Genomic DNA, 71,753 nt, shown 5'->3' with positions numbered 1-71,753 from the left:
CCAAAAGTATCACATTTGGGTACTTATTTGGTATACCAATGGTGCATGGTAGGATATCTAAAGAATTATATGATCTATTGCTTTCGAAGATTAATAAGCATTTAGCTGGTTGGAAATGCAACCTTCTCTCCCTTGTTGGTAGGGTAATGTTGGCTAAGTCGGTCGGTTCTGTCGACGTTACCTAGCCACGTTATGCAAGCCACTTATCTTCCAAAGTCGATGTGTAATGCATTTGATAGGAAGGTTAGGGATTTTATTTGGGGTGGTGCATTGAATTAGAAGAAAATTCAATTAGTTAATTGGGAGGTGATGGGTGGCATGGGTGTACGGTCATGTAGGGTCATGAACAATGTTTTTTTGTCAAAATTGGCATAGACATTTCTGAATTATACCAGCTCTCTTTGGGGTTTAGTTTTGAAGAGTAAATACGTGACAAGTAATATTATTCATAATATGGTAACTAAGTTTAAAATAACTCATATAGCATGGGATGGTACAAGTTGTTTCAATTGTGCATAAAGGTTTAATGCATGTAGTAATGAATGGTTTATACACCAGATTTTGGCTAGATTGGTGGATTACGAATCCTCCCTTACTCACACAAATAACTACTGATGTGCTAGTAAATTTGCGCCATGCTTTGATGGCTAATTTTTGGAATGCAAATAGCTGGAATTGAAGTTTGTTTGCAAACCTACTCCCACTGGATATGCTTTAGAAGATTAAATATGTCCAGGTTGTGAATGAACTAGGCGTAGAGGACAAGTTGGCTTGGTCTGCCATAATAAGAGGTAAATTCTCTATTGCTTCAGCTTATAGGCTGCAGATTATGCCTTCTAACTTATTTATAGACCAAAATTTGAATCTCATTTGGAGTATTCAAATACCTCAAAGGATCCATTATTTTTTATGGTTATTTCAAATGAAAAATTTGATGACTAATGAGGAGTGGAAACGACGGAGTTTTACGCAATCAGATTGTTGTCATTTGTGTAGCCAAACAACTGAAATAATCTTCAGTGATTGTGCTGTAACTAGTCTGGTTTGGGAACAAATGCTAGACTCTGCATCGCTCGCTTCATTTCGCAACTATCGGGTTCAATTGCAGCAATCTAGACATTGGAACTTCTCAAGGTATATTGATATAGAACTGTTAGTTGTCATGGGTTTCATGCTTTGATATATCTGGAAAGGGTGTAATGACAATGTTTTCAATGGAATTGTGTTTTGGGTTGAGGGAGTCTTGCAGCAGGCCTTGTTTTGGATTTACTCTAATCATGCAGCTTGGTCGAGTAGGAGAGCTAGCCATAAACAAAAATGACAGGTTATTCTTATATCTTGGACACCGCTGGTGAATTCATGATGTAAAATGAATGTAGATGGTACATCTAAAAGGAATCCGAGTTAGCGTGGAGGTGGGGCTGTTGTTGGTTAAGTGGTACAATGTTTCAATTTGATGTATGTTCGTCCATAATAGCAGAGTTACTGGCTTTGCGTAATGATTTATCATTAGTTTGGAATAAAGGGTTCAAAAAGTTAATTGTTAAAATGGACTCTCTTAAAAGTATTCGGCTAGTCCCAAAATATGATCCTGATAATTTGGGATTAGCTAATATTGTTTTGCAATGTCAAAGGTTGTTGTATTGTAATTGAAAAGTAAAGTTACAACATGTGTAGCGGGTAGGGCTGAGCATTCGGTCGGTTCGGTTTAAAATCGAATCGAATCGAATAAATCAAAAATCGAAATTTTAGTGTTTATAAAAATTGAATCCAACCGATTTTGGTCAGAAATCGAATCGAATCAAACCGGTCTGATTCGATTCGTTTCGGTTCGATTTGAGCGGTTTCGATTTTTAATAATTTTTTTATTTTTTACACTTTATTTTTAATATTTTAAAATTTAATTAAAATATTTTAATTTTAATATGATTTAATTTCTCTATATTATTGAAATCAATAATATATATAAAATTAAACCGAATTAAAATATATAAAAAATTAAACTAAATTTTTAAATTAATTCGATTCGATCAATTATTTTTAATTTAAATTGAATACTGCTCACCCGATAGGGAAAGGAAATGAAGTTACAAGTTGGCTAATTTAGCTGTGGCAGCTAATGAAGATGTTTCTATTTTATCTATTGCTCATGTAGAAGTTAAGAATTTACTGATGTATGATCAGCAACACATGGCCTGGCCACGTGCAATTTTAATATTATCTGGAATCATCGTCCTTTCTATAAAAATAAAATAAAATATAGTAAAAAAATATAAATAAAATAAAATATTCGCGAGATATTCCAAATTTGACTTGATAAGATTTGTTCAATACATGCATGTGTGTATATATATATATATATATATTCTCCTTCGTTATTTTCATATTTAATATTATTTAATTATTTTTATAAATTAAATTATTATATAATTAAAATATAAAGTTTTCGTTTACTATCAAATAATTATTAATAATATTATAAAATATTTATATATTCTAATTAGTTATTAAATATTTTTAATTATATAATTTATCTAATTTAATTAGTTAATTATAATTATTTTATCCAGATTATATATATATATATATATATATATATTGAATATTAATATATACTGTATAATAAATAAAATAGTATAATATTATTACGGAGATTTAAATATAATATAATATTAATAATATTATTATTATATAAATATTAATATTTTTTATTATTTTAAAATAAATATAACAATATTATAATTTGATATACAATAATTAAGATTTAAATTAAAATTAAAGTTAAAATAAAAATTGAAATAATATCAAAATTACTTAAAATTAAATTAAAATCGTACTAAATTTAATTACAAGTCTATTTTAAAAAATAAAAAATAAAAATTTAATTTCAATTTAAATTCTAATTTTTTATATATAACCATGAATCAAACCAGAATCAAACAGTAGGTTTTAATGAACTCTCCATTGTTTTTTTCTTATCTATGTACTCACTTCGGAGAAAACAAATATCATCCATCAATAAGTAATTCCATTTGTCCTTTTAATAAATAATTCTTCCATCCGTGGTCGGGAACCGTCGATCGTTCTGGAGCAGTCGAAAATTCACGGCCTCAAAACTCTTTCATATGTTGGGTTTGGTTGATAGCTGGTCGATGACAATTTTCTTGATAAGTGTGTTATGGATTAAATTAAAAAAAATCGGTTAAATTAAATTAATTCAAAATTTTAATTTAATTTTTTATTTTTTAATTTAATTTAATTTTTAAAAATTTTAATTATTTTAATTTAATTTTTAATAACAAATTAATAAAATAAAATTAAACTGATTAATAATAATATTATATTATTTTTAATAATATAAAAAATTATATTATAATTAATTAAAATATTTTGATTAAATTTTAAAACATTAAAAAATATAAATAATTAAATTTAAAGTAAATCAAATCAATTTAATTTTAACGATGAAATGCTTATCCCTAGATATCGATGGCCTTAAGCCAACGAGATCACCGGAGATTGCACCCTGCAATTTTGCCATCACGTGACATACAAAAGTGAAATATAGGAATTACCCAATACATTTTTCAAAGTGGAGGATGATTTTATAATTGAATTTAAATTTTAAAATTAATAATAATTTTATTTAATTAATTTAAAATTAATAAAAAAAATTAATTTTAATATAAATTTATTAAAATAATACATTTAAATATGAAATAATTCTGAAAATGAATGAAAAAATAATTTCAATAATATAAAACTATTTTAATAATAAGGATTATATTTAAAATTTAAATTAAATATTAAATAATCCTAAAAATAATATAAAGTATAATTTTGATAATATAAACTACTAGATAATATAGTGTCCTTTTAACTATTAACGATTATATTTAAATTCTAAAGTAGGTAAATGGATATTTGAATTAATTTTGGGATATATGTAAATTTAAAAAATAAAAATTTTGAGATAAAAATATTTAAAAAATTAATTTTAACATTAAATTATTAAATAACAATTTTAATTTATTAAAAAATATAAAATTTTTATCATAAAAAAAATAAAGTTTATGTGATTATGAAAGTGAAATTCACATAAAATTTTATATATTTATATTATATATTTGTGTAAATTTAATTTAAATAATTATTTTTTTACATAGATCTTAATTAATTATTTAATTACTCCTCTCAATTTATATCCCTAACTTAGTCTATTACAAATCACAAACCACGACTCATACTAGCAATTCTCTGAAACGAAAGAGGTTAATTTTAACCTCATCAATCACACTCAGGGCCAAATCAAACAGAAGAGGAACAAAATTTTTATTCCACAAAGATCACACAACCTCAACTGCTGTACAATGCATATTAGGAAGCATCTCTAGCAAATCCACCGTTAGCATCGACGCCTTGGGCTTCGGCAGCCGGCCGGTATCTCCCATTGAAAAGGCAGGCATCACTGTTGTCCTTTTGCAAGTGCCCAGCCATTTTGCTTGCATGTACCTTTGTTTTCTCCATGGCCCTAAGTGCATTTTCTTTTCTTTCATGCACTTCTTAGCTGCCGAGCATAAGATTTTTATTACTGTGTTTAATCTTTCTTCTTTTCCGACGAATATCTCCGGTAATCGCAGGACTAGCCGATTGTACTCTTCGCTTGCTTTCGCCATCTCAAACTCAGCTCGGAAATTTAATTCTATTATCACCCTCACCTCTCCTTTTTTAGAATTTGAATTGTCTATTACATCCAAAAATGCATGTTCCCCTGCAGATCATAGAAACTATTGAATTAATTTATTAACTTTGTAAAAACTTCATTAAGAATCAGATGATCTTTAACTTTTTTCTTTTTTTTACCTGATGGGATATCTGGAGAACTTCTCCACTTAGACTTGCAAATGGCACTATTATAGCCGGCATTTCGGAGACGGCCTGAGATTTCTGTCATCAAACAATTCCGGCAGCCACCTACCATTGGCCTTCCACAGCCACAGATCGTTCCTGCCATCTGAATTTCCTTCACTGCCTCTTTAGTGACATTCCTTATCCCTGATTCCAAGGAGCTAGTCCTGCATAAGGTAGCCTGCACGCAACCGTATCAGAATACAAGAAAATAACTAAGCCGAGATGTTATCGTCAATTTACTCAAAATGTGTAGCCGGAATTAATTAATTAGTTGCTTACTTGTAGAAGCTGGTGTTGTTTCTCCCAGAAGTTTTTGTCATCTTCAACGCTTTCGTTCGCTGATCTCTCTTCGTTTTCTTCATCAACTTCTTCATTTTCTCTACCCTCCTCGCTGCCGGGACTCGCTCGAAATGACTCTTCGTAACTATCCTCTAGAAACCCGAAAACCATATCGGAGAAAGTCGCCGCCGGTTGGTCATGAAACTGAAGCTCACGACCATCGCCGGAGAAATCGTGTGAATAAATTGGGATTCTCATTCTCGCACTAGGCATGGTTTGTTTTTGTTTGTTTTAATTAGCTTACTTCGCCCAAAACAGGAAGGCTCTTTATACCAAAGAGTTGGATAGCTGTGGGACCCAATAGCCAACGTGGACCAACGGGCCGCCGCGCACATGTGGGTTATTTTTGCTGCCTACGTGGCTTTTAATAATGGGCATTGTTATTCAAACAGCGAGGATCCACGTCAGTTTGCTCCAATAATTTGGTGTAGTGACTAATCTGGATATACTCGAATATTCATGTAAATTATGTAATTTTTCCTATTTCTCTAATTTGCTTTAAAATTTTAAATTTAATTAAAAAAAAAAAAAACAGTGATGATATGTCGTTTCCTAGTCTATCCTGATCCCTTAAGTGGGGTACGACCATCATTCCGTCGTGATGCGATTGATTGTTCATCTGGATGCCACGTGGGGTAATCAAGGACGTAGATAAGGATATTTATCCGTAAGGGTGGGACCTACTTGTGGGCCAAACAATACAATGATTTCACGTAATCATAGGAGCAGCGACTCTGTCGGAATTAATTTTAATCTTTTATCTGCTTTTAAGAAAAACGCGGCGTCTTGCCAATGGTTTTGCAATTTCAGAAGATTCCCGTGAATTTTCTAGAGTTTGGTAGAACAAAAGGCGAGGGGCATTTTGGTCATACTGTTAAGACAATAATTCTTGAATGAGTCAAATCTGACATCGAATGCTGAAACGCCATAGACACACGAGATTAATCCTCATTATTGTTATTATTTATTTTAATCTTTATCTCTTGCTAATACGGTGTTAGTTATTAAATATGTCGGTGCTGATTTATTTATTTATTTATTTTAGGCCAATTCGCGAAGAAGCTTAATTTTTATGTTATTTTATTTTAATTTAAACTTTAAATTTTAAATAATTATTTTATTATTTATATTTATATATAATTTTAATTAATTTTTAAAATTAAAATTAAAATTAAAATTAAATAATTTAATTATTAAATATCTCCTTTATACAATTATTATTGTAATATAAAATTCATTTATTGTTGAAGTCAGTTAAATTATATTAGTTTTAGAATAAATTAACTAATTATGGTTAAATATGAATTAATTTAAATTATATATATATAATTAATTTATATATATAAAATCATTCATGAAGGAGAAATTCCAGCAAAGCTCCTGTATTTAGATTTATTCATGTACCCATTGTTTTAGCCGTTTTTGATTAAAAAAATAAATTAATTAATTATATCTCAAATTAACTTGAAATTCAATACATTCTTGATATTCAGAACTATATTCAAATATTTTATAAAAAATTTTATACCATAAATCAAATTTAATTCATTTTAAAAAATTTTATAAAAAATTATATTTATTCTAAATCAACTAAGAATCTATCATTATATACGATCTCATCATCCATCTTAAAAGTGCATCCATCATCAATCATTCCATATATAATAATACATATAATCATACAATATTTTTTACAATTATATTTTTAAATAATTTAATTTTCTTATTTCTATCATGTGTATTTGCATATTAAAAATTAAAAAAAAAAGAAAGAAAAACAATGTTTTGTAATTTTTTTATTAATTAGTTAGTATAAATTAATCATACACGTACTTAGACTAAAAATCGTCAACTTAATACTACTAAGTTTAACCTATGTACTGAACGTTGTTGACTTCAATTAAACTAATTTATTATTATTATTATTATTATTATTATTATAGAAAATTACATTATTTGAGTTGGTATAACCAACCATATATGATTAAATATGCACAAAATATAATAGAAATTAAAATTTCCAGGAAAAGAAAATGAAGATATTGACTGTGTTTAATGAATTCCACGTTTTCTGATAAGGACCTGTTTTGTCTTAACATCGACAACTCTTTTTTTTTCATACATGAATCATGCCCACCAAGTATTTGTCAATTGTCACCTTTGTCTGGTTTCGATCTGCTTCGTGAATTTTTTATTCAAAATAAAAAAATATTGAGTTAATCCTATGCTTTTTTTTGGTTTTTTAGTGTTTATTTTATTTTATTTTCTACTTAAAAATCATTATTATTAGGACTTGACTTGTTTCAAAATAAATACATAAAAAATAAGTTTGGTCTTATGAATATATCAACATCTCACCTTGTTTATTACGCATCATTACCCTTAAAATTTAATCTTTTAGGTGAGTATTTAAATCGAAAAAATTTATTAAATTAAATTAATTTAAAATTTTAGTTTAATTTTTTATTTATTTTAATTTAGTTTGATTTTTAATTTTAAAAATTTATGTTATTTTAATTCGATTCAATTTTAATAAAAAAATCAAAAAAAATCAAATCAAACCGATTAGTAATAATAATATGTTATTTTCAATAATATAGAGAAATTATATCATATTAAAATTAAAATATTTTAATTAAATTTTAAAATATTAAAAATAAAATATAAAAAATAAAAAAATTTATTAAAAATTAAAATCGATCAAATTAAATTGAATCAGACCAATTCGATTCGATTTCTTATTAAAATCAATTCGATTTGATTTTTATAAATATTAAAATTTTAATTTTTAGTTCGGTTCGATATCGACGGAATGCTAACTAATTATTGAATTTATTAATATATTTAATAAATTGATTAAATAAGATATATATATTTATATTTAATTGTTTTAAATTTAATTTAATCTTTTTATCATAATTATAGTAAATTGATAAATTTTAATTTTAATATTTATAATTTAATGTATTAAATATAATTGTAAATTATTTTAAATATTTAAATTTTTTTATTTATTATTTAAAATAAAAAATATATAAAGTATTGTAGCTCCTTGCAGAGAGAAGCATACAAATATAACCAACTTGATTAATTGACTTGCAAGTAAGCTATGTCCATATGACAGATAGAAGGATGAAGTAAACATGAATTAAGGATTAAGTGGCTAAGAATTTTGGAGTCTGATCTCTGAGTCATTCCAGAAACTGATCGATCTATGAGACAGATAAGCTTGATGAGTCATGATGTTGATCAACATAACATGTTGCTAGCCGACAACAAACTTCGAGGCGTAAAATGTTGAAGCTCTAAATATGAGGAGGGAAATTGGGAAAGTTATTTTTGTGGTGTATGTAAACCCACTTCCAAAGTCAATATCAAGAGTTAGATAAAAAAATGGCCAACCAAACCAAAATTTTAGCTTCTACACTTATCTTTGGGTTTCGTGACTATGAGTTTTAGTTTAATTACTTTAGTATATTCAGGTACGAATATTCAGTCGGTTTGATTAATCGAATTGAATTAAATTAAAATAAATAAAAAAATTAAATTAAAATTTTAAATTAATTTAATTCAATCGACTTTTTTAATTTAAACCGAATACTATTTATATCAACGGTATTATTTTATGTAACTTTTTTTTATATTTTCTTAAGGTATAGCTATTTATGGATAAGAGTCCAAGGCTAAAAAAATACAAACATATCTATATATATAGAGAGAGAGAAGGTAGGCCCTGGCTCAATTGGCCCAAAAAAAAACCCAAAATCCAGAGAGTAGCAAGCTCAGTCCATACGCACAATATATATATATATATACTTGCTCAAAAAACCCTGGCATCCAAGGATAATCCGGCAGCCGGCAGGATTTGACCCATCACCATGACAAGCCGTCTTTTCCTGGTGAAGATGTTAATTGATGAAGCTCAAAGAACACTAAAAACACATGAAGTTTTAAAAAATAATTTTTAAAAAATATATGAGAAAACTCACTATATAATTTTTTTTATTTTAAAAAATATATTAAAATATATATAATATTTTAAAAAATTTATTAATTAATTTTTTTATTAATTTTAATCATTTTATATTATAAAAAATTTAAAATACTCTCGATCTAAATAGTTTAATTAGTAAATTTTTTATAAAATTAAAAAATTAATAAAATTATTTAAATTATAATAATTAAATAATAAAATAATTGTAAATTCAATTCTATATATAATTTATAAAGAGAATCGCAATCAATCCATAAAATCAATTCCACATAATTTTTTTTAAAAATAATTTACAAAAATCAATTTTATAAAATCACATGGTGTTCTCAGACATTAAACAAGCAATTCCTGTCGTGCCAATAAAATTTTTTTTAGATATTCTTTTTACTTTTTAAATATCGAAGGAGTGAGTATCGATTAAAAGAGTATTAGCGAAAATTTTATTAGTATCACATTATTTTTTACTGTCAAGTAGATTTGTAACAAGATACAGACGATTAAAGATATATAGTGATAGATTTATCAAAGGTAAACGCCGACAACGATGATGGAATCATATGATATTGAACCAAGCAATCAAGTCGGCCGATGATGATGAATCAGGCAATGAAGCTTGTTGATGATGAAGCTAATCAGGGAAGCCATATGATGAATTTGAAGCCTATTGGTCACAACTTGGGATGGACGAAGAAAGAGTGTGCGAAATCATTGATTTAAGGCTAAAAGGAGAAGAAATTGAAGGAGAAGAAGAAGAATTGAGCAAAATTGTAAATTTAAAGTTAAAAGTAAAAGAACAACAAACTAAAAGTATTTAGAAAAATATAATATAATTTTTTATTTTTAATCATGTGGATAATTTTTTTTAGGGTAATTTACGATTTAGTCCCTGAGTATTGCCATTATTAATAAGTCAGTCCCTATATTTTCAGAAATCTATTAAAACGTCCTTATGTTTTCTTTCCGTCAACGAAATAGTTCTTCTGTCTATTTTTGCCGTTAAAAATATAGTAAAAGACTAAATTACCCCCAATTATTTTTCTCCTCCTCCTCCTTCCTTTTTTTCTTCATTAATTCTTTTTCCTTTTGCTTCTTCTTCTTCTGCTTCTTCTCCTTTTTCTTCTTCAGCTTCTGCTTCTTCTTCTTCAGCTTCTGTTTTTTCTCCTTCTTCTTCTGCTTCTTCTCCTTTTTCTTCTTTTGCTTCTTTTTCTTCTTTTTCTTCTTTATCTTCTTATTCTTCTTCTCATTCTTCTCCTTCTTCTTCTTTTTCTTCTTTTTCTTCTTTCTCTCCTTCTTCTTCTTCTTCTCCTTCTTCTTCTTCTTCTCCTTCTTCTCCTTCTTCTTCTTTTTCTTCTTTCTCTTCTTCTTCTTCTTCTTCTTCTTCTTCTTCTTCTTCTTTTTTGGAGGAGGAGGAGGAGGAGGAGGAGGAGGAGGAGGAGGAGGAGGAGGAGGAGGAGGAGGAGGAGGAGGAGGAAGAGGAAAGAAAAGATAGGGACTATTTTGTTGATAAAAAGAAACAATAAGGATGTTTTAATAGATCTGAGAAAAGATAGGGACTATTTCGTTGACAAAAAGAAACAATAAGGACGTTTTAATATATTTCTAAAAATATAGGGAGAGACGATTTCGTTGACAGAAAGAAACGATGAGGAGGGACTATTTCGTTGACTTAAATAAACGACAAGGATGTTTTAATAGATGTGAGAAAAGATAGGGACTATTTCATTGATGGAAAAAAATAATAAGGACGTTTTAATAAATATGAAAAAAGATAAAAATATTTTAATAGATTTTTGAAAATGTAAAGACTAATTTGTTAATAATTACAATATACAAGGACTAAATAAATGGTTTTATTTGAGGGTAAAATTGGATTTTAAAAATTCTCTCTCCTCCTTTATCTAATTTTAACGGAAAATAGGACGGAAGGACTATTTCGTTGACGGAAATAAAACATAAGGACGTTTTAATAGGTTTCTGAAAATACAGGGACTGACTTATTAATAATGGCAATACTCAGGGACTAAATCATAAATTACCCTTTTTTTTATACTATAAATATTAAATAATAATTTTTTTCTATATAAAAAAAGTTAAACTAAAATATATTAGTCGCTTTATTTTTAGTTATTGTAATTTCAAAACTTATAAATTAATCTCTTTCATGAAAAATATAATTAATTGTTATTGCTATATTATATTTAAGGATTAATTTATTATATAAATTTAAATTATAATATGATAATATTATTAAAATATATGAAATTAAAGAGATTAAATTGTGTATAGAATAAAAAAAATCATATTGTATATGAAGTAATTCACAGATTTTTTTTTAATTATAAAACTAAATGGATAATTTTTAAAATAAAGATTTTATTAAATTATAATTTATTCTTTAAAAAAATAAAAAGGAAAAAGGAATATGGTGTGGGAAGGTTAATGATACTGCTGCAATTCCCAGACATTGTTGTCGGATTGGGTTTGCTAAATGGGTTTAGAGTTTGATCTAAAAAGATTGAGAAAATGCGGTGAGCGTGGATCGAACACGCGACCTTCAGATCTTCAGTCTGACGCTCTCCCAACTGAGCTATCCCCGCTACACGACAATTCTCTCTTGTATAAACAACAAAACGCCAGTATTTCAATCTTCAAAAATTAGAAAATTTCGCACCGTAATAAGCGTATTCAATTTGCACCTGTCGACGTCGTCGTTTTAGAATTAGGAAATCGCTTTATAAAATATATATATATATTATTTTAAATATTATTTAAAAAAATTCAAAAATATTTTATTATTTGAGACTTTTACAGCTAAAATATATAAAATTTTAATTCCAAATTAATTTTCATTTTTAACTAATACATTGAATGACAGTTGTTTAACGGCAGCTGAACCAGTAATCTCATGTAGACTTTTTGTATTCACATTGAATGATGGAAAATATGGGATTCCATTAAAAATTTATTACTTTTAATTTATATATTTTTTTAAAAAAATATATTTAATTTAGACAAAATCAGTAGATTTTAAGTACACTTTTCTAAATATGATGACTAATTATTTTCCTTCAAAAATTAAATAATTCATATTATTAAATTATTATTAAAAAATTAATAATCTTTTCCAATATAAATATTAAATAAAGGAATATTAGAAACATATAATTAGGACAAATAAAAAAAGGGAACTGTCCTTATGGACATATAATTAGATATTGAAGAATTTAGTTTAGCCTCCCACGTAGGTGGAAAAATGATTTTTAAAGTATGTATATAGTTAAATAAAAAAATACTAAATATTTTGAATTAATTATTTTAAATTAATTATGCTATTTTATATTAATTTATTAAAAATTTTAAAAAAATTATTTTTAATCTCTGAAATATAATATAATTAACAAATTTACCTTTTTATTTTTAAAATCTAATACTTTCGTTCTTAAAATTTAATTTTATCAAAATTTAAGATCTTTTCATAAAAAATTTATATTAAATCAATAATTTTCACTCGATTCAAGAAAAAAGAATAAATATAATTTTAAAAATATTTTTATTAATAATAAAATAAAAAATTATTATTTAATTCTTATCATATGAAAAAACTTACTATTTAGTCTTTTAATTTTAAAAGATATATTAAAATATCTCTGACATGTTAAAAAATTTACTAGTTAGTTTCTCTATTAATTTTATTACTAAATATTTTATTATTTAGTCTCTATAGTTTAAAAAAATTATTAGTTGGTGCTTAAATTATTAAAAAATTTACTAATTAATCTCTTTATATCAATAGTATTTTAAATTTTTTTTTTATAATACTTAACGATTAAAATTAATAGAAAGACTAAATAGTAGACTTTTTAAAATGCCATTGACGTTTTAATGAATTTTTCAAATGGTAAGTAGTGATCGACAGCGAATAATATCACAAAAATAAATTTTATTGAGTTTTGACTTTTTATTTTTAATAATTTAAATTTTATATATTTTGATTTTCATTATTTTTGATGAATTTAAATATTAAATTTATTAAAATTTTTATTTATTTATGAAGATTGAGTTTGAGATTTTATTTTTTGGATTTTGACGAAATTAAATTTCAGGGACTAAAGTATTGAATTTTAAAAATAGAGGGATAAATCTATTGATTATCTAATATTTTAAAGACGATAATGTATTTTTTCCTTTGAGAGGGTGACCTATAAATTTGTAAGAACTAAATTTTAAGAACTAAACTGTTGGATTATAGAAAGGATAATTTTTGACAGAATTAAACCTTAAGAACGAAAAGTGTTGGATTCTAAACATAGAGAGATGAATTCGTTAATTACATTATATTTCAGAAACTAAAAAATAATTTTTCTAAAATTTAAACTAAAATCATAACCTATTAAATATCTAAAATTATAAAAATTATAATAATTAAATATAAATCAAAAAATAATTTTTTTCATTTAAAAGTAACAATTATTTTCATTGAGTAATGTGTCAAACAAAAACATAATTAAAATTTGAAATTAATTTTATGCGAGCAAAGAAAAAAAAAATCTTACCTGGTTTTGAAATTCTTTTGTCATTTAAGGCTTTAATTATAATAATTTAAATTATAATTTGTCTTAATCTGTATTAATTATAGAGACCTAACCCTAAAAAGCAGAAGGGTTTGGATTTAATGAAACGATAACAAAGCTTGAAATTCAAAGCCACAGAAGGCAATGACATTGTAACAACCCAATAATTGAGTATCTCTATTGTATGGGTATCATATCAAATTTCGATAATTTTTTTTTTATATGAGAATTGAAAAACAGAATTTGAGATATCTCATATTTATTTAAATGTATTTATCACTAGATTATAGAGTGATTATATCAAAATTTATATAAATATATTTTTTGAAATTATCATTTTAAGATTTTAATATTTTATTAAATATTAATTTTTATTTATTTTTAATAAATTGAATAAAAGTAAAAGGAATGGTAAATTAAATTAGACCAAACATGAACGGTTAGAAGAATACTATTGAGACTTTTTTTTTTTATAAAAAAAAAAATTCAAGAGAAAGAGAAAAAAATTAATATAACAACATTATTATTAATTTATAATAGTATTTTTGTATTATTTGTAAAAATATGTTATTAACTTTATATATTAAATTGTTAGTGTTTTTTATATTCTTGAAAATTTCACTATTGTATTTAAAAAAAGAAAATGTCACTGTTTTATTAATTTAATAATTTTCATAAAACTAATTACTTTAAAAAAATATGTATTTTTTATACATAAAAAATACAACACTTTTAGTTAATTTTTTTAGTTATTAATCAAGGAAATTAAATAATCTTTTTTAGTTATTAATCAAAGAAATTAAATAATGTGAATATTTAATATTATAAAAATTAAATAATAAATATAAATATAATTAAATTGACTTAATAATATAAATATTTGAGAAATGTTAATGAATTTTTTTGATAAAATGATAAAATTTTGATTTTATAAAATAGAAAAATATTTTAATTGAGTAATTTTTAAATAGGAGCAAATTAATAAATTCTCTAAAAATTAAAGATTCTTTTTAATATTAAAAAATACCTAAATATCAAGTAATTTCAAAAATTTCAGAACCATGGCTTCCCTTGCTCTTGCCTACCTTAGCTAGGGTGAGCAGTATTCGGTTCAAACCGAAAAAATTGACCGAATCGAATTGATTTGAAATTTTGATTCGATTTTTTATACATTTCAGTTTGGTTCGGTTTTTAATTTCAGAAATTTCGGTTATTTCGGTTCGATTCAATTTTGATAAAAAAAAATAAAAAAATCAAACCGAACCGATTAGTGATAATAATATATTTTTTAATAATATAGAGAAATTAAATCATATTAAGATTAAAATATTTTAATTAAATTTTAAAATATTAAAATTAAAGTGTAAAAAATAAAAAAATTATTAAAAATCAAAATCGATCAAACCGAACCGAACCGAATCAGATCGGTTCGATTCAATTCGATTTCTGATCAAAATCGGTTCGGTTCGGTTTTCATAAACACTAAAATTTTAATTTTCGGTTTATTCGATTCAGTTTGATTTAAAACCGAACCGACCAAATGCTCACCCCTACCCTTAACCGTTGCTTCGCTACCAGCTTTTCACTAATTGTTTAAAAAATGAAATTTTAATTTTATTTTGATAAAAAAAAATTAGTTATTCAAAATTTACATAAACATTTAGATATACTTTTAACTATAATTTAAAGGTCAAAAGTCTACATTTTAAATAAAAAATTAAATACCAAAAATATTATTTGAATAATATTTTATTTTAAAATAAATTAAAATTTCACCAAAGCAATATATATATATATATGAAAAAAAAATGTTATTGTCATTTCTCAATATTGGCATTTCCAACAAATGTTATAACTCAATAGTTGAAAGTGAAAATGATGCCCAATTCTACCAATTCCATATGAATTCAAAATTCAATGTCATTTCATTATCAATGCATAAATCAAATGTTGAAACATTTAAAAGAGAGAGATGCCAAGTTCCTCTCATTCATTTTCTATCAAATGTATTATTATGCCAATAATGACTATAACTTGTACATGATGTCGAAGCGTGCATTAGTTTTTCATTGTTTGATTATAAATATTGATCCCACGTAATAATCGTTCAAAATAAATTATGAGCAGTTAGAGTAATGTGATAAGAATATAATAAAAGAAAATATAATCACATATATCTCGTCCACAAAAAGAAAGATCAGACACCGTGACACTTAGTATATCATCAAAACTCGCCATCTTCTGCACAGGTTGAGTTTTCATGAAAAATTACCGTTAATAAATACAATTTAATAAATTCACATTATATCTATAATTGTTGGATTTCCTATCCATGACTAAGACTAGTTAAATTTGTAAGAGATGCAATAACTAATTTTTATCTTTTTATAGTATAAAAGCTAATTATCACAGAAATCGAAATATGCATTAGTACACACTGATTTCAAACTCTAAGTATTTCATTATATTTGCCCATTATATTAATAATTTGAACGTCGAAGTGGCCACCACTTTATTTTTTTTTATTTTATTCTCGTATTACTATTAATTTTATATTTTTTTTCGCCAATATATATTCACAACTTGAATTTTACTTAAAAAAGTTTTATAGCCTATAACACATTTGAATTATTAAAAAATATAATTAACATAACTTGAATAACTTTATCAATAATAGTCAATCATATATTAATAGTAATAGTATAAGGTTTATAAAGTTTAAAATTACATCTCACTCTCTATTTTTTTCTATGCTAAAAAAATATTTTATTTAAATTTAAATTAATCTAATAATTCTATACAGGATTTATACAAACTTGCTTATTGAGAATGTCAAATTATTTAATTTTATTTTAAAATAATTTAGGTATATCAAAAACGTTTCAAAATTCAAAATATTATCCAGTAAATTACCCTCACCATTTTATAATTTTTATTCACTTTACGTTTTAGATAATAAATTTTTTATTAAATTTTTAATTATACTCATTTTAAAAATATTAAATATTATAAAAATTTTTACGCGTGTTTATATTTTAATTTAAATGACTCAATCTTTACATTTTAGTGCAATTTTAATTAATTTATAAATTTATAAATTTAATAATTGATATGACAATTTAATTATTTAATTAGCATATCACGTATATTATTATAATTATTTTTTAATTAGTCAATTAATTGAAAAAAATTTAATTTGTATTATTTTAATTCAAACGTTTAAATTTTAAATAAATTGATCAACATTCACAGTTAAGTGTAATTTTAATTAATTTTTAAAATAAATAATCTAATTATTAAATATGCAACTCACATTTTTAATAATAAATTTTATTTTACAGTAGTAATTATAAAAATTTTATAGTAAATATATTATTTAATTCAAAATAATAATATATACAAAATAATTAAAAATAATATATTTATTATAAAATTTTTATAATTATTATTATAAAACAAATTTTATTTACTTTTTAAACTGTGAACTGCATATTTAATAGTTAGATTACTATTATTCTTAGAATTAAATATATCATTTAACTATAGTTAAATATATATAATATTATTTTTATATATAAAATTAATTTATATTTTAAAAATAATAAAATATTACATTTCACATTTTATTTGGACTCTTATATTTTAATTTTTAAAAATTGATTAAAATTACATCCAAATATAATTGTTAACCGTTAAACTAAAATTTAAATATTTAAATTAAAGTATAAATATATGTAAATATTTAGTTTTTTTAATTATTTAATATATATATACTATTAAATTTAAAAATTTATAGATAGGTTAAAATTGTATTAAAATATAAAAGTTGGACTAATTAAATTAAAATAAAAATATTTAGATTAAAATGTAAATATATATAAATATTGAAAAAATACTAATAATTTTAAAATAATTAAAAAAATAAAAAATATAAAACAGTAATTTTTTTTTAATATTATACGCAAACTCAACTATTCCTTAGATTTCAAATATTCTATTATGTATAATAATATTCTATTATGAAGTTCAACATGAAACTTCAAGTTTAATTCAATGATTATTTTATTTTATTTTTTTATAATTTATAAAATAAGAGCTTATGTATATATTCAATTCAATTAGTTTTTAAAATTAATTATCATATTTACAAACATAATAAGTTAAAAAAAAATAATTATTTTTCATTTGAAAAATCATTTAAAAATAAATACACGTATAAAAAGTTATGAGTATTTTATAAAAATCAAACTGAATTGATTTTTAATCAAAAATCAAATCGAATCATTTTGATTCAATTTGATTTGATCGATTTGAATTTGGTTTGTTTTTTTTTTTATTTTTTTTTATTAAATCTGAATCGAATTGAAATAATTAAAATTTTTGAAACTAAACGGAAATAAATAAAAAATCGAATCAAATTTTTAAATTAATTTAATTTGATTGATTTTTTCGATTTAATATTGCTAGACATTTTGTTGAGGTTAATATTTATATGTTAAAGTAGAGAAGCAATATCCTTCATGAAATTGTGGTGGATCCATTGCTGGTGGATGTGTTTTATCAATATTCTCCATTAATTTTATGTGCTTACCTTAAAGAAAATGCAATGAAAATCTCATATGTGTCCATGAAAATTACATTAAATAAATAAATTAAATATAATATTTGAATAAATAATTAAACCCACCTCCCCACATCATTGACCCCATATATCATTAATTGCCATTGGATCATTAAAAAATAAACATAGAGTATTTTTATTAAATTAATAAAATATCATAATACATAATTCAACGTTATTTAAAAAATATTATTATATGAGAAATTTAATAATTATTTTAAAATTATTAAAATATTTAATAATTAAAATAAATATAAAAATTAATAAATAATCTGATGATAACAAATGCATTCCAATAAATTTGAGAATATCATATTCTCTGTGTTTTGATTCTTAGCTTCTATTTAAAATAATTAATAAATATATATATTTTAAAATTTTAATAATATTTTAATTTACTTTTTAAAATTAAAATTTTAATATTTCGAAATAGAAAGTTATTTATAATTTTGAATTGATGAGGAAATATTTTTATTTTTATTTTTAATTTGAGTTACAATTATTCCGCTAATTACCATGTTCAAGCTTTGACAAATGTCTTAATCATGACTTCGATTGCAATAATTTTATTGTACAACTTCAGAGCTATAAATCACCGTCAGATTTAAGGTTTACATCACGGGAATGGCGTTGGGTTAGCCAACCAAAATAATTCCATGATTTAATTTCCTTTGCATTTTTTTTTAAAAATTTCCATAGAATATAAATATTAGATCCAAAGTTTTTATTTTTTTTGCAATTACCTTCAAATTTTGAAGAAATGGAACAAAAATTTACATAAATCTGAAATCCCAGATTTGATAAAATACAGAGAAAACCTCGATTTCACCAACCCATGATTTTTTGCTCAAAACCCTATCCGCCAATCACAAACCCTAGATTTATTCTCTTCATAATTCTTTTTTTGTCTGATTAATTCTATTGTCCTTTATACAATCACTTTGATCTGCGAGTTTATAGATTTGAATTTCTGCTTCTACACTAAATTGTTACTTGTTTTCTGATTTGTTCATAGATTTGTTTATTGCCCACTTCTGTCTTCTGGGATTGTTGAGTACAATTTGGTTACACAGAGCTCTGATTTCACTGAAAAGTAAGTTTGCCCCAGTAGTTTGGGGCAATTTGGTGAACTGGGTCTGAACTATTTCTCTCTTTTGCTCATTTTTTGGTGGGTGATTTTGGACTATTATTTCGATATTTTATCCCAGAAAACGAGTGCTTGGGCAATTGGCGAACTGGGTCTTCATGATTTTTTTCTTTTAACCCATTATTACTCGGTAGATTTGTTTGGTAGAAACATCGAAAACCAGTGCCATTTTTTTTTTTTGGAAGAAGGAGATGAGATGAGAGGGGTATTGTTTAGTGTGAGGTTTAAGCAGAGACAATGACTGGAGGGTCATTGGGGATTCGGTCTGGAAGTTATGGATCATTGGAGAAGCATTTTCAACAGCATCAGCAGAACGGTGGTGGCGTTCACTTGCCTATCCAAACGATAAGCCGGACTAAACCTGCCAAGATGCTCAAAGACAAGGAGAGACTCTTTCATTGGATCTGCAAGTTTGCCGGCCGGAAAAAGGTTGGAATGCTGTTCCTCTGTATCATCTCCGCAGCCGTTTTCGTCTGGGTTTTGTATGTAGGAAAAGGTCTGATTCTCCATCCATCTGTATCCTCGTTCTGTTTTTGTTGTTAATGGTTTAAATAATAGCTCATGGAATTATAGCAACTGTCGGTTGCGTTTCTTAGTTTGGGAGAATGGCTGAAATTGATTCACGCTTGATTGTTTGAGTTATCACCATGCTTAGATTGCTTGTGTTGTAGTTCTTGCAATTATTATTATTGTTATTTAGTTATTCTGAGTTGGTTGTTTAAATTGGAAAATGAGTACAGAGGGACATACGCGTCATGCCTGTTTCAGATGACTTGTGCTCTGTCCTTTTGTTAGATGAGCAAGTGAACATGGATAGTTGGTTGTTTAAATTGAACTCTGTATCATTAATGAGATGCTGATTGCAATTGGTCTAATTGGATAACGTTGATATGAACCAAGACAGCATCTAATTTTGAAATATTCCATTTCGGTCACTTTTTCTTTTTTTTGGTTCCTCTTCTCTTGTTGTGTCTTCTCATCAGTGGATTATGCTGTAATCTGTTCCCTTGTTCCCTATGGGTAAAGAAGTGATGTTTGCACTGTGGCTTGTTTCAGGTGAAGATTCACAGGAAGGTGATCGTGTTCCAAACTTTAGCCTTAATAGCACTGTTCCCTTTAGCAATCCAGAGAATCAGACTCGTATACTTGAGGAGCTCCCTTTGCCCCTTCCTTCTCCTTCTCCTCCTCCCCCTCCCCCTCCCCCTCCACCTCTCCCTTCCCCTCCACCTCCCCCTCCCCCTCCTCCTTCTCCTCATTATTTTACAGGCTACACTCTTCCTCCAGGGCATCCATGTAATAGCTTCACTTTACCTCCCCCACCAGCTGATAAAAAAAGAACTGGACCAAGGCGTAAGTTATTCTTTCACCCTCTACATGTTCTTTGTACACTTTTCTCCTCTCTTTGTTGGGTTTAATAGTCAATGCTGCTCAACATTCCTCCTTGTTGGGTTATTGATATGTAGATACTTCAAGCTAGCAGGGATAATGAGTCTATTTAGCATATGGATTAAGGATAATATTATGCCATTGATGTTTCTGAGTTCACATGGTAATTACATTGCAGCATGTCCTGTGTGTTACCTTCCTGTGGAAGAAGCGATTGCTTTGATGCCAAAGTTACCCTCATTTTCTCCTATAGTTAATAGCTTGACATATATCTATGAGGATCCACTAAGTAGGGATGGAGAATTTGGAGGCTCAGAGTTTGGTGGGTACCCTACTCTAAAGCAGAGAAGTGACTCTTATGATATTAGAGAGTCGATGAGTATTCATTGTGGGTATGCTTTCTTGCTCTCTCTTGATTTTTCTTATACATATTTATAAGTACTGGAGGTTACTTTCTTCAGAATTTTGCCACACCTACTTTACATCTTTAAGAAATCATGCTAATAATTTATTCTTTGAGACCTTCCATTGATTGTTGACTCCTATCTATCCATTGTGTTATTTCTGGTTGGTGTGCATGTGAATTAATCAGATTTGTCAGAGGGAAAAAACCTGGCCGCAATACAGGATTTGACATGGATGAAATTGACCTGGCTGCAATGGAGCAGTGTCGTGGGGTGGTTGTTGCTTCGGCAATATTTGGTATTCCTCTGGATAATGGAATCATTTGCCCTGCCTGAGTGGGTTGGTATCTTATGAAATAATCTTCTTTCCTTTCAGGAGCCTTTGACAACATCCAGCAGCCAAGTAATATTAGTGAATACTCCAAGAAAACTGTATGCTTCTTCATGTTTGTCGATGAAGAAACAGAAGCATATTTGAAGAAGAATAGTGATCTAGACGGCAGCAGGAAGATTGGGATCTGGAGAATAGTAGTCGTTCATAATCTTCCTTACGCAGATGGAAGACGCAATGGAAAGGTAAATGTTCTAGATTATAATCAGCATTTAAAAAAAAATGATCAGACTGTGGCTTGTTTCTTTAGTTGTTCAGAATGTGATGCAATATCTTTAAATGTTAGCATTCCATTATCTTGACTGATGATCTATGGGCATGAATGGTTGGGAAGATTCATGTAGTATTGCACTTACTTCTTTCTATTATAAATGTGCGAGCTGTGTAGCAACTTTCATAAACATTAAGATGGCATTTTCTTCAATAAACTGATTGCTTATGGATCAGACTATAGCTTGAATTGTTTTAAATTTAATATTTATGACTAAAAGGATATCTTAGTGATACAAGATAGCACTTAAATATGCCTTTTGATCCGGTCGTGCCAATGACAGGTTCCAAAGCTTCTAGCGCATAGGATGTTTCCTAATGCCCGCTTTTCTTTATGGATTGATGGGAAACTTGAACTTATTGTGGATCCGTATCAAATTCTTGAAAGGTAAATCTGATTTATGCGCTTTTTTTTTCCTTTAATTTTCTGGATCCATCTAGGACCTTTCCATTAATTTTCATGAGTTTGGAATGCTTTCAAGTGTCAAATCATTACAGCTGCCAAGCTAACTAGGTCTGACATAAAACGCTATTCTGGTTCATCTAATTTTCTCAAATTGAACATTACATGTTCCCAAGTGTGATCATTTACCATAACCTGAAACTACGGTTGGTTGCCTGCTAAACCTGTTTCCAATTGCACCTTTTTTTTTTCTTGAAAACTAATTTTAGTTGATGAGTACTTTCTGTTAGTTATTATTCTATTTTTACATTGTATTGTTAGTCTTTGTATTGCTGTGTATAATGCTTACATTTTGTCTTAAGGGTTAGCTCTTTGTTGTTTGTTAATGCTTACTTAATTACTATCCTATGGAACTCAATATATCTAAAGACACCATAGACCATATATGTTCAATTTTCCCTTTTCCCTTCTATATGAATTCTTTTTTGCTTCCCAACCCTGAAGATATACTCTTTTGGTTTGGTCTGGAGACCTTGAAGACGTGGTTTCATAATTACAGCTCATGCTCATGGCATGCATAAGAAGATTCCAGTCATTTCTGTGAATTCCATTCTTAGCTTTCGTCCTCCACAGTTATATCATCCTGTTCAATGAATCTCTCAATATATCCACACCCTGTTGTCGCCTCTCATTCAAGGTACTGCGTAGACTAGTATGATCCTGGTTGGGGCATGCTGGTGTATGTCTTGGTTCCAAATCTCATATTACCAAAAGCTGAAGAAAAAAAAGGTTCTGGTTTAATTTTTTTTTCTACCTCATTCCCTATTAATACTTCAATTACTCTAGTCTTATTGGGTCAAAAAGAATTTCATGTAAAACTAGTTTATGGACAAGTCACATGCTTAGGCCTGGATAACAAGTCAACAAGATGGTGGTTGGGGGATGGTCCAACGAACTTAGAAAGAGAAATAAATATTTTTCTCTAGAATGGTTGTAGATTATGAAGGCACCAGGATTGTCAAGTTAGATAGTGTTTCCAAAGCAGTGCTAAATTGCAGTAATGGAAGTTTGTTGTAAACAAGAGCAACAAACTTTTACACTACTATTTGTTGCTGTTTTCTATCTGGTGAGGCTAGAGTCAACCAATTATTATTATTTTTTGAGCCAATCTTCAGGCACTTGTGGAGAAAAAATGCTACACTTGCAATTTCTAGACATTATAAGCGTTTTGATGTGTTCGTTGAAGCTGAGGCAAATAAAGCAGCTGGGAAGTATGATAATGCCTCCATTGATTTTCAGATTGGTTTTTATAAAAAGGAGGGTTTGATCCCCTATTCTGTGGCCAAGCTTCCTATTACAAGTGGTAACTCTAATTGCCTGCTTTCTTTCTATTCTGTTGAACCTCTTTGCTTTCTTTTCTCTTGTGCTTCTTTGTCATTGATACGAGGTTTCTTTTGATGGGTGGCTCTGCAGATGTTCCTGAAGGATGTGTTATAATAAGGGAGCATGTTCCTATTAGCAACCTCTTTACGTGTCTTTGGTTCAATGAAGTTGACCGCTTTACATCGAGGGACCAAATCAGCTTTTCCACAGTAAGAGACAAAATTAGGGCAAAAACAAACTGGACTGTGAACATGTTCTTGGACTGTGAAAGGCGCAACTTTGTGGTTCAGGTGATGATTTTACTTTGTCAATCATGTTTGTTCAAACTAAAATGTCCTGTGAACAAGGCAGGTTTTGGGAGAGGAGCAATAACCGAACAAATTGCATTCTGTAATTAAAAAAGAAAGATCAATTTTGTAGATATAGTTTCAAAAGGTTGCAACCAAACGTTTCTGAAAATAATATGTAATAGACAATATAACATCTTCATTTGAAATTATTCCCAAGCCTATAAATAGCGATTGTTATTCCTTGACATGCTTCAATTCATTTTCCCTGCTTGCTTTACAGCACTTTATCTCTACGATACTTGTTCATAACCTCCAACTTTTTGTTACTCTATGTAGAAGTACCATAGAGATGTTTTAGAGCACATGGCTCATCTGCCTCCTGCTGTGTATCCACCACCACCTCCCCGTGTTTTGGTGTATGAACCACCAAAAAGAGCGTTTGAAACTTCAGCTGATAAGGTCACAAGTGTTCCAGTTCGGAGGGCAAAACGGGGGAGGAAGTCTGGCTCTAGGCGTCACCGCAAAGTTGTTGCTGGTGGCAGAGACATTGATTCAAGTTAAAGTTTTGTCAAGGAAAGTTATCATTTATTTTTTTCTTCCCTCCTAAAAATAATTCATTGGAGGGATGGAAGATTTGTGCCAGATGAGTGTTGTAGTTCTGTTACCACAGAGAACACTGCCTCTCATTCTTTACCTTTTTCTTTTCCTAGTTTTGAATTCTCCTTCTTTAATTCATTTTTTGTTGTATATATAATATGATAATTCCAATAAATATTATATGGGTTTCTACCAAAGTCCAGAAATGTAGTAACCCATTTTGTTGTTCATCATTATAACAAGGTTGTATTGAACTCAGTTTTTAATAGCAATATTGTCTCTTCTTCATTGAAAATGAATAAATTTAATGAAAACTACTGAATACATTTTTCTGTCGAACTTTGAGCATTTTTCATGGTGGATTATCTAGAAAACTTGTCTATAAAATGACTTTCGGTTTAATCGTTGCAGGCAATCCACCATGCATTTTGCCCTTGTTCAAAATGTTCTTGTTTGTTGAGTCTCAATCTCCCTATACCCACAATATTCTGAATGATTATTGTTTTGATTGATAAAATTTTAAGTATGTGCATCATGGAAAAAATGAAAAGACAGTAAAGCATGGAGGAACTTGTTGGAAGGAAAATTTTGTTCCTGTACAGAGTTGATGTAAACACCTATCATCAGGAATTTTTGTAATTATTGCAGCCTTAGTGTTGCTCTTCTTTTCTTGGTGCAACAGAGTAATTGCTGCTTCTTTTCTTAGCCTGCAAAGCAAGACAAATCGTGTCCTTTGATTGCTCTAGCCATTGCATTGCATGTGACAATGAGCGTCTACAACCGACCATCCAGCCTATGCACATGCCCTGTGTTGGCCATGATTAGCGAGGTAATCTTGTTTTAGTACAATGTTTGCTTTTTTAAAAAAGCTGTCTCTTAACTCTTTTAAGTTCATTCTAAATTAAGAAAGAACTTGCTTCCCCTAAGTGTTGGTCGGATGTGCCATCTGCTCCGCTGTTCCTCGTTAAAAATTGGGCTTCAGATTCTGTGAGCACATGGAGGATTTTAGATCTCGAGAGCCACAATAACAATTTTTGCCACCCTTCTGAAATTTAATGGTGGTTGGCAAGAGAAAGATGATTAAGATGGGTCTGTTCAGATTTGAAAGCTTTGTTCCCCAGCCATACTGAGGTGATTGCTCATTCATTACAGAAACTTGATGGTAATGCCTTTACCTTTTTTCTTTTTCTTCAGATTTGATAATGACATCTTGTGAGATACTTTTACTTTGGATTATTTTTCTCTCATTTTTATTAAAATTTTCAATAAACACATTGAAAGTTATTTTTTCTGAAGTTAATTTTGTTCTTTTAAATGTTTTCATTGCACATATTGAATAGTATTCAATTTCATTTATCAAATAGTTGAGCTTTTCATTCTTCTAAAAATTTGGAATTTGGAATTTGGAAAGAATAGGAAAAGAATGTTTTAAGGTGTGAGTTATATTATTAGATGAATTATTTAAAATAATATAATTCTATGCAAATAATTTAATATTTTATATTACGTTAAGTTTTGAAGTAAAGTGTCATTCTACAACTATCTTAATATAATGATAAATAATTATGTAGGTCCATTGCAAAAATCAAAGGTATGATGAAATTAAATTTACGTACAAAATTGATTGGGACTGTTTTATTCATATTGGCTTAATAAATCAAAACTATATAGTCTTGGAGGTGATAGGATTTAAGCATTTAACTTTTGAAATTCTCTCTCTTTACACCTTCAACCTTTTAAGAGATTGGTTAGTAAAATGTTTAAATTCAACTATTATGTGATCAGTATTCGGTTCAAATTAAAAAAATCGACTGAATCGAATCGAATTGAAAATTTAGTTCGATTATTTATATATTTCGGTTCGATTCGATTTTTAATTTCAGAAATTTTGGTTATTTCAATTTGGTTTGGTTTTAATAAAAAAAAATCGAAAAAATCGAATCGAACTTATTAGTGATAATAATATGTTTTTTCAATACTGTAGAGAAATTAAATTATATTAAGATTAAAATATTTTAATTAAATTTTAAAATATTAAAAATAAAGTGTAAAAAATTAAAAAATTATTAAAAATTGAAACCGATCAAATCGAATCGAATCAAACTGAATTAGACCGGTTCGATTTGATTTCTAACCAAAATCAATTTGATTTTTATAAACACTAAAATTTCGATTTTTGGTTTATTCGGTTCGGTTCAATTTTAAAACGAACCGACCGAATACTCACCCCTAATTATCATTTCACTTTTTTTTATTTTGATTTTAAATAAAAAATGACTTCAAAAATTATTTAGATTAATTTAAATCGAATTATTATAATTAACCTATATTGAGTCGGGAAAGTATACAGAATTAATACTAAAATTTTTTAAAAAAATTAAAATAATTATTTGTATAAACAAAATTAAATGAGTCTATAAATACAAACTTATATAAAAATAAGTTTAATAATTATTAAGTTACATATTTTATATCAAAATTTATATATAATTCATTAAATTATACATAATGAATGAATAAATTTACATATAAATATTTAATTTAATTTAATAAATTTTATTTTGACATTGAGGTGAGACTCTCTGAGCATCCTTCAACAATATTTTTTTTATTAAAAATTTTTTATTTAAATTTAAAAACATCCCATTACATGCATATGAACCGTTTGAAGATAGAACGAAAATAACTTCAAAATCTCGTCGTGTAAATATTTTATAGCATTTTAAAGCCATTTTGAATTTAAAAATAAGATTATTTATATATAAAAATGTAAATCGAGTTTCAATTTAAAATTTATTATGATTATTGATAATCTGAGATTCCGAAAAAATATGATTTACAATATTTGAGTCAGCTTGATCTGAGAGGAGGGTGCTGCTCTCATTTTATTTTTTTCTTTTATCTGTTAGTGATGTCTAACGGTTTTACCACTATTGGGGCACTTGTTTCTGTCATACGGATACGTATATATTAAAATATCATACGTCTATTTCATGCTAAACGACCATTTAATTTTTCTGACACGCGTGTAACAGATCTGCTGGATGGATGGGCTAATTGTCCTTTCTCCTACTAGGCCTCAGAACCGAGCTAGGTGTGGGGAGACTAAGGCTCAAGAGAGGCCCGACCTAAAGGTCGTGTGGTTTAGGCCGACTTATTAAAGAGGCCTTTTGACCCTTGAAACAAAGTTGCTATCTTGGATTTGGTTTTATATTGGGATGATGAAATCCAGCGGTCATTAATTATTATTAGTGAGTTATTTAATATTAATAGTATCATACAACAATTTGAATGTTATAAATATATTTATTGTTAGTTAAATACATATTTGTATAGTATTTTAATATTTTTACTTATTAGATATTTTAATTTTAATTATAATTTAATAAATATATAAATTTTAGAAATAAACATTATTTGTATTTAAAATTAATTTTTTAAATTTAAATATTTAAACATGATATTTTTTTTTTAAAAATAAAATATATTCATGCTACTTTATATTAAAATTTGCAAAATTATCTTAATTGCATTTTTAAATAGTTTAGGACAGAATAGATCGTTATTTAAAATTTAGAATACCATGAGTTTTCTTTTTTATATATAAAAAATTTAAGGGGATTTTGTAAAAATTAAGTTAATTAACTCAATAAAACTTCATGTATTTATATTTTAATTTAATTTAAAAATTTTTTAATTTAATTTTTATATTTTAATATAATTTTAATTAATCTGTAAATTTTAAATTTGATAATTTATGTAACAATTTAATAATTTAACTATTATTATTATTATTATTATTATTATTTTTATTAGGTTATTTGACTAAAAAATATATATTTTGTATCATTTTATATTTTAAATCAAATGTTTATATTTTAAATAAATTAATTTAATATTTATATTTAATGTAATTCTAATTAATTTTTAAAATTAAATTAAAAATAAATAATTTAATTATTAAATATATAATTCATATTTTTAATTGTAGTAAATTTTATTTTATAATAATAATTATGAATATTTTATAATAGATATATTATTTATGTATTTATTATATATTATTAACTATAATTGAGTATAAATTAATATTATTTTTATATATAAAATTAGTTTATATTTAAAAATTAATAAAATATTATATTTAACATTTTATCTCAACTTTTATATTTTAATTTTTTAAAAATTTATTAAAATTACACTAAATATAAACATTCAAATAAATTCATTCAAAATTTAAAAATTTAAATTAAAATATAAAATAATATAAATATTAAACTTTTTAATCATTTATTTATTAATTTATATAAGAATAATAATATATGTAACATGTAAATTAAATTGTTAACTTTCTATATAAATTATTAAATTTAAAATTAATTAAAAATATAAAAAATATAACAATTAATCAATTAAATTAAAATTAAAAAAAGTGAATTAAAATGTAAATATGTATAAACGTGGCGCTTTCTGATCAAGTGGCCTAACAATTAAAGATATTTGCAATGTTTTAGATAAATGAAAAATGGCCTGTTCCTTTGCACAGTCGTTTTTTTGTCGGCACGGTTAGCACGTGACATGTGGCAAATCACTTTCAAATAATCCAATCCAATGGACGACAGTATGATGCTAACTCCTTAGGTCACCCAAAAAAGATCTTCTTCTTCAACAACATGAATCTCATAGCCCCTTCTCACATGCGACTCATTTTCCTCACCATCTCCGCCATGGAATCCTTCTCCTTCTCAAATGGCTCGCCGTTTTACTGATTCCGCTTCAAATTAGACCAAACCCAGATGTCATCTCCTTCTTCATCCTCCGCCTTCTCCGTCATCTGCATCCTCCACTCCCTCATCGCCATCACCAGCGGCACCCTCATGATGTTCCACATGAAAGAAATCTACACTTTCACCCACGGCCTCGATATAGCTCTCAAACTCATGGGTTCCACACCACATGACCAGCTCCTGATTCGGACCTCCGATTCGTTTTCCGGGTTGCTCCTCTTCTCTATCGGGCTTCTCATTTTCATGGTTTCTTTTGTAAAGGATGTAGAGTTTCAGACTTTCTTCGCCAAAGGATGCACGGTTCTTCATGTTTTCATGGCTCTATGGAGGGTTTATTTTGAGAGGAGAGTTGATGTGTTGGCTTGGGATTGGTTGAGACAGACAGTTGGCGATATCTTATTGGCTTTCTCCTGGGTTTTCTTTCTTGTTTATTCTTGGAGAGAGAAGTATGACTGATTTTTATTTTCATTTTCTTTTATTTTTCTTTTTGTAATTAGTGTAATTTTGAGTAGATATTGAGCTTTAGTTGTTTAAAATCTAGAAATCTTGTCGTAAATGAATAATATAAAATATATTATTAATACTTGTGATTCAATTTAGCAATAGAAATAAATAGAATATTTTGATTGGATTCAATTTTAAAAAATAATATTTATAATATAATTGAATTAAATTAAAAAATAAATTGAATAATGGTGTGACTTAATTTAATTTAATTAAAATAAGAGTGTGATTTAATTCAATTTTAATTTTAATTGAGATATTTAATTTAATTTGACTATTGTAGTTTTAATTTGAGAGATTCAATTTGATAACTTCCAGATCTTTATAAGGTTGGGTTCAAAAGAAGGCCACAGGTCTAAAGTCTATCAGATCATACGCTCGAGAGGCGGCTCGACTTCATGAGTCTGGGCCGACAACTCGGGATTATCCGGATCACATATGAGCACAAGCCCCATAAGGGAGTAGGCCCAATCACTCACCAGCCCTACCCGCATGCGCTCTGGAGAGCATTAAATGGCCGTTACGCATGGAGCAGGTGCCTGACACGCCCGTACGTACAGGCCTGAGTGACAAGGACAGGAAACATTATATATTGGGGGGTCTTCTCTTGCAAGGGAATCTTCTTCTTCTCTGCCTGGACTCCATTTTTATTTTCTCTGCAACTCTTGCCTAGATATACTACTCTTATTCATGAAACCTGACTTGAACGTCGGAGGGTCTCCACTGAGGCATCCCGGTGGACCCTTGACCATTTTTTCTTATTTTGCAGGTCTCTTCCTCAGATAGAACATGGAAAGACTCATTTGACAGATTCGTCTGGAAGCCCAAGAAGGAATCATATCCACATAAGAGGGGCCTGGGAGGACCAAATCTAACAAATATGGAACCGAGGGAGATTTAAAGTTATCACAATTTAATTAATTATAAATATATAATTTAATTTTACTAGAATTCATTACACGTTATTCAATTAAACTGGTTTATTTTCATTCAATTGACTCAATTGAATTATTTTAATCAAAAGATTCATATTAATTTTAATTCAATTGAATTATCTAATAATGCATCTTTCGGTAAACTAATTGAGCCTAATTTTAATTAAAATAAGAGTGTGACTTAATTCAATTTGACTATTTATATTTTAAATCTATAGAATAAATTGAATAATGATGTATTTTTATAGTTAATACCAATTAAAATATATTATTTCCTCTCTACGTAAAATTATTATTATAAGTGTAATTTATATGATATATCATAAGTTTGAAAATTTATTATAATTCTTTTTATAATATAAAACTGGCCGGTTTTGAAATAGGAGAAAAATCCATGACTGAATCACTGTGGAATAAGTCATTTTGAAGGATAGGAATTAATTATATTCTCGACCACTGCTTTCAATTTTGCTGTAGAACTTTTAGAATCTTCAAATGCTTCATCTCTCGATGTTAGCTTGAGCATCAGCTATTTACAAAAAACATGCTTTAGATTTGATTAAATTTACAAAATAGTCTCTCACTAAATTTTATGTAATAATTTAATTTAATATTTAAAAATAATATAATTAATTAGTACTTATTAAATTAGAGATTATACTGTCGTTAATATAAAAAGAAATATTTGAATTACCCTTTAATAAAAAAAAACTATTAGATAAAATCTGTTCTGAAACCTCTCATCTTTCTCGTCTTGATCCTCCATCGTTGTTCATCGTGAGTTTGAACAAACCATGAGATTTCGCCTGCTTATCGTTGTTCATTGCATAATTCATAGAATTTTATCGAGATTGAGTCTCCGCCTTTATTCCATGGTTTGCTTGACGGAATCCCATCAAGATTGAGTCTCTATCGTTGGTGGAGGCGATGGTGGTCCTGGCGGTGCAGCAGGTGGTTTAAGAACTCTGAAGCGTTTTGACATCTCTCCATCTTAGACAGCTATCACTGTCTTCAAATCTCCAAGCAAAAAAAATAAAAACCATTTTTTTTTATTATTATTTCTCTTTACTTTTTCCAAGTTAGAAAATATACAAAGTTTGTTCTTAATGATAGAGAAAAAAAAATGGACTGATTAATGGTACAGTAGATATGTTTAAATTTTAGGAGTAATGACACCATTTAGGGGGTTTCCTTTTATAAATGCACAGTGGAAAGAGCTTTGAAAGACAAGTTTTGAGAGACCAACATAATCTCATCACGATTGAGCAGACCTTCTATTGACAGTTGTTACTAGATCCTGATAAAACTGCTACACTTGAGAGCATCTCTATATTTTTTAGGTCAGAAATTCCTCGAAACCTAACTAACTTGTTAAATAATCCATGTTCTGCATGTGTATTCTTAAAACATATGAACATAGGAGACATCATTGAATCATGTATGGTTTTCGAGACTTCTCAGCAATAGATTTGGAGCTACACATAAAATAATCTCATCTGGGTTGTCTCAAAATTGCAACTTGAATTAACATCCAATCTGGTAAGTTCTGGCAGACAAAATTCATAACCTCGTCAGTGATAGGAGGGAGAAGGGAGAGAGAGAGACCACAGAAGGAGTCCATTGGAGGCCAGAGCATGGATTAAGTTCCCTAAGGCAGAGCCTCTTGTTCGTGTGTGCTCCTTGCTCTGCACGCACCCTGCTTTTCCTCTCATTTCTTATGTTCTATATCCTTGATATTTTGTGCTCTTTGAGCAAATTTTTCTGTGGGCTTGGAGGGTATTTTTATCCATAAAAATTACATAATTGCCGGTCAATGGTAACTAACGTTAAGATATTTTATTTTTTTACACGGAAGGACCAATTTGTTAGTTTGTAGGTTAGATCAAATCTCAAATATGTTATTGTAAATTATTATTTTTTTTTTTTAAAACTATCCGTGAGTTATATTTAACGGGTTTTGAAGTTAAGAAAACATATAAAGATTTAGTCTAATAGTAAATGTATTAGAGTTAATTTGAATAATTTCATGTTAACCTCGCTATTCCAATTTCCATCCCCTTATCCCTTTTGAAAAATCTTAAAAAAAAAAAAATACAAACGACAATTATTACATTATCATTAATTTTAAGACAATCTAGAAAATATCTGAATATATTTATGTTTTAACATTTCTCCCCCTTCCCCCTCCCCATATATTCAACATTGAGGAGAAAATGGGAATGAAATATAAAAATCATTTTCCTTCCAATATTTTCTTTCTTCCTTATTTTCTTCTTGTCACATTAAATAGTTATAATATACTGAGATAATTAATTATATTATAACAATTTAATCTGTTGAAAGAAGCTTAAGATAATCCCAAGTGAGTGGCTTAAAAAAATCGGTAGCCTCAGTCTCTATCAGCTCCATTTGCTCTTTCAACAGATGCATATACACAATCCAGTCACCGTTTCTGACCGGACTTGGCATCGGCATCACGTATCCGGCTTTGCCACCCCAAGGAAAATGATACGACCCAAATGCAGGTGATCCCCACCCAAAATCAATCCCTGAAACCGGAAACCTTTGCCCTGATGACACCACAAAAGCTGGTCCATCATCACTACCACTACTGTACATCTTAGCCAGGACTGGCTCTGGCCTGTGAACCTCAACAAAATCAATCAGCCCCAAGAAATGGTCCTTTGCCGCGGCACTTTTCACAAAATCATGAACCTCATCAGCTATCCAACTCAAAGGGTTTTCGATTAGCTCATCAACTCTCTTGCTTCCATAGGGAATGGACAGAACATTTCCAAAGTAGGCAGCCATTGTTGCTTTATCAGTTAACCTTGTTCTTCCATCCACCACAATTCCCATTTTTGAAATCTTTACCATTCCCGTGGAGTCATTCTTTTTGGCAGATTTGGCAATCAATTGCCACAGGAATGCACTGAAAGATACAAGTTTGGTCTTCTTGCAGCCATTGGAGCTTGCAAGTGATTGTAGTTTATCAAGCTGATCAGCTTTAATGTAGTATATGCGACTTATAAGATGATGGAAATCGAGCTGAGGCTCTTTAAGGTTCAGCTTGGAGATGGGTACGTACATGTTGGCGAGTGAAGGATCAAAGCAAGCAGGACGTCTAGGGTTTAACACAGATCGTTTAAAAGATGGCAGCAGAAAAAATTCTCCGGATTGAGCCATCTTTGCCCATGACACCAGAAACATATTGGCCGAGTAGAAGTCTGCTACGCGATGATCAAATGTGCAAGCCACCACTACACTGCCGCATTTGAGTTTCATTGCCTGCGAATCGTTTGTAAGTATATATTAATTCTATGAGCGAACAGTAATCCATTCAAATAAAAAAAAATTAATTATTTATTTATAAAAGATTAAAGATCAAATTAAATCACACATTTAAAATCGTAGATTATATTATTATTATAGTTAGAATAGCCTAACATTTACTGAATGGATTGGTAAATCATATTTCAAAATTCTCTAATGATTAGAGTTGAATTTCCTTTCTCTCTTTTCTAAATATTTATGCAAAAAATGGCTAAAGTGTTGATTTCTATAAATATATAAATATCTTAAGAAAACTTAGGAAAGAGGAAAAATGAAAAGTTTGTAATAACATTATTTTGACCAAAAAAAAAAAAGGAAAAAGTTTACCTTCGGTGATAGATAAACCTAAACGAGGTTCCTCAAGAATACAGACTTAATATTTAAAGGGGTGTCATACTATATATTTAACCATCAAAATAAATCAATAAATTTTTATTAAAAATCTATGGTAATCCTATAATATGATAAATATAATATTAAATTAATTTTTAATTAATAGCTCCATTAATAATGCAAAATAAATATGATACAATGAGAATATGCTAGAATTTAACACGTGACTAACCTGGACAGCGAGCACACCGTCCTTCTTCTTGGGCAGGAGTTTGCCTTCAACGCTCTGGTCAGGGTTATACAAGTTCAGGTTTTTAAGGTCAATATCTGCAAAACCCTCAAAAAGGTCTACTCCCCGGTTGTTGCATAGAATCTCAGGCTCTCCTACAAAGTTAGCTACAACCTCACCGGCGAAAGCGTAGTAGCACCTCAAAACTTGAGCCATGGCTCTCTTGAGAACACTGACCCTGGACCCAAAATTCATATGGTTATCACCTTTGTAACAAAAGAAAACACTCACATCAACTGGGGGGAGAAGCAAGTCTAGGTTGGAAAGTGGCAGTCGATGTTCTTGCAATGGTGGCTCTGCCGCCACCACTTCCTTGTTGGTCACGGTGACTCTGAACTTGCCATCTCCTCCTTCGGAAGTCATGTCTTATCTCTCTCGCTCACTGATCTTTATTACTCAATGGAGATGAAACCAAGTTCAAGATCTTAACAAGAGGGAAATGCTCTTGAGGAATTGGTTTGCAGAGTTTGCCTTGGAGCAAGTGGTGACCAATTATAAAGGAGATGTTTGGTAAGATAATTGAAATTCATCAATTGAGTTAGCCAACCGAACATGTATATCTCACCGAATATGTGCATCTCAATCCCAATATAACTCTTTTTGTCTGAAAAATATTTGCCATTTTTATTAATTTTTATTTTTTATATAAAAATATCACTTTAATACTAATACTTGGAAAAAAAATCATCTAAAAGATATTTTATAAAATATCACTTCAATACTAATATGTGGAAAAAAAATCATCTAAAAGATATTTTAAATAAATTATTTATGCTATATAACAACCGCCCAAAGCGAATCATGAGCTGTTACCACAAAATAAAATCACGTGGTAAGAATCTGATAAACTGATACTCGATTCCACTCGAGGAAAGAAAGACTTAAATATCATTACACTCAGTTCTTCATCAAGACTCGCCCTCCCCTGAAGAGATCGAGTTTCGACATAAAGTTATCATTAATAGAAACAAGTCAGCATTCCACTATTATGCCTATAATCACAGGATCACTAACTGGTTAGCTGGCGAAATTCCTAATCAAATAGCTGGCCATATCATTGTCGAATTATCAAGAAATGTTATATTTAACTCAAATTTTACAGTATAAAAGCAGCTGATCACAAAGACAAGAGTACACAATTCTCTTACACAACTACTCTCAAGTTCTACAGTCACCTTATTTTTCAATTTACTGACTTGAGCGTTGGAGTAGCTGCCGTAGGCACCCACCACTTCACGTTCTCTTTCTTGTAGGTTTAGCCAATCACAGCTCTGTTTTTCGACCGCATAATTTGGCTCTGTTGCTGGGAATATCTATTGAATTCTTTCTGTTTATTTGGATTAAAACCGGTCTCTTATTCCTTTTCTTTGAGAGAGATTTATCATTTGGTTCCGTTGCTAAGAATATCCATTGAATCATTTCTATTCATTTGGATTAAAACTGGTCTCTTATTCATTTTCTCTGAGAAAGAAATCTCTCTCCTCTCTCTCAAAACGGCCAAGATCATACATGTCATTGCAGGAGGACCTGACGATAGCAAAGAGTAAAATAAACATGCAGTAGAAGACGTCCTATCAATTGAACAGGAGCCGTGAGTCAAACGGAAAGTAAGGTTTAGACCTGCAGACAAAGCGATAGATTCCTTTCAAAATGATCCGTTGATCGTAAAGATACTTCTAAACAGGTATGAAGTAAGACAAGTATTAGTGGATACAGATAGTTCTGTTAATATTCCATCTTAAATATTTTTAACAAGTTAGCATTAGATAAAAATAGTCTTGTCAAGGTTTTCTATTCTTTAGTAGGAGTAGGAGATAAGACCATGATAGTACTGGGTACCATCAACCTCCCTCTAGTGCTAGGTGATGAGAAGCATAGGCGGGAGTTGTATGCGGAGTTTACGGTGGTAGATATCCCACTTGAGTATAATGTGATACTTGGCCACCCAGTTCTAAACTGCAACGATATAGTTATTAACATGGGTGATATGTGTCTTAAATTATCAGCTCCAGAGGGGTTAGTGGTAGTTCGAGGCAATTCTAAGATGGTCAAAGAATGTTACAAACACCCCACAAAAGCCTTGGAAATGCAACAATACCCATCGACTTGCTAGAAAAATCAAAATCTCACATGAAGCTAAAGCCAGCAAACCTGGTAGAAGAGATCCAGATAAGTAAGGATCAAAAGGTACAGTTCGGTACTGCGTTAACGAGTGAAATAAAGAACCATTTAATAGAGTTGCTAAAATACCAAGTAACCACTTTCGCTTGGTCTCCAAAAGATGTTACAGGGATGGACCAAGCTCTCATCACTCATAAGCTATCTATTGACAAAGCAATCAAACCGGTCAAACAAAAAAAAAGAAGATTCACACTAGAGAGGCAGTAGGTGATCAAAGCAGAGGTTAACAAACTTTTAAGTGCATGATTAATAAAGGAGACTAATGGGAAATAGAGAATGTGCATGGATTTTACTGACTTGAATAAAGCGTGTCCAAAAGATCATTATCCGTTACCATCCATCGAAAAGTTAGTAGATTCGACCTTAGATCACGTAATGGTTTCCTTTCTTGATGCCATTTCAGGTTACAACCAAATTATGATGAATATCGAGAATGTAGAGAAGACCACATTCATTACAAATGAAGGAGTTTTTTTGCTACAAAGTGATTCCGTTTGGACTAAAAAATGCAGGGGCAACTTACTAAATGCTGGTATCAGACATTTTTAAAGACATGGTGGGGTCAACAGTCAAAGTGTACATGGATGACATGGTGGGGTCAACAGTCAAAGTGTACATAGATGACATGGTGGTAAAGAGCCGATCTTTGAAAGACTATTTAGATGATATCTAGAAAGTCTTTGACGTACTGGACAAGGCAGATATGAAACTAAACCTTGAAAAGTGCACATTCGGGATAAAAGTTGAAAAGTTTTTGGATTATATAGTTTCAGAAAGAGGCATAAAGGCAAATCCTGAAAAGATCAGTGCTATCCAAATATGGAAGCACCTAAAATCATTTATAAAGTACATAAGTTGAATGGGCGAGTCACAGCCCTGAACCGATTTATATCTTGCTCGGTCAGAATGTGTCTCTCGTTTTTTAAACTCTTAAAAGGCAAAAGTAAGTTTGTATGGGGGAAAAAAATGTGCGAAACCTTTTAAAAGTTTGAAAACATTTTTATCATCTCCTTATTGCTAAGCTTGCCTATCGAGGGCGAGGTTTTATTTCTATACTTGTCTGTGACACATGAAACAGTTTGCTCGATACTCGTTCGTGAGAACAATAGGGAACAAAGGTCACTCTATTATGCTAGCCAAGTCTTAAAGGGGGAAGAGCTTAACTATCCTCCTCTCGAAAAGTTGGCATTTGTAGTCATGATGTTAGCCACAAAGCTACGTCTATACTTTGAGTCACACACCATAGAAGTCAGGACATATTATCCTCTATGAAAAGTTCTACATAGACTAGAGCTGTCAGGGCGACTATCCACCTGGGTAGTAATATCGTCAACCTTTGATATCTGGTATGTCTCGAGAAAGGCCATGAAAGCCTAGACAGTAGCTGATTTTATCGCAGAAATAACTCTACCGTTAGAGTCTTCAGAATCTCCTAAATCAACCCTAGAGGAGTGGAAGGTCTGGGCAGATGGAGCTTTAGAGCCGGGGGTTCTGGAATTAAGATATTTTTACAGAGTAAAATCAGTATAAAGCTTCCGTATGCGACAAAACTTGCCTTCAACGCAACTAACAATGTAGCCGAATACTTTATTTTATAATAATAGTCCTAAGAATCATCAAGAAATTAGATATATAGAAATCTATTATTTTTAGTGACTCATTTTTTGTTGTTAATCAGTGCTAAAAACAATTTAAAGTCTGAGAATTGAACTGTGTCAAATACGAAAAATAGGTTCGGTCCTTAATGAAGAGGATTAAAGACAGGTAGGGCAGCTGCGAGCTTCACCAGGTGGCTAGAGGTGACAACGAAGAGACGGATTTTTGAACCAAAATGGTGGGCAAGTGAATAGCACCTGACTATCCCGTTTCAGTTCGAGAAATTGCACACTCTAGCAATTGACGAGGAATCATGGATGACGCTTGTATACAAGTTTTGGACACAAGATGATATACTAGCTGATAAGTTATCGATCAAATAGGTAATAAGAAAATTATCTAAATATGCACTAATTGTTAACTGGTTGCACAGTAGGTCCTCAACTCGGCCATGACTGCATTGTATTACGGAGGAGGAAGGCTAGAAAATGCTAAAGGACATTCATGAAGGTGATTATGGGAGCCATGAAGGAGCTCACACGATCATCCGGAAAGCATTCAGACAAGGGTACTATTGACCAATGACAATGCAAGATGCAAAGCAGCTTGTCTAGAAGTATTGAAGATGTCAAGTATATGCGAACATTCTACGGACCCTAAGAGAGATGCAAGCAGCAATTGGAAGCCCTTGGCCTTTCTTTTAGTGGGGGATAGATATCCTTAGCTCGTTCCCAAAGGTAACCGGGTTGAGAAAGTTCGTAATCGTGGAAGTGGATCATTTCAGCATGTGGGCTAAGACTGAGACAATGTAGTCCATCACCACCCAATAAGCGATCTCCTTCATCAGCAAAAATATTTTCACTTGGTTTGGAATCCCAAAGGTAGTAATCACCGACAGCGGAACTCAGTTTGTAAGCTCCAGACTTAAAGATTTCTGTAGGAAATGGGAGATTGACTTAATGTTCAGCTCGACCTATCACCCAAAGACCAATAGAATGGTCGAGGTTACAAATAGAACTATCCTATAAGGGCTCAAGAAGAGGCTCGACAAAGCCAAGGGCAACTGGCCTGAGGAATTGCTCCATATAATATGGGCATACAAAATAACTCCGAGAACAGTCACAAGAGAAACACTCTTTTCTCTTATATACGGGGCTGAGGCAGTTATCCCTGTAGAAATCCAACTAAGCATCTTCAGGATACAACACCCTGAGATTTTAGGAAATCCTAAAGAAATGCAGTTCAATTTGAATTAAGTTGAATTTCTGCCAGAGAAGGCTACAATCAGAATAGTGGTTTATAGAAATAAAATGTCTAGAATATTTAACACTAAAGTCCAGCCGGGTTGTTTTAATGTAGGGGACCTAGTCCTTAAGAACAGATGTAAAGTAATTCGGGTCTGGTAAGTTGGGCGAAAATTGAAAATGACCATTTAGGGTTTCGAAGGTCATTCGCTCAAGGTCCTATAAGCTAGCCAAGTTAGAAAGCCAAGTCATTTTTAACTCCTGAAATATTTATAATTTGAGAAAATTTTATCAAAAGAGTTAATGAGGTGTTTTTTTATATGTTGTGCTTTTTAGTGACAAGAAACGATGAAATTGCCTTCTTAAAAAAAGATTAAAGAGCACTAATTGAAGGCCACAAAGTGGGTTTTGCTAGACCAGAAGACTGGATGTTAGCTCCATTGAAAAAGGCATTCATGCCAAGCCATAAGGCGGGTTCTGCAATATCACAATCCGGGAGTTAGTCCCATTAAAAAAGGCATTCATGTCAGGCCACAAAGTGAATTCTGCCAGGCTAGAAGACTAGGTGTTAGTCCTACTAAAAAAGGGCATTCATGCTAGGTCATAAGACGGGTTCCACCAGGCCATAATCCGGGTGTTAGTTCCACTAAAAAAGGCATTCATTTTATGCCACAAGGTGGGTTTCACCAGGCCACAATCTGGTCCCACTAAAAAAGGCATTCATGTCAGGCCATAAGACGGGTTCCACCAGGCTAGAAGACTAGGCATTGGTTCCACTAAAAAAGACATGTATGCCAAGCCCCAAGGAGGGTTTTGCCAGGCCACAAGGTTGAGTATTGGTCCCACTAAAAGAGGTATCCATTCCAAGCCACCAGGCGGGTTCCACCAGGCCAGAATACCGAGTATTAGTCCCATTAAAAAAAGTATTTATGCAAGGCCCCAAGGTAGGTTTCGTCAAGCCAAAATCTGGGTGTTAGTCTCGCAAAACAAAGCATCTTATGCTAGGTAATCAGATGAGCAATTGATAGGCTAACCTATGGGTGTCAATTCCCAATAGACAAAGGTGTCAGCCAAAGATTAAAGTTGTTAGGGCGATTCTTATGATCAAGCCTCATAACACATGACTGGATGTAAGTCCCATGTTGTAAAATTTCTCTAAGACATTTCATATTCGGAAGGCGGTATCCACCAGGCCACATGTCTAGGTATTAATCCTGTTTTGCAAAAATTCTCTAAATTATTTTGGAACCACAAACCGGGTGTTAAGCCCTGCTAAGTGAACCTGCCTTGGTACCTTTTTAGGACAAAAAATAGTGATCATCAGGTTCTTGGGTTGGTTAGGCAGTAACTCGTTAGCCAATTGTTAAAAGGTTACTTAAGTCGTTAGTGACGATAATTGGACAAGGGTACGGGACAAATACGGAACATACAAATACCTAGTGAGAATAATTACGAGATATGTAAAATATATATTTTCATTACAAAAGATCACATGGGAAGAGAGAGGTCTTCAATTTCCCCTCCTAAGTCTCTATTACATAAGTGTTTCCTACATTTATTACATTATTAGCAGAGACCGGTCAGTGGGGTGTTCCTCAACTTGTCCCTCTCCCTCCTTCATGACCTCATCCTCCGGGAAGGTGTCATCTATCTAGGTAAAGTCTTATGCAGGGAACCGTTTCTCCAACTGCCTCCCTAGCCTGGTCCTCAAAATCAATCTTGTACAATCAAATCTCCTCCCCAAGAGTCTCAGCACTATAACTAGGTTGATTGCAGTCCTCAACCAATACACAAAACTGAACATTATGCTTCATGGTCACTTTCGCACTTTCATGAAGACCCGCCTTCTGCCGCTCTTCGTAGACCATGCTGGTATCTTCCACATGAATCTGGTTATCTACAGAAGGGGGAATGAGACTGTCGAAGAAAGAGTCGGAGGTAAAATTTCTACCAGTAGAAGAAGAAGAAGAAAAGAAAGTACCCCTATTCATTTCTATAAAAGGGAAAGCAAATAAGAAATACCCTGAAACAAAGGAGTAAAAATGGAGAAAAGGAGCGGCCAAGACTTTCACAGAAATCGCTTGTAAGAAAAAGTAGAGAAGAAGAGTTTTTATACAATGGCATAACTAGCAAAGCTTTGAATATGACTTGAGAAATAAGGCAATCATCATTTATGGGCAAAAGCAGGCAAAATGATGGAAGCAGGAAAGACCAATCTAATCATGCCACGTGTCCCAGATCAAGAAAATAAACTGTCATCTTCAAATATGAAGAATCGAAGACCAGCAAGGGACCTCTGATACTATACAAGAATCACCCAAAGTGAGCCATGAGCTATCATCAAAAAATAAAATTACGTGGCAAGAATCTGATAAGCTGGTACCCGGTCCCACTTAAGGAAAGAAAGATCCATATAACATTACACCTAATTCTTCACCAAAGCTCGCCCTCCCCTGAAGAGATTCAGTCTCAAGATAAAGTTGTAGTTAATTGGCACAAGCCAGCATACCCCATTATGCCTGTCACGGGATCACCAACCGGTTAGCTGGCGAAATCTCTTATCAAATAGCTAGCTACATCATGGTCGAATTATCATAAAATACTATATTTAACTTCCTCTTATAGTATAAAAGCGGATGATTACAAAAACAAAGGTACGCAACTCTTTTACACAATTACTCTCAAGTTCTACATTCATTCTATTATCTAGTTTACTTACTTAAGCGTCAGAGTAACTGCCATAGGCATCCACCACCTCACGTTCTCTTTATTGCAGATTTAGCTAATTACAGTATAGCTCTGTTTTCCGGCCATATCAATTATTATAAATTTTTCTAAAAATTAAGGCTAATTAATTTTATTAATTTAAATAAATAAATTTTAAATGACATATATTATGAAACGGAGATAGCAGCAAGAAAGCACTTGAAATAAGATAATAGATATAATTTAAAGCAAATTCTTTTTAGGCTTAATTAAAAATAAAATAAGCTAAACGTTTTTGCATTTTAGGATTGTAATCCAGAAGTTTAAATTTTGGTATTATTAATTAAATTTATAAAAGTTTTTAAATTTTATCGAACTTTCATCTGTCTAAATCTTAAATTTGTTGTTCAACTTGTTTACAACTACTTAATCTAACTTTACTAAATTCATCAACTCTTATATAATTTTATTTTCATAATTAATGAGTATTAAATAGTAATAAAGTTTATGAGTTTTAATGAAGAGATAGTTCGTGTTTAAAATCCCCTAATTTCACTAAATGATTAATAATTTTGATGCATTATATATGTTAAAATAATGAAAAAAAATTACTTAAAACTCGATTATTTACGAACTTAAAGGATAAACATGTAAAACACATGTAATTTTTATATGAAGAACCACACGTTTATATTTTGAGTTTATAATGAATTAAATTTAAGTAAGAATTTTACTTGTTAAAATAAGTTTAGAAATAATTAGTGATAATAATACGTTTAGATCAACTAAAAAATAAATAAATGGAAGAATATGTTAAAAAATTTTGGATAAAATTATAATAATATTTCATAATTCTAAAAATTTAGGACAAAACTTTTATAAAATTTGAAAATTTTTGAATTTTATATCGATTTGAAATAGGGGTATTGTGTTCCTTATAAGGGTTTTATATGCTCTTTCTCTTGAATTAATTTTTTGAGTGAGTGAAGCTTGACTCAATATTTATAGTTCACATCGGTTTGAGATAGGAGTATTGTGATTTAAGTTAGTTTATGATGAACTTCATTTTCAACTAATAATAGACGTAATATTTATAGTAAGAGAGGCTCTGTTATTAATTTATTGAAAATATTCCGATAGCATTTTATTAGGGAGGGTGAGATATTATTCAAGAAAATATTTAAAAAAAAAAAGGAAATATGAAAGTTTGAAACTTTTAATTTTTTTTAATATTTTTTCAAAAAAACAAAAGTGATAGGAATACTTTTAACTTTCTTGTATTGAAATGAAGTTTTATCCTTAAATAATTTTATGGGCTCATTCTTAGAAGTGAGCATCGATCGATTCAAATTGAAATAATCGATCGAATCGATCAAATTAAAATTTTAATTTAGTTTATTAAGAAATTCAATTCGATTTTTAATTTTTAAAAAATTGATTTAATCAATTCGATTCAAAAATAAAAAATCGATTTAACCGAACCAAATTGATAGTTAATTATATATAAATAATTAGCCTTTGTCTCGGTAGTTATGTCTCACATGTAATCTCTAAGTGATTTTGGCTTCGTTACTTGGCAATATATATAGATTTTTTCTTTTCAAGTTTTAATCTCTAATAAAAATGGCTTTCTTTATTTTTTAAAAAAGTCATTTTTCATATTTTAATATTTTTATTAATACTTTTATATATAAATTAATTAATAAATTTTATTTTTTAAATTAAAATTAAATAAAAAAATAAATTATTATTTAAAAAAATATTTTTCAAATACAAATTATTTTTTATAAATAAACGAAGTAAAATACAAGTTAAGTTTTGAATTTTTTTTTTCTCTTTAGACCTTCAACCTTTAAATATTATAGTTTAATTTTACCATTAAAATGTTCAAATTCAATTATTTTTTAAGTAATTTGAATTTTTTTAATAAATATAATTTATTAAATAATTATTTATTAATCCTAAAACTCAATCATTAACTAAATTTATTGAGTGATAAATACATATTTTTATTATAAATTAATTTAATTTAAATTAAATTATATGTTAGTAAATTCGTCTTAATTGAAGGGATTATAATTTAAAGAATATTATCTTTTATTCTTATATTTTATTTAAGTAATTTCCATCAAAATATATTAAATTACTTTATTATTGAGTGAATCACATATTAATTATATAAAATACTTTTAGATATTAATTATATCTGCATCTTTTAATTAAAAACTATATAATATCAAACTATACAAAAAATAATAAAATATTTCTTATTCAGAATTTTATATATAATATATTTTGATTTAATATTATTATTATTTTTGTTATTGGTTTTATATTAATTAAAACTTAAAATTATTTACTTAAGATAAAAAAAATATTGTTATTAACTAATTGTATATATGATATCTATATTTGAACTAAAAATGAAACTAATATTATAATTAAAATAAAATCAAACTGAAAATTAAAATCATAATAAAATTATTTAAAATCAAATTAAAATCAAAATTTAATTTTTAAAAATCAAATAATGGAAGGTTTGATTCCAATTTCTTAGAAATAAATTATTTACTCATTCAATTAAAAAATTAGAGAGTTGCATTGAATATTTTAACTATTTAATTTTTATGATTTTAAATATATATATAACTTAGTTCTTAAAATTTTAAATCATATTATTTAATCTCTTTTTATCAAGTATGATAAATTGATTAATGGTGTTTTTTACAGAAAAATTAAATAATTTAATTTCATAAAATAAAAAATATTTTAATTGAATAATTTTAAAATGTAGTTAAATTAATAAATTTTTTAAAAGTTTAGAGATGAGATAGTAATTCCCCTTTGTAAAAATTCTAATGGGTGAGGATATCCAAAGCTTACTAATAAGTTTAATAATAATAATTAGATTAAATATTTATATTTAGTAAATTTTAATATAATATTTTTCATTTAATTTTAAAAATTATAAAGTTTGAATTTGAGTTTTATAAAAAATTAAATAAATATATAGAAATAAAACCCTCGGTACTATTCTTTAAATTCATCGCTAATCTGTCTGATGTTCGTCGCAAATTGCTAAAATATATTCCGTCACTCATCCGCTGCAGATTTCATCGGTGGATTAAACAGTTTGCGACGGAAGTTATATCCCTCGCAAAATCCGCCGATAAAACTTTTTGCGTCAAAATGGTTCTGTAGCTAATTCTTTTCAGAAACTCTACTTTTCAACAGTGATAGAACATAGAGTTCGTTTGTATTATACTTAGCGTTAAAAGAATTTTTTTTTCAAAAAAATAATTAACGTATTTATTAAAAATACAATTTGGAAAACTATTCTTTTGCTATTTTTTTTCTTATAATTAAAATATATTAAATATAATTTTAAACTAATTAATATTTTTAATTAATATATTAACAAAGTGTTAATATCAATGATATCAAATAATAATACCAAAATAAAAATGACATTATGATAATATGTGAGAATTAAAATCGTGACTAACCTGGACAGCAAGTACACCATCCTTCTTCTTGGGCACGAGTTTACCTTCAATGCTGTGGTCAGGATTATACAAGTTGAGATCTTTAAGATCAATATCTGCAAAACCCTCAAAGAAGTCCACGCCCCGATTGTTGCATAGGATCTCAGGCTCTCCTGCAAAGTTCGCCACAACCTCACCGGCGAAGGCGTAGTAGAAGACCAAAACTTGAACCAGGGCATTCTTGAGAACACTGACCATGGACCCAAAACTCATATGGTTATTATTACCTTTGTAACAAAAGAAAACACTCACTTCAGTTGGAGGGAGAAGCAAGTCTAGATTGGAAAGTGGCAATCGATGTTTTTGCGGTGGTAGCTCTGCCGCCGCCACAACTTCCTTCTTGGTAATGGTGACAGCGAACGTGCTATCTTCTCCTTCGAAATCCATGTTTTATCTTGCTCTCTAATCTAAAGAATGAAGGTGAAACGAGGTTCAAGATCCTAACAAGAGGGAGATGCTAGCTAGCTCTTGAGAAGAAGAGCAATTTGGGAATTGGGTGGCAGACTTTGTCTCGAGAAGATGGAGCAAGTGGCGCAGATAATAAGAGAAATGTGCATATTTAAGGCAGAAGGGAGAGGAGATTGCTGCTAAAGAAGGAAACTAAAAAGGAGGCACTTGAAAACGAGAGGCAAAGGAGCCGAAGGGATGTGGACATCGGTGACGAGATGCTGATATTTTCCTCACTCACGGTGCTGATATAGTACACCAAATTAATGGTAGTAAGATATATAATTAAAAAAATAAAAATTACTCATTAAATTAATACTATCACTAAAAATTATATTTATATGAAAGTTAAATTTAATTTAAATTTAAATTATTTAAATACTATTGGCTGAGGTAATAAATCCGGAGTACCTAATAATTAAAAAAAAATTAAATTTAACTTATTTGATCATTAAATAAAATTAAGGGAGTTTTATTTGACTATGAGATTCCAAATTCCAAAAGTAAAAATTGATGTAAACTCACCTGGTGAAAGAAATATCAGCAGTCCTTGCGTAACTCTGCTTATCCTCCTATTATCGTTCCTCTCTTTCCTTTCTCTCCCTTCTCCCATCTCTTCCGACGTCCCTTTTCATCGGAAAACACCAGCTTATCTTCTTTCCTCCTCTTCTTCCTTCACTTTCTCTTCTTCTTCTTCGCCGCTTTCCTTCTTCCAAATTCTTTTGTCATGTACTCTGTATTCTTTTTTTTTTTTTTTTTATAATTATTATTTTGGTTGGAGAAGAGATAGCCACGTGCTTTTTGTGCAGTAGCTGTCCAAGTTCAAAATAAAATTACCTTTTGATCCTCTAAAGTTTTTAAACTTTCATTTTGATCCTGGAATAATTCAAACTTTTATTTTATACCCTAAACTTTTTAAATTTTTTTACGAAACCATTAGATTTTTGGGTAGAGATTGCTGCTATCCCTTTCTTGTTCTCACTCTTTTGTCTTCTTCTCCTTCTCTCTTTCTTTTCTTTATCTTATTGTCTCTTCCCATTCTTCCATTTTAACTTTCTGTTTTTTCTTTTTAAATTTTTTTTTTTTTGTGGCTGAAGATAAAAGCAACGTGGGAGGGTAGTCGCTATGCCGTCTTTTCAAGAAAATTACGTTTTAATCCTCTAAACTTTTCAAGCCTTTATTTTAGTCCTTCAACACTTCAATCTTTTATTTTTTTTTGCCCAAAACTCTAAAAATTTCACTTTTAAATCTAAATTCAATTTATATTTCATCATCAAATTTAATAATTTTTATTTTTATCTCTAATAATAACTATAACTATTATTTAAAAAAAATAGAGTGCAATAACAGCTTAAAAAAATACTAAATAAATATTATATTATGATAATATGTGACAATTTAACACCTACTAATCTAGACAACAAGTTGAGGTCTTCAAGATCAATTATCTACAAAACTCTATCGATGATTGTGGGATAAATGGTTTAGCACTCTTCTCATTTAAGTGAGATTGAAGATTCAATTCTCATAAATAAAGTAAATACTCGCTGATAAATTTGAGATTTGGAGTCATAAGATCGTGACACTTGAAACGAATGGTTAGATTTAGAGAAAAAATCAATGAACTAAAATTGGTTCAAAGAGTAGTAAATGAGGGTAGTAAATGAGAGAAATGAAGTCGGGTATTATGTTTAGAGAGGTCAAGATTTCTTAGGACTGCAAAGTGAAGGTTTCAATGGAGTGAAAAGATGAATTCTATTTGAGTTTAGTAGGGGTATATATATATTCATGGTCGTACAAGCAGTCTACATGTCCTATTTGAAAGGGATAAGAGTGCTTTTGACAGGCTTTTCGGTCTGTTCATTAATAGTTGATAGTTAGCTAATAAATACTGAGCCAATTAACTCACGGTTTGCTTGTCAGACATGTTATGTTAGCATTTTCACCGCACGTACATTTAAGACCTCGTAATAGTTCCAACCAGGAGAAATATGACTTTTGATTGTGGATTTTGATGAGTTAGGAGTGTTGAAGCCTGATTTGATTCTTTATAGGTAGTGCTTAATGCAACTCGTCTGAGTTGAAAGGATCCGTTGACTTCTGACGAGGATTAGGAACATGTATCATAATCTCAATAGAGCTCATTATTTATATCTTATCATTAATTGAGAATATTTTATTTTTTAATGGATCAACTCGATATGAACAAAATAATAGATATGACTATAAAAGGATTTATCATAACAAGAGGGAGATGCTCTTTAAGGGGAAGCACAAATCGGGAATAGAGTAGCAGAGTTTGCCTCAAGAGAGGATGGAGCAAGTAATATATTAGAATATTGGAATTAGTAGTAAAAATTAGGTGACTAAATTATAAATTTTACTAAATCATAAGAACATATAGTTGCTTTAAATTCAAAATATAATAAATGATATTTTGATAATTTGGTCTAAAATTATTGTAAACTTAATTGAGTTTACAACAATAAAGGGGATTAATTTTTAGGTTTATTCGTATGTAAGGATGCATTTGAATGATTTTTTTTAAAGAATTTTTCTATTTAGGTGAATTTTAAATATTAGAAACTAAACTATAGGTTTATTAAATGACATGTAATAAATTACAATTTATTCTTTTACAGTGGTTAAAATATTTATTATAAATTTTTATAAAAAAGATGAATGTTAGTAGAGATAATAAAAATAATTAATGCGTATGTTGTAAATTATATGGAATTTACCTTTCCATTATAACATTAGTTTTTAGTTTATGGGAAGAAAAAAGTGACTTTCCAAAAATCAACAAAACAAATCTCATCATCTATTTCCTTTACAATTTTAGTTTTTACCTAACTAAATCAAATTAAAGAAAAACTTATTAAAATAGACAAAGTGAACTTTTTTATAATAAATTTAAATGAAATTCATTTTTATATATTTTGGATCAGACCGATCCACATATAGAAAAATTATTTTTTATAATCATTGGATATACGAAGACCATCCTAATCAATGGCTAACTCTATATTGAGTTGCATTATTCACATTGATATACTGTTGGTTACCCCTCTGCCCGTAACCCCAGGACCTGAGCTTGGTAAGAGCAGTTCATAAGCTGCAACACCAGGCCCACAACGGCTGCTAAGTTTCGGATCAGCGTTTCTTCTTTCAATCTCTTTTTCAATCTTCTTTATCTCCATTGAGAATTTGTAGAAAGCTTCAATGATCTCAGGGTCACCTCCCCATGTTGAAAGATCTTTCCTATAACCAATATATTCCTCATCCATTGAATGCGTGGACAGTATATCAAGCACAGACATGAAATATGTCGTTTCAGACAGACTTGGCAATGAAGACAAGAAATGTCCTTGTGGGTCTGCAAGAAAGTCACCATTGCCTTTACTGGGCATCAGCTTTCTCATGTATGGTGGCCTATGTGGGATGAATCCTCCATAATGATATTGCCCATAATTTAGTGCTGCGTGCTCTGCTGTTACAATCCATATAATGGTAGTAAGGAAGGAGGCGAGGTCCTCTGGAGTTGAGAGTTTTGGCCACCAATCGGCATGAGAAACATCTGCATGGCCTACGTTGATGAACTCATTATAGCAGGCTTGAAGCTCCGTGTCATATTGGACTAAACTTGCCTCTGGATAATAGTAGTTCACATATGTTCTAACCAATGTCTCAACAGCTGACCATATAAGAAGTCCATCGTTGGCATATGGGTAATCTTCGATAAGTAATCTCAAGCCATGTTTCTGGGTTGGGTCAGGCTCTGCCATTCCTCTACAAGGAAATGCAACCAAAGATAATTAATTAACATTCAGTAAAATCGAGTTTTAGTTTGATTTCGGTACGATATAATTTTAAAATAATTATAATTTAATATTCGGTGAAAAACTAGAATCATAAAATAAATTCAATTTAATACGATTATTAATATTTTATATAATTTTTCAGTTTGGAACTCCAAACAACCTTACACAATCCTAATAAAGAGACAAAATGCTATTAGATTTGTAGTTTTTAATTATACCTTCTAATAAGGTCAGCAGGAAGGCCCTCCAAGTCGAATCGCCACCAATCTCTATATACAGATTGAGTAATCTCCAGGCAGTATTTTCCTGGAGAGAAGTAAGACTCTATGATACCTTTTGCATTAATCAGAACTTTACGAGCCTGTGCATTTATAGCCAATGTATCTCTCATGTGAGGCTTGAGAAGCTTATAAACTGGGTGCATCACGCTTAATTGCCTGTGTGCAGCTATAATAAATGGCTCCATGCATGCATGAACTCGCAACCTGCAGCTTAATCACCATAAATTAATTGATAATTATAACATTTCTGTTTAACTATGAGAATTGGGTTTTGCATACCAGTGATGAATCAGTTGATGGGCACCAGCATCGTTGGAGCAAACATGGACTTTGGCTAGTTGCCAGAGCCAGTAACTGGTGTCATCAACAGGCGGGGTGACAACTTGCTTTGACGGTGAATTCATATCCATCGGTGGGAGGCTGAGTTCAATAGCAATAGGTTTCAGTGTTCCCAATGGATTCAGGAAGAATATTGTACGTGTTGCATGAGCTTTACGTTCACCAAGAGCATTTATTCGATTCAAAAATGGAAGGTAGATGTCATGATAGTCCAGAATGAACAACTTTTTCTCTTCTAGTGCCTGAAAATGGCGAGGATTTACAAGCAAAAGAGGAGATTGAAAGAGAGGAAAGAACACACAATAGCTGAAAGCAAGCAAAAGCAGGAGAAACGAGTGATCAGTGACGCAAACTCTTACCTGCTGTACGGTCATTCCATTGAGATAACCGACGATGTGCTCTTCTCTGAGCGAAGATTCTTGTGGACCATAGATGGAGGGATTCAGTTTACTTACAGGAGGAAAAACCTATGAAAAAAACTCATTATTCTGTCATTTAGCTGACACAATCGGTATCTATTAAAGAGAAATGATAACCTTTATGCAAACACAAGAGACTTAGAACTCGCCGATTTGGTGTAAAATAAATCCAACGGAATAAATTAAAAATTAAAATTAAGTTTTTGGTTATTTGAAAAATTAAATGTGCTAACCTTGAGCCTCTCAATGCTTAAAGGGTTTAAACCTCTAAGCGTCAAACGACCAAACTCCTCATCTCGCAAGCAACAAGATGCTGCCCCTGAAACGACCAAATTTTATGTGTTTTAACCATAAAAAATATAAAAAATATTTTTTTAAAAAAATTTTCCGTCAAAATAAATGAAAGTTTAGTATATTTCAGAATTATAAAAATAATTTACTCTAATTTGATATATAATAGTTATGAGTGTCAGCTAAATTATTAAAAAAGAAAAGATATTAGTTGCTTACGAGAAATGCCTTTTGGAGGGTCAAATTTGGAGATTTCAGTTATGGAGAGAGGGATCTTGCTGAGAATAGATGGCAATGGAAGCCTTCTCCAATTTTCTATTGGTGTCTGTACTCCCAAGAGACTCCTTTCTTTATACAGAGAATTTACTTCTGAAAAATCCTTGATAGAATCACTCTTCATCATCGTCGACACATTACTTAGTTTATGAATCACATTTTTCACCAATCCTTTCAACTTTCCTTCGTCTACTGCTTTAGTTTTCGATTCGTCAAGGGCTTCGTCTCGCGGAACGTATATGGGCAATTCTTCATTTACTGGAGATTCTGTGTTGTCATCTGCAAAGAATTAAATTAAATCGTAAAAACACGTAAAGATTTAAATAAATTCTAAATTATCTATCTAGACTAACTAACCTGAGTTATTCGGGCGACGTCCAGTACGACACCGTCTTGGGTATGGGCAATTCTCACCTCCTAAAGTTGGTCTAGAATATTCAACTCCTTTGTCAGGATTCCCTAAGTCATTGTATACATCATAATCATATATTCTATCTGATAATTTCCTTACTCCTTTTCCATCCCCTCTTAATTGCTCAAGTTCCATGTCTCTCAAATCTTTTAGCCCTAATGGTGTTTGACAAGGTAAATAAACCTGCTAAATCCGACAAAACAACATTCCATATAAGTACTACGATTAATTAACTTAGACTAGTTTGTTGTAAGAAATTAAGAATTTTTACCTTGTTGGAGAAAAAGATTCTTTTCTCAGGATGAATCTTGTCTGGTTGAACCCAGGAATCACAAGCAAACTGTACAACTCCTTCAATGGTGACACTTTCCAAGAACAGCTCCTTCTGATATTTATTAATCACTGTGATAGCTCCTGGTACTCCGAAGTTTGAATCAACCTGAAATTCTAATTTGTAAAAAACTTGTTTGCCTTCAGTTTTATTGATTTTCGGCAATTCCAACGTAGCTTCGTTGCTTAAGTTTGCTTTCATTGTCCCTTCACAAGACAAAACAAAACCCACAAAATAAATAGAAAATACAAGAAGATTGCTATGAAGCAAGAAGAAAATAGACAAAAGTTTATTACTTGGATCTATGTGGGTGCTAACGAGCTGGAAGACAAGACCCTTGAGGCTAGAGTCAGTGTTATCTAAGAAACGAAGCATTTTCTCCCAATAATCAATTTCAGGATTCCTCAGAGTCATCTCTGCTAGGATCTTGAGCTTCACAGACTTCTCTGCTACTGTTTCTACAACGGGATTGTAAAAAATAAGTGAAGCCACAGTTGTAGTTCTCAGTTTTCTCATCATTTTCTGACTTCTCTTCTTTTTACCCAAGAAGAGAAAATCAGCAAAATGGCTAATATGACCAGAAGTTGATAAAGTGGGGAAAGAAAAATATTTATCCATCTCCATGAATGAACTCACTGCTCTCATAGTTCTTGCCATTATTTCTACCGGTTACGAAGTCTATGTTGTATGATCAGAACCGGAGATTGCTGATTGGTTATTTATAGAGAAGATAATAATTTGTTCTTGTGGATAATTACATGTTAATTTCAGTGCCTGTCCAAAGCTTATGAATTTATTAATTTATGTAAGAAGATTTCTTTAGTGTTGTTTCCTGCACGTGATAAACATCCATGAAAAAAAAAGATTTTTTAAATTACAATTATGTGAGTCGTCGCGATCACATTCGTACAATACGACAAAGAGTGACAATTGCCGGCTGATTTGACAGCAAACTGGACCAGCTCGAACCGATCCTAGATTGAATTATGAAGAACATTTTTTTTTACCATGAATTATAAAGAACTGGGTAGGAATCTTTTGTATCCCCAAATCGAAATCGATGGTTCAAACCGACAATTTTCAGTCTAAGTCGGTCCAAAAATGGGGAAAAAAAAAAGACTAATTGCAGCTAGCTACTTATATATTAGTTTTTCTCGTTTTTCATAGTTGTCAATTAGTTTTTATATGAATAATTGCTACAATAGTGATATATAAAAAATTATAACAACAACGAAAATTATAAGCATTATTAAAATAAAAAATCTAGCATATATATTTATTATTGTCATTAACTGATTTTTAATAGTAATTATAATTTTATTATAAAATATCTATAATTATAATTTTATAGCAGTAATAATAATTATATATTATTGTGATAAATTTATATTAAAAAAATTTATAAAGAAGTTTCAATTATAATTAGTCTTCACTAATGGAATATAACTTATTGATATGTGAAAGGTGACCTAAATCTCTTGGCACAAATTGTAAAGAATACATATACATTTGCTCCATACCAGCATTGTTTCTGCAATGCTATTTTAACACAGTCTAGTAAAAACATTCATTTACAAGGAATTTGGCAAACTCATATGGTAAGAAAAAGAATTTCAGACAGCATTGTTTCTGAAATTCATAAAACATTCATTATTCATTTATAAGGAATTTGGCAAACTCATCTAGTAAGAAAAGGAATTTCAGATAGCATTGTTTCTGAAATTCATAAAACATTCTATTAGCATTCATTTATAAGGAATTTGGCTAACCCATCTAGTAAGAAAAGGAATTTCAGATAGCATTGTTTCTGAAATTTATAAAACATTTTATTAGCATGTGTTCCTGTATTAATATTGACAGCTATCTTCAATTATGTTATTGATTAAGTCAATTGTTCTACTTCTTATTTTCTGATTTATTCCTTGATACATGACTATTTAGACTCCGTCAAGAGTTTCAACTAATATCGTTTGGCTAAGACGAAATAAGAGAAAAGATATGATAAAAGACTAAAAGTCTTACTGAAATTTCTCAAAGATTGAAAAGTGAGTTTCTAATAGCAAAGTGAGGCTATTTATAATAAAAATAAAACCCTAATATGCAAAATTATGAAAATATCCAAAATATTCAAAAAAAATAATTAAAATGCAAAAGTTAGCCCCGGTCCAAGTCTGTTGTAAAATCCGATCTGATACAGGACTATTTAGACTCCGTCAGGAGTTTCAACCAATATAGTTTGGCTAAGACGAAATAAGAGAAAAGATATGATAAAAGACTAAAAGTCTTACTGAAATTTCTCAAAGATTGAAAAGCGAGTTTCTAATAGCAAATTGAGACTATTTATAATAAAAATAAAACCCTAATATGCAAAATTATGAAAATACCCAAAATATCCAAAAAAAAAAAAATTAAAATGCAAAGTTAGCCCCGGTCCAAGTCTGTCATAAAATCCAAGGCTAGTTGCTTCGTGTCATTAAAATGCAAAAGTTAGCCCCGGTCCAAGTCTATCATAAAATCCAAGGCTAGTTGCTCCGTGTCATTCCCTTCCACTTGTAAAGAACTCGTCCTCGAGTTGTCATCAGCAGGGTAGTACTGAAATAGATCTGCCACATTAAACGTCTTGGAAATTTTCATTTCATGTGGAAGGTCAAGAACATAGGCATTATTATTGATCTTCTGAATGATCCGAAATGGACCAATCTTCTTGGCGTCAAGCTTTTTCTGTCCTCCACCACGCTCGTTGCGTAAATACACCATAACTTGATCACCGACATTGAAGGATTTAAAACGCCTATGTTATCAGCTGTATTTTATATTTACATTGGCTTCCGTAAGGCATTGTTGTACTTGCTTGAGAACATCCACGCGCTGCTTTGCCAAGTTGCTTGCTGCAATACTGTTGTAAGCAAATTCCACCTGGTCTTGGAGGATTTCACTCTCCTTTGGACTCATCTTATAATGAGGCAGATTCGGTAATTTTGATCCAGGAATGAGATCAATCTGATGTTGGATATCCCGCGGAGGTGGAAGCTTTGATGATTCCTCCACTATCTTAGGAAACTCCTTCAACAGTTCTTTGACGGGTGGTGGTAAAGATGGTGCCTCCTCCATTGTACTTTTTTCTCTCACCAATAAAGCCAGTGTGCCCCCAGATTTCTCAACTGCGCCTGATAGCTTATGCACTCCCGTAGAAATAGCAACAACATTCTTCTCTTCCACTTTAGAATGTTTCGCAGAATCGGAAGGCAAGATAGTAATCTTCTTTTGATTCCACGTGAACATGTATGAATTCTCCTTCCCTTTATGCAAAGCATCAACATCGAACTGCCAAGGGCGACCTAGCAAAATTCCACAGCAATCCATATCCACAACATCACAATTAACAGGTTTAGTATAAGATTTACCGATCGAGATAGGCATGCTACAGATTCTATTGACCTCAATTGTCGGTCCTTCCTCAATCCATCCGACTTTGTATGGTGAGGGGTGAGGCTGTGTAGGCAGCTGTAATTTTTCTACCAATTGCTTAGCTATCAAATTCTCACAACTATAGCTATCGATAATTAGCCTGCAAATTGCCTCTCCTACTCAACACTTGGCCTGGAAAATCTTCCTCCTTTGCGTCTCATCCTCCTGTTTAGTTGAGCATAAGATTTTCTTCACTACATTGTAATACCCGGCTAGACTCCGGTATCGGAATCCCTACCGTCCGGTGGGATCTCGGATGCCGAAAACCTCTAGAAGGGTAAAACCATGTTTTTATAAAATGTTTTATTGTATTTTATGATTTTAAGTGAAAAGGAATTTGAATTTTAAATGAAAATAGCCTTGGATGTGTTTCGGCCGCCGAACATGCATGTGTTTCGGCCGCCGAACATGCATGTGTTTCGGGTATGCCTTAGGCCCCCGAAGGCATAAGTGAGGGAAATCAGGTTCGGCCGCCGAACCTTATGTTCGGCCGCCAAACATGGCATGTATGGGGAGGCACGTTCGGCTCCCGAATGTTGCCTGGCCAGCCACCTATAAATGGGTTCCTTAGCCGAAATGGGCGAGTTTTCTCCCCATTTTCGGCCAAGGTGAGCTTTCCGCCGCCCCTCACCGATTTTGAGTTTCTTCCTTCAGATCTTTCAAGTTTTTCATGAGTTTTCACTTTGTTTTGAAGATTTTGAGCATTTGAACAAGTTTTGAAGCTTGGAAGGCACAGAAGCTCCTTTCCTTTGGTTTCCAAGTTTAGGTCGTCTTTCTCTCGATCTTCAAGAGGTAAGAGCCGATCTTGAGTTCATTGCATGTTTTAAGCAAGTTTTAAGTTGATCTATGGGGTAGAAATGCATGTTTTAGGTTTTGTTAGGTTTATGGGTTTATGTATGTTTATGAACAATGTGAGTTGTCTGATGTGTTGTAGTTGGGGTTTTTGATGGTTTGAAGCCCCTAGGAGCTTGTATGCTTGATTTTGTATGATTGGGAGTGTTGTAGAATAGGTTTATGCATGTTGAAAGGTTTGGGAGGCATTTGTGCATGTTGGAGCTGAGTTTCTGCCACTTTGGAGAAACTCAGGTTCGGTCGCCAAAGGAACTTTCGGCCGCCGAACCCGCTTGTGGAGGCAGCCTTCGGCTGCCGAAGCCTGCCCCCGAAAGAGGACTTTCGTCTCTGGAGGGCAGTTTCGGCCGCTGAAAGTGCCGCCGAACATGCATGAGTTTCGTCTCTGTCTGGGAGTTTTGGCTGCCGAAGGTGCCGCCGAACCTGCCTGACTTTCGGCTCTGGAGGGACTTTCGGCCGCCGAACCTGCCGCCGAAAGTGCCCTGTTCAGCCTTCCTTTGCATGTTTTCTATGGATGTTTTAAGGTGTTTTAGGGGGTTTTTGGGGGATGTTTTTAGAGTTATGTTCATGTATGTTTGGTCCCTCATTTGAGTCCACCTGTGTAGGTTCGGACCCGAGAAACCGAGGACCCCAGCAGTGAGTCCAGCTGCTTCTGTGTCTGTCAGAGCTAGCCAGAGGTGAGTGGAATAACTCTTTATGCTTTAAAATAAATAAATCAGTTTTAGCATGATTCGCGCATCATGAATGCCATGAGATATAATAGGGTGTTTGCATTAGAACTCACGAATATATTGCATTGCATAATATGTTGATGATGCGGATGAATGTTGAATGATCCTTTAGTCCTCATATGTTATGATATGATGATGATACGATACGGAAGACCAGTGAGGCCCATTCTACGCCCCTGGCACCATGTAAGAGAAAGACTAGTGAGGCCCATTCTACGCCCCTGGCACAGTTAGACTGTTATGTTATGTTATGTTATGTAAGAGAAAGACCAGTGAGGCCCATTCTACGCCCCTGGCACAGTTGGACCATGTAGAGGACTATTGGTAACAAATTCATCCTTGATGTGATATGACTGTGATGTGATGCATTTTATGTTATCATATGTTTTAAATGTTTTATTATTCTGCTCACTGAGCTTTATAGCTCACCCCTCTCCCTTAACCCCCAGGTTTGCAGGTACAGGGTAGACCAGGAGATTAGCAGGAGTAGAATCTCGTTTTTTGTAGTAGTTAGTAGTGGACATGAATATGATGTAATGTAAAAGTACAGTATAGATGTGTAATGTAATGATGTTTATGGATGTTAGAGGTGTGTTTGACCATAGAATGTTGTTATCCCTGTAATACATGATCTTAGATGTTTTATGATGTTTATGTAAACCAACTCAACACATGTTATGTCACCCATTGGGGCACTGATGAGATCCCACAAAGGGGTCAATGCTTATGATTATGTTATGTATAGTGCATGCACAGGTTGAGTTTGGTGAATGAATGAAAGGAAAAGTTTTAAATTTTTATGTATGTTGTTGATCATGTATGGGATTAAACAGGTTCACAGGATGTATGTTAGGCTTGCTACGGGTCCCGGCGGCCTTAAGCCGATCTGGATTCTAGCGCCGGTAGCGGTCCGGTTTTCAGAGCGTTACAGAGTGGTATCAGAGCCCTAGGTTCATATGGTCGGACCTAGAGTGTCGGGCTCATAGAGGTTATAGAAGGTCAAACACAATAGGAAAGATCATATCCACTAGGATAGGATGTTGAGTCCTGTCTTGTATGATGATGTGAAATGCCATGATTATATGCATGTGCATTAATGATATGCTATGTATGTGATGTATGTGATGCAGGTTCATGTGTTTGCACATGAACCATTTGATGCTAATGTTCAAAGTGATGTGTACTGTTTTTCAGAAAACAAGATGAGAGGAACTCGTCGATCCGTACGATTGACTGGAGTACCACCTCAGGACGAGGGCACTGATGCCCGTCCTCCTACATTGCCTAGGGCAATGTCAAGCAGGTCCAACAGGGACAGAGCAGTAAGATACCCTAGAAGGTCTTTGGATCTGGGTAGAAGCAGATCAGTAAGAGGAACAGTCCAAGGAGGCATGTCAGAGGATGTGGGGGATAGTATGAATGTAGATCAGAGGAGGGACGACAGTCTTGGAGTGAGTATATAGGAAGAGGATGTGGGAGTGTCCCAAGGAGGCACTCAGGCCTCGGGATTTGTTCAACCACCTTACTATCCACCCTTTTCACATAATCCTGGGTACTCGATGGGAGGCACATCGAAAGGGAGTTTTATTTGACTATGAGATTCCAAATTCCAAAAGTAAAAATTGATGTAAACTCACCTGGTGAAAGAAATATCAGCAGTCCTTGCGTAACTCTGCTTATCCTCCTATTATCGTTCCTCTCTTTCCTTTCTCTCCCTTTTCCCATCTCTTCCGACGTCCCTTTTCATGGGAAAACACCAGCTTATCTTCTTTCCTCCTCTTCTTCCTTCACTTTCTCTTCTTCTTCTTCTTCTTCTCTTTCCTTCTTCCAAATTCTTTTGTCATGTACTCTGTATTCTTTTTTTTTTTTTTATAATTATTATTTTGGTTGGAGAAGAGATAGCCACGTGCTTCTTCTTCTTCGCTTTCCTTCTTCCAAATTCTTTTGTCATGTACTCTGTATTCTTTTTTTTTTCTTTATAATTATTATTTTGGTTGGAGAAGAGATAGCCACGTGCTTTTTGTGCCGTAGCTGTCCAAGTTCAAAATAAAATTACCTTTTGATCCTCTAAAGTTTTTAAACTTTCATTTTGATCCTGGAATAATTCAAACTTTTATTTTATACCCAAAACTTTTTAAATTTTTTTACGAAAGCATTAGATTTTTGGGTAGAGATTGCTGCTATCCCTTTCTTGTTCTCACTCTTTTGTCTTCTTCTCCTTCTCTCTTTCTTTTCTTTATCTTATTGTCTCTTACCATCTCCCATTTTAGCTTTTTGTTTTTTGTTTTTTCAATTTTTTTTTTTTTTTTGTGGCTGAAGATAAAAGCAACGTTGGAGAGTAGTCACTATGCCGTCTTTTCAAGAAAATTACGTTTTAATCCTCTAAACTTTTCAAGCCTTTATTTTAGTCCTTCAACACTTCAATCTTTTACTTTTTTTTCCCCAAAACTCTAAAAATTTCACTTCTAAATCTAAATTCAATTTATATTTCATCATCAAATTTAATTAATTTTTATTTTTATCTCTAATAATAACTATAACTATTACTTTTAAAAAATGGAGTGTAATAACAGCTTAAAAAATACCAAATAAATATTATATTATCATAATATATGAGAATTTAACACATGACTAATCTGGACAACAAGTTGAAATCTTCAAGATCAATTATCTGCAAAACTCTATAGATGATTATGAGATAAATGGTGTAGTACTTTTCTCATTTAAGTGAGATTGAAGATTCAATTCTCATAAATAAAATAAATACTCACTGATGAATTTGAGATTTGAGGTCATAAGATCATGACACTTGGAATGAATGATTAGATTCAGAGGAAAAATCAATGAACTAAAATTGATTCGAAGAGTAGTAAATGAGGATAGTAAATGAGAGAAATGAAGTCAGGTATTATGGTTAGAGAGGTCAAGATTTCTTAGGACTACAAAGTGAAGGTTTCAATGGAGTGAAAAAATATGAATTCTATTTGAGTTTAGTAGGGGTATATATATTTACGGTCGTACGAGCACTCTACGTGTCTTATTTGAAAGGGATAAGAGTGCTTTTGATAGGCTTTTCAGTCTGTTCATTAATGGTTGGAAGTTGGCTAATAAATACTGAGCCAACTAACCCACAGTTTGCTTGTCATACATGTTATGTTAGCATTTTTCACTGCACGTATATTTAAGATCTCGTAATAGTACCAGCCGGGAGAAATAAAACTTTTCATTGTGGGTTTTGACGAGTTAGGAGTGTTGAAGCCTGATGTAATACTCGGCTAGACCCCGACATCGGAATTCCTATTTTCTAGCGGAATCTCGGATGTCGGAACCCTTTAGAAGGGTAAAATATGTTTTATGAAATATTTTTATATGTTTTTAAGGTTTTAACAAAGAAAGAAAATTGAATTTTGCAAGAAATCTTAATGGAAGAAAAGTCCAGGTTCGGCCGCCGAACCTCATGTTCGTCCGCCGAACATGGTGGACTTGCGGGAGCTCTTTTGGCCCCCGAAGGTGGTCTGGCCAGCCACCTATAAAAGGCCCCCTGTTCGAAAATGAGCAAGTTTTTCCTCCATTTTTCGGGCATAGGTGAGTTCTCGCCCTTCCATGGTTGTTTTGGTTGATTTTATGTTTTTCCTTTAAGATCTTTATGAGTTTTAACTTGTTTTGAAGTTTTGAGCACAAAACCAAAGTTTTAAGAGCTTGGAGACTTCGAAGGCCCTTTTCTCTCACCTCCGAGTTTGGGTTGGGAATACCCTTAGATCTCTAAGAGGTAAGCCTATAATCTTTATCTCCTTTATGTTTTGAATGAGTTTTGAGAAGGGTTATGGGTTGTTTAATGTATGTTTAGACTAGTTGTTAAATGTTAGGGTTTATGTGGGTTTGATGATAAATATATGCTTAATGTGTTTGTTGTTGGGGTTTTAGGCTAGGTTATGCCCCTATATGCATGAATGAGTGTGTATGTATATTTTAGAATAGCTAAATGCATGATTGGGAAGTTGTGGGTGGCTGGTTGAGAGAGGCAGAATCGGGTTCTGTCATTTTGGAGAACCCAGGTTCGGCCACCGAACCTGCGTGTGGAGGCAATTTGGCCACCTAAGCTCGCCCCCGAAAGTTTGGACTTTCGACTCTAGAGGGGACTTTCGGCCGCCGAACCTGCAGCCGAACCTGCCTGGCTTTCGGCTCTTGAAGGACTTTCGGCAGCCGAAGGTGCCGCCGAAAATCCCCTGTCCAACTTTCCTTTGCCTGTTTTCAATGCATGTTTTATGATGTTTTAAGGGGTTTTTAGGGGAGCTGTTTAGAGTCCTTATAGAGTATGTTTGGTCCCTCATTTGAGTCCACTGTGTAGGTTCGGACCCGAGGAATCGAGATGATCAGCAGTGAGATAGCTGCTTCAGTATTAGTCTAGCTTCAACCAGAGGTGAGTAGAATACAACTCTTTTTATTTCAAAACAAATAAATTGTTAAGCATTTCCATGCATCATGAATGCCATGTATGTAATAGGTTGTATTGCATTAGAATTCACGAATATGACGCATTGCATAACATGATGTTGATGTGGATGGATGTTGGATGAACCATTGGCCCTTGATATGATATGATATGGCATGATATGGTATGGAAGTCCAGGTCGAGGCCCATTCTACGCCTCTGGCACAGAGTAAGAGAAAGTCCACGTCGAGGCCCATTCTACGCCCCTGGCATTATGGATATTTTATGATATGTTTAAGCGAAAGTCCTGAGGAGCTCCGTTGAGGGCCGAACACATTGGATTATATAGAGGGCCATTGGTGACACGTCCATCTTTGATATAATTTGTTTGTGATGTGATGCATTCCATGGAAGTATGTAATTAATGAACTGTTTTTATTGTTCTGCTCACCGGGCTTTATAGCTCACCCCTTTCCCCTAACCCTAGGCTTGCAGGTCAGAGATAGTACGGGAAGTCGCCAAGGTTGACGGCATATTAAGTGTAATAGATTAGTAGTGGACATGTAATGTAAAATGATGCCATGTAATGTAATGTAGAGAAATGTTTTATGGTTTAGTATTGTGCTTGGCCCTAATGTTGGTTAAATCCCTATTGTACATGATCTTTATGAAAAATGTTTTATGTATGATGAGATGTGAACCAAGCTTGAGATATGTAATGTTGACCCAACTAGAGCATTTGATAAGGGCTCTAGTATGGGGTTTTTATGTATATAGTTATGGTGCATGCACAGGTCAAGCTTAGTAAAAGAAAAGTTTAAACTTTTTATGAAAATGTATGATCATGTATGAGATTTTAACAGGTTTACAGTATGTACAGTAGGCTTGCTACGGGTTCTGGCGACCTTAAGTCGACCTAAATCCTAGCGCCGGTAGCGGTCCGGTTTCCGGGTCGTTACAGAGTGGTATCAGAGCCCTAGGTTCATATGGTCGGACCTAGAGTGTCGGGCTCACAGATGTTATAGAAGGGCAAGCACAATAGGAAAAATCATGTCCATTAAGATAGGATGTCGAGTCCTGTCTTGAGAATGATGTTAAATGCCATGATAATATGCATGTGCATTAATGATGTGCTATGTATGTGATGCGGGTTCATGTACAACACTCAAACATCAGCATCATAGGGTTCATGTGTGCCCACATGAACCATATGATGCTAATGTTTGAGTGCTGTATGTTGCTTTTCAGAAACAGGATGCGAGGTACTCGTCGATCTGCGCGATTGACTGGAGTCCCACCAGAGAATGATGGCATGGATGCCCGTCCCCCTGCTTTGCCAAGGGCAATGTCTTGCAGGACTAGTAGAGAGGGAACATCAAGGGACCCTAGAAGGTCTTTTGATGCAGGCAGAAGGAGATCAGTTCAGGGTGATATGTCAGTAGATGTGAGGGAGTCAGAGGAGGATGAACAGAGAAGGGACAGTAGTCTGGGCATGGGTATGTCAGGAGAGGGTATGAGAGAGTCTCAAGGAGGCGTTCAGGCCTCAGGTTTTGCTCACCCACCCCAGTATCAGCCCTATCCACAGAGCTCTGGGTATCCAATGGGGGGTACATCGGATTACTCCGGTTACAACCCATATCCTACCTTCATGCCCTATCCTCCTTTTTACCCTCCATACCCACCGTAGCCCATGTATCCATCATCACCCTTCTATCCAAATCCAGCAAACCCTAACCCAGGGAATGTTGCACCTCCTCCACCACCAGCAGAACCTTTAGTCCCTGATGTCCAAACACCTAAATCTAGCTCATCTAGGGGGAGCAAGGTAAAGATGACCGACTACCTAAAGCTGGATCCTCCCAAGTTCAAGACAAGGGATGATCCATTTGAGTACCTCAAAGTGGTGAAGATGATAACAGATGAGCTGGGGGCAGATGATAGTAGAGCCATTCAGATGGCGGGGTTCACATTGAAATGCAAGAGAGCAAGGGAGTGGTTTAAAAACTATGTGGACCCGAGGTTGGACAACATGTCATGGGAGGAGTTTGCCAATGAATTTGCTGGATAGGCTTTCCCTGACAGTTCAAGGGAGCTGAAAGTTATAGAGTTTGAGCAGCTGAGGTAGACGGATGAGATGATTGTCGATGAGTACACCGATAAGTTCCTGGAGTTGCTGCAGTATGTGGGTCAGGCATATGACATAGACCAGAAGAAAGCCAAGAGGTATACCATGAGACTTCACTCAAGGTATTCCTCCCTGATCCTAGCAGCAGAAAAGGAGAGCTTTCACACCATAGTGGATGCCGCACGGAAAATGAAGGCTAGTGCCATTATACAGGGGACAGTGAAACAGCAAGTGGCACAGCCCTCGGGTTCCAAGACCCCAAGCAGAGGAAAGTTTGATTTCTCATCCCCGAGTATAGCAGCATCAGGAAGCAAAAAGAGGGTAAAGCCAAGCCCAAGAAGAATAAGTTCTAGAATAGGTTAAAGTCTGGTTTGGGTTTAGGTGGTGGCTCGAGTTCTGGTTCGAATGGCTCCGAATGCTTGAGGTGCGGTAAACCGCACAAGGGAGTCTGTTGGTTTGGGACAACAGCATGCTTCAGATGTGGTCAGGAGGGACACATAGCACGGGAGTGTCCTAGAGCAGCTTTTATGGCACCATCCCAGCAGACAGCTTCGGGCAATGTGGCTCAGCCAGTAGCTCCAGCCGTGACACAGGGCAGTGGTAGAGGCAGAGGGAGAGGGGCAGTCTCTTCTTTGGGTTCCCGAGGTGAAGGTCTGTCAGCTCCAGCTCGGATCTTCACGATGACACAGTAGAAGGCTAACACGTCGAACACCGTGATGTCAGGTAATCTCCTCATTGGATGTTCTGATGTGTATGCTTTAATGGACCCTAGTGCTTCTCATTATTTTGTTGCTCCGAGAGCCGTAGAGAGGTTGGGTTTGATGGTCTCTGGATTAGAGTGTCCCCTCTGGGTCAGTGGACCCAAGTGTGATCCATCAGTGGCAGAGTCAGTCTACCGTTATAGTCCAGTATTTGTTGAGGGTAGATGCCTTCCAACCGACCTTGTGGTTCTAGACTTGACGGATTTTGATGTCATTCTAGGGATGGATTGGCTATCTACTCATGAGGCTACCTTGGACTGCAGAGACAAGGTAGTCAGGTTCAGAGATCAGGATGGGTCAGAGGTTATCTTCAGGGGGGATAGGAGGGGTACACCTAGAGGTTTGATATCAGCCCTACAGGCTCGTAGGTTGCTCAGGAGAGGGTGTCAGGGGTTTCTAGCTCATGTGAGAGAGCTCGATAGTCAGGCCAGGGAGCCCGCCTCAGTGCCCGTGGTCAGAGAGTTTCCGGATGTCTTCCCAGACGAGCTTCCAGGACTACCACCTGCTAGGGAGATAGAGTTCGAAATAGAAGTGATACCTGGAACCAGACCGATCTCTATCCCTCCCTACAGGATGGCACCAGCAGAGTTGAAAGAGTTAAAGGAGCAGTTGTAAGAGTTGGTAGATAAGGGTTTCATCCGACCGAGTACCTCACCTTGTGGTGCTCCAATGCTGTTTGTAAAGAAGAAGGATGGATCCTTAAGGCTTTGTATCGACTATAGGCAGTTGAACAAGGTCACTACCAAGAACAAGTACCCTTTACCCAGGATTGATGATCTATTTGACCAGCTAGCAGGAGCAGGTTGTTTTTCCAAGATAGATCTAAGATCCGGGTATCATCAGTTGAGAATAAGAGAAGAGGATGTGCCAAAGACGGCGTTCAGGACCAGATATGGGCATTATGAGTTCCTAGTAATGCCGTTTGGGCTGACCAATGCTCCTGCAGCATTCATGGATCTCATGAACAGAGTTTTCAGCCAGTATTTGGATCACTTTGTTATTGTCTTCATTGATGATATCTTAGTGTATTCCAGAAATGCAGAGGAGCATGCCCATCATCTGAGGATAGTTTTGCAGACCCTGAGGGAGCATGGCTTATATGCCAAGTTCTCCAAATGCGAGTTCTGATTGAGGAGCATTTCTTTCTTGGGACATGTTGTGTCAGAAAAAGGAATTGAAGTGGATCCTAAGAAGGTAGAAGCTGTAGCTAACTGGCCTAGACCCACTTCAGTGACAGAGATCAAGAGTTTTCTGGGTTTGGCAGGTTACTACCGGAGGTTCATCCAGGACTTCTCGAAAATCGCCGCTCCTATGACCAGATTGACCAAGAAGAATCAGAGATTTGTGTGGTCTGATCAGTGTGAAGAGATTTTTGAAGAGCTGAAGAAAAGGTTGATGTCAGCACCGGTGTTAGCTCTGCCTACCAGTGATGAAGATTTCACAGTGTTTTGTGATGCATCTCGAGTGGGACTAGGGTGCGTGTTGATGCAGAATGAGAGGGTAATTGCTTATGCTTTTAGGCAGTTGAAGAAGCATGAGTTGAATTATCCCACACACGACCTAGAGATGGCGACTATGATCTTTGCGCTCAAGATGTGGAGACACTACCTTTATGGGGTTAAATGTGAGATCTTCACATATCATAAAAGCTTACAATACATCTTGAGTCAAAGAGAGTTAAATCTGAGGCAGAGGAGATGGGTAGAACTGCTTAGTGACTATGATTGTAAAATTCAGTACCATCCGGGTAAGGCAAATGTTGTGGTAGATGCCCTAAGCCGAAAATCACTTGGCAGTCTATCCCATGTTACAGCAGAGAGAAGACCAGTGGTGAGGGAATTCTATAAGCTCGTTAATGAAGGGTTGCAAATGGAGTTATCTGGTACAGGTGCTTTAATAGCTCAGATGAGAGTGACGCCCGTGTTTTTGGAGCAAGTGGCTCAGAAACAGCACGAGGACCCCGAGCTGGTGAGGATAGCTAGAGCAGTTCAAGCAGGCCAAAAGGATGAGTTCAAATTTAACGATAAGAGGATTCTCCGCTATGGGAATAGGTTATGTGTACCAGATGACGTAAGTCTGAAGGGAGACATTATGAGAGAAGCTCATAATGCCAGGTATAGTGTTCACCCTGGAGCCACCAAAATGTACCAAGATCTGAAGAGAGTTTATTGGTGGCCAGCTATAAAGAAAGAAGTGGCACAGTTCGCGTTCGCCTGTGAGGTATGTCAAAGGGTGAAGCTGGAACATCAGAAGCCGGCTGGAATGCTTAACCCACTGCCGATTCCAGAGTGAAAATGGGAGAATATAGCTATGGACTTCGTGGTGGGGTTACCGGCAACGTCCAACAGACTAGACTCCATGTGGGTGATTGTGGACAGACTGACCAAATCTGCTCATTTCATCCCGGTTAGGAGTGGATATTCTATGGACAAATTGGCGCAGGTGTATGTGGATGAAGTTGTCAGGTTGCATGGGGCTCCCGTTTCAATAGTATTAGATAGGGGACCCCAGTTCACCTCCAGGTTTTAGCGGAGTCTGCAAAATGCTATGGGCACCAGGCTAGACTTCAGTACTGCTTTCCACCCACAGACCGATGGACAATCAGAGAGGATCATCCAGACTATTGAAGATTTTGGCGACCCCAGTTCACCTCCAGGTGTGCTAGATTTTGGCGGTTCTTGGAGGCAGCATCTACCCCTGGTGGAGTTCGCCTACAATAACAGCTATAATGCTAGCATAGGGATGGCTCCTTATGAAGCTTTATATGGGAGGAAGTGCAGGTCACCTGTCTACTGGGAAGAAGTGAAAGAGAGGGCCTTGGCAGGCCCAGAACTAGTAGAGATCACCAGCAGAGTAGTGCCCATTATCAGAGAAAGAATCAGAACTGCTGTGAGTCGGCAGAAAAGCTATACAGATGTCCGCAGAAAGCATGTAGAGTTCCAGGAGGGAGATATGGTGTTGCTCAAGGTGTCTCCTATGAAAGGGGTGATTCATTTTGGGAAGAAAGGTAAGCTAGCTCCAAGGTACATCGGACCCTTTGAAATCTTGCAGAAGATTGGGAACGTATCGTACAAGTTGGACTTACCTGCTTCAATGGAAAGAATCCATCCGGTGTTCTATGTTTCCATATTACGAAAGTTCGTGTCGGATTCGGGCACAGTTCTTAGTGAGCCAGATGTAGAAATCTCAGGGGATCTCACCTATATTGAGCAGCCAGTGCGGATCTTAGGCACGCATATTAGAAAGTTGAGGAACAAGGAAATCCCGATGGTAAAAGTACTTTGGAATCACCACAATATAGAAGAATGTACCTGGGAGACACGGGAGTCTATGCTCCAGCAATACCCCTATCTCTTTTAAGGTGAGTGTTTTGTTTTATGTGCTTCCTTATTGCTATGTGTGTTATGCCATGCTATGCTTGTGTGTTAAACATTCGGGGACGAATGTTCTTAAGGGGGGAAGAATGTAATATCTGACTAGACCCCGGCATCGGAATTCCTACTTTCCGGCGAAATCTTGGATGTCGGAACCCTCTAGAAGGGTAAAATATGTTTTATGAAATGTTTTTACATGTTTTTAAGGTTTTAACAAAGAAAGAAAATTGAATTTTGAAAGAAATCTTCATGGAAGAAAAGTCCAGGTTCGGCCGCCGAACATAGTGGACTTGCGGGAGCTCTTTTGGCCCCCGAAGGTGGTCTGGCCAGCCACCTATAAAAGGCCCCCTGTCCAAAAATGGGCGAGTTTTTCCTCCATTTTCGGGCATAGGTGAGTTCTCGCCCTTCCATGGTTGTTTTGGTTGATTTTATATTTTTCCTTCAAGATCTTTATGAGTTTTAACTTGTTTTGAAGTTTTGAGCACAAAACCAAAGTTTTAAGAGCTTGGAGACTTAAGAGGCCCTTTTCTCTCACCTCCGAGTTTGGGTTGGGAATACCCTTAGATCTCTAAGAGGTAAGCCTATAATCTTTATCTCCTTTATGTTTTGAATGAGTTTTGAGAAGGGTTATGGGTTGTTTAATGCATGTTTAGGCTAGTTGTTAAATGTTAGGGTTTATGTGGGTTTGATGATAAATGTATGCTTAATGTGTTTGTTGTTGGGGTTTTAGGCTAGGTTATGCCCCTATATGCATGAATGAGTGTGTATGCATGTTTTAGAATAGCTAAATGCATGATTGGAAAGTTGTGGGTGGCTGGTTGAGAGAGGCAGAATCGGGTTCTGCCATTTTGGAGAACCCAGGTTCGGCTGCAGAAGCATGTTCGGCCGCCGAACCTGCCTATGGAGGCAGTTTAGCTGCCTAAGCTCGCCCTCGAAAGTTTGGACTTTCGGCTCTGGAGGGGACTTTCGGCTGCCGAACCTGCCTGGCTTTCGACTCTGGAAGGACTTTCGGCCGCCGAAGGTGCCTGGCTTTCGGGTTTGGAAAGGGTTTCGGCTGCCGAATGTGCCGCCGAAAGTCCCCTGTCCAGCTTTCCTTTGCCTGTTTTCAATGCATGTTTTATGATGTTTTAGGAAATTTTTTGGGGAGTTGTTTAGAGTCCTTATAGAGTATGTTTGGTCCCTCATTTGAGTCCACCTGTGTAGGTTCGGACCCGAGGAACCGAGGTGATCAGCAGTGAGATAGCTGCTTCAGTGTTAGTCTAGCTTCAGCCAGAGGTGAGTAGAACACAACTCTTTTTATTTCAAAATAAATAAACTGTTAAGCATGTCCATGCATCATGAATGCCATGTATGTAATATGTTGTATTGCATTAGAATTCACGAATATGACGCATTGCATAACATGATGTTGATGTGGATGGATGTTGGATGAACCATTGGCCCTTGATATGATATGATATGGCATGATATGGTATAGAAGTCCAGGTCGAGGCCCATTCTACGCCCTTGGCACAGAGCAAGAGAAAGTCCAGGTCGAGACCCATTCTACGCCCCTGGCATTATGGATATTTTATGATATGTTTAAGCGAAAGTCCTGAGGAGCTCCGTTGAGGGCCGGACACATTGGATTATGTAGAGGGCCATTGGTGACACGTCCATCTTTGATATGATTTGTTTGTGATGTGATGCATTCCATGGAAGCATGTAATTAATGAACTGTTTTTATTGTTCTGCTCACCGGGCTTTATAGCTCACCCTTTTCCCCTAACCCCAGGCTTGCAGGTCAGAGATAGTACGGGAAGTCGCCAAGGTTGACGGCATGTTAAGTGTAATAGATTAGTAGTGGACATGTAATGTAAAATGATGCCGTGTAATGTAATGTAGAGAAATGTTTTATGGTTTAGTATTGTGCTTGGCCCTAATGTTGGTTAAATCCCTGTTGTACATGATCTTTATGAAAAATGTTTTATGTATGATGAGATGTGAACCAAGCTTGAGATATGTAATGTTGACCCAACTAGAGCATTTGATGAGGGTTCTAGTATGAGGATTTTATGTATACAGTTATGGTGCATGCACAGGTCAAGCTTGATAAAAGAAAAGTTTAAAGTTTTTATGAAAATGTATGATCATGTATGAGCTTTGAACAGGTTTACAGTATACAGTAGGTTTGCTACGGGTTCCGGCGACCTTAAGTCGACCTGAATTCTAGCGCCGGTAATGGTCCGGTTTCCGAGTCTTACACCTGATTTGATTCTTTATATGAAGTGCTTAATGCAACTTGTCTGAGTTGAAAGGATCCCTTGACTTCTGACCGAGGATTAGGAACATGTTTCATAATCTCACTAGAGCCCATTATTTATATTTTATCATTAATTGAGAATATTTTATTTTTTAATGGATCAACTCGATAGGAACAAAATAATAGATGTGACTAAAAAGTTTTATCATATCAAGAGTGAGATGCTCTTGAGGGGAAGCACAAATTGGGAATAGAGCAGCAGAGTTCGCCTCAAGAGAGGATGGAGCAAGTAATATATTAGAATATTGGAATTAGTTAGGTGACTAAATTATAAATTTTACTAAATCATAAGAACATATAGTTGCTTTAAATTCAAAATATAATAAATGATATTTTGATAATTTGTTTTAAAATTATTGTAAACTTAATTGAGTTTACAACAATAAAGGGGATTAATTTTTAGGTTTATTCGTATGTAAGAATGTATTTGAATGATTTTTTTAAGAATTTTTCGATTTAGGTGAATTTTAAATATTAGAAACTAAACTGTAAGTTTATTAAATGACATGTAATAAATTATAATTTATTCTTTTACAGTGGTTAAAATAATTATGATAAATTTTTATAAAAAAGATGAATGTTAGTAGAGATAATAAAAATAATTAATGCGTATGTTGTAAATTATATGGAATATACCTTTCCATTATAACATTAGTTTTTAGTTTATGGGAAGAAAAAAGTGACTTTCCAAAAATCAACAAAACAAATCTCATCATCTATTTCCTTTACAATTTTAGTTTTTACCTAACTAAATCAAATTAAAGAAAAACTTATTAAAATAGACAAAGTGAACTTTTTTATAATAAATTTAAATGAAATTCATTTTTATATATTTTGGATCAGACCGATCCACATATAGAAAAATTATTTTACATAATCATTGGATATACGAAGACCATCCTAATCAATGGCTAACTCTATATTGAGTTGCATT

The 71,753-nt window shown here is 32.6% G+C and overlaps 6 protein-coding genes and 1 non-coding gene across 14 annotated transcripts in view; 2 read left to right on the top strand and 5 right to left on the bottom strand.

Moving 5' to 3' along the window:
• Positions 1-4,310: 4,310 nt before the first annotated feature.
• On the bottom strand, positions 4,311-5,476 carry LOC110603170. The gene is made up of 3 exons (XM_021740868.2): positions 5,191-5,476; positions 4,864-5,089; positions 4,311-4,771 (listed from the first exon to the last, which is right to left on the bottom strand). Exons 1-3 carry the CDS (start codon positions 5,461-5,463, stop codon positions 4,347-4,349), a joined length of 924 nt encoding a protein of 307 aa, XP_021596560.1. The 5' UTR covers positions 5,464-5,476; the 3' UTR covers positions 4,311-4,346.
• Positions 5,477-11,768: 6,292 nt separating this feature from the next.
• On the bottom strand, positions 11,769-11,841 carry TRNAF-GAA. Its single transcript has one exon. It is a non-coding gene; the product is annotated as a tRNA-Phe (tRNA).
• Positions 11,842-19,009: 7,168 nt separating this feature from the next.
• On the top strand, positions 19,010-25,002 carry LOC110603976 (probable hexosyltransferase MUCI70). Its single transcript, XM_043951875.1, has 9 exons — positions 19,010-20,079; positions 20,640-20,933; positions 21,148-21,361; positions 21,562-21,671; positions 21,750-21,949; positions 22,319-22,422; positions 23,613-23,800; positions 23,911-24,110; positions 24,447-25,002. The coding sequence occupies exons 1-9, from the start codon at positions 19,821-19,823 to the stop codon at positions 24,669-24,671; spliced, it is 1,794 nt and encodes a 597-aa protein (XP_043807810.1). The 5' UTR covers positions 19,010-19,820; the 3' UTR covers positions 24,672-25,002.
• A 4,328-nt stretch (positions 25,003-29,330) lies between these two features.
• LOC110604048 lies at positions 29,331-30,038 on the top strand. Its single transcript, XM_021742103.2, has one exon. It carries the CDS (start codon positions 29,504-29,506, stop codon positions 29,948-29,950), a length of 447 nt encoding a protein of 148 aa, XP_021597795.1. The 5' UTR covers positions 29,331-29,503; the 3' UTR covers positions 29,951-30,038.
• Positions 30,039-33,055: 3,017 nt separating this feature from the next.
• Positions 33,056-47,348, bottom strand: LOC110604047 (coniferyl alcohol acyltransferase). Of its 3 annotated transcripts, none has more exons than XM_021742100.2 (3): positions 47,133-47,348; positions 46,122-46,852; positions 33,056-34,221 (listed from the first exon to the last, which is right to left on the bottom strand). In XM_021742100.2, the coding sequence occupies exons 2-3, from the start codon at positions 46,545-46,547 to the stop codon at positions 33,262-33,264; spliced, it is 1,386 nt and encodes a 461-aa protein (XP_021597792.1). In that variant the 5' UTR covers positions 46,548-46,852; positions 47,133-47,348; the 3' UTR covers positions 33,056-33,261. The 3 variants fall into 3 exon arrangements, with proteins under 3 accessions (XP_021597792.1, XP_021597794.1, XP_021597793.1); XM_021742102.2 differs by lacking the exon at positions 47,133-47,348 and adding an exon at positions 34,832-35,066 and having other exon boundaries at positions 46,122-46,249; XM_021742101.2 differs by lacking the exon at positions 47,133-47,348 and adding an exon at positions 34,832-35,492 and having other exon boundaries at positions 46,122-46,224.
• A 2,213-nt stretch (positions 47,349-49,561) lies between these two features.
• On the bottom strand, positions 49,562-53,758 carry LOC110603475 (linoleate 13S-lipoxygenase 3-1, chloroplastic). 3 transcript variants are annotated; one of them, XM_021741213.2, is made up of 9 exons: positions 53,074-53,744; positions 52,718-52,983; positions 52,392-52,629; positions 51,978-52,313; positions 51,701-51,786; positions 51,408-51,515; positions 50,989-51,290; positions 50,647-50,913; positions 49,568-50,396 (listed from the first exon to the last, which is right to left on the bottom strand). In XM_021741213.2, exons 1-9 carry the CDS (start codon positions 53,432-53,434, stop codon positions 49,649-49,651), a joined length of 2,712 nt encoding a protein of 903 aa, XP_021596905.1. In that variant the 5' UTR covers positions 53,435-53,744; the 3' UTR covers positions 49,568-49,648. The 3 variants fall into 3 exon arrangements, with proteins under 3 accessions (XP_043807600.1, XP_043807601.1, XP_021596905.1); XM_043951665.1 differs by having other exon boundaries at positions 49,562-50,396; positions 50,989-51,515; positions 52,392-52,632; positions 53,074-53,758; XM_043951666.1 differs by having other exon boundaries at positions 49,567-50,396; positions 50,989-51,515; positions 53,074-53,749.
• A 17,856-nt stretch (positions 53,759-71,614) lies between these two features.
• LOC110603975 (linoleate 13S-lipoxygenase 3-1, chloroplastic-like) overlaps positions 71,615-71,753 on the bottom strand; it is a 4,510-nt gene continuing 4,371 nt past the window's right edge. For all 4 annotated transcript variants that reach the window (XM_043951667.1, XM_043951669.1, XM_043951668.1 and 1 more), the window contains exon 9: positions 71,615-71,753. This exon is cut by the window's right edge and continues 750 nt beyond it. The gene's annotated coding sequence lies outside the window, so the exon portion shown is untranslated.

Source organism: Manihot esculenta, chromosome 16 (assembly GCF_001659605.2).
Source record: "Manihot esculenta cultivar AM560-2 chromosome 16, M.esculenta_v8, whole genome shotgun sequence".
Classification (NCBI taxonomy): domain Eukaryota; kingdom Viridiplantae; phylum Streptophyta; class Magnoliopsida; order Malpighiales; family Euphorbiaceae; genus Manihot; species Manihot esculenta.
The sequence above is the reverse complement of the archived record's forward strand: the minus strand, read 5'-3'. Positions and strand labels throughout refer to the sequence as shown.

Coding starts and splice junctions, on each gene's coding strand:
- LOC110603170 (XM_021740868.2), bottom strand. CDS start 5,463: ATGCCTAGTGCGAGAATGAGAATCCCAATTTATTCACACGATTTCTCC. Junction 5,090..5,190: donor AACAACACCAGCTTCTACAA/GTAAGCAACTAA, acceptor GGTTGCGTGCAG/GCTACCTTATGCAGGACTAG. Junction 4,772..4,863: donor TTCTCCAGATATCCCATCAG/GTAAAAAAAAGA, acceptor TATGATCTGCAG/GGGAACATGCATTTTTGGAT.
- LOC110603976 (XM_043951875.1), top strand. CDS start 19,821: ATGACTGGAGGGTCATTGGGGATTCGGTCTGGAAGTTATGGATCATTG. Junction 21,672..21,749: donor TGTTGCTTCGGCAATATTTG/GTATTCCTCTGG, acceptor CTTTCCTTTCAG/GAGCCTTTGACAACATCCAG. Junction 24,111..24,446: donor GGCGCAACTTTGTGGTTCAG/GTGATGATTTTA, acceptor TACTCTATGTAG/AAGTACCATAGAGATGTTTT.
- LOC110604048 (XM_021742103.2), top strand. CDS start 29,504: ATGTCATCTCCTTCTTCATCCTCCGCCTTCTCCGTCATCTGCATCCTC.
- LOC110604047 (XM_021742100.2), bottom strand. CDS start 46,547: ATGGATTTCGAAGGAGAAGATAGCACGTTCGCTGTCACCATTACCAAG. Junction 34,222..46,121: donor ATGGTGTACTTGCTGTCCAG/GTTAGTCACGAT, acceptor AACGATTCGCAG/GCAATGAAACTCAAATGCGG.
- LOC110603475 (XM_043951665.1), bottom strand. CDS start 53,434: ATGGCAAGAACTATGAGAGCAGTGAGTTCATTCATGGAGATGGATAAA. Junction 52,633..52,717: donor GAATCTTTTTCTCCAACAAG/GTAAAAATTCTT, acceptor TGTCGGATTTAG/CAGGTTTATTTACCTTGTCA. Junction 51,516..51,700: donor TAAGCATTGAGAGGCTCAAG/GTTAGCACATTT, acceptor TTTTTTTCATAG/GTTTTTCCTCCTGTAAGTAA.